This window comes from Silene latifolia, chromosome 11 (assembly GCF_048544455.1).
Source record: "Silene latifolia isolate original U9 population chromosome 11, ASM4854445v1, whole genome shotgun sequence".
NCBI classification, from domain to species: Eukaryota; Viridiplantae; Streptophyta; class Magnoliopsida; order Caryophyllales; family Caryophyllaceae; genus Silene; species Silene latifolia.
This window is the reverse complement of record NC_133536.1, coordinates 15,222,782-15,283,729: the sequence shown is the minus strand read 5'-3', so window position 1 is coordinate 15,283,729 and position 60,948 is coordinate 15,222,782. Positions and strand designations below refer to the sequence as shown.

At 41.1% G+C, this 60,948-nt stretch overlaps 1 protein-coding gene across 1 annotated transcript; it reads left to right on the top strand.

The window, feature by feature from the left end:
- Nucleotides 1–237: 237 nt before the first annotated feature.
- LOC141612979 (uncharacterized) lies at nt 238–14,224 on the top strand. Its single transcript, XM_074431724.1, has 4 exons — nt 238–4,566; nt 4,689–4,906; nt 9,738–13,285; nt 13,392–14,224. Exons 1-3 carry the CDS (start codon nt 1,221–1,223, stop codon nt 13,128–13,130), a joined length of 6,957 nt encoding a protein of 2,318 aa, XP_074287825.1. The 5' UTR covers nt 238–1,220; the 3' UTR covers nt 13,131–13,285; nt 13,392–14,224.
- Nucleotides 14,225–60,948: the final 46,724 nt, after the last annotated feature.

The window sequence follows — 60,948 nt, the reverse complement described above, 5'->3', positions numbered from 1 at the left end:
GATCTCGAATTGGATCATATTTCAAATCGGGTCAAATTTTATCCAACAAATTCAAGTTAACCTTAAGTTAATTTTATCCAGGTAATTAAATCTCCAAAAAGAAGACATTCAAAGCTCTTGACAGCAACACATCACTCACCAAAGCAAGTCAAGTTTTTAATTACTAAGGTAATTCTCTTACTCTTATCTAATTTTGTTGTTTTGCCTAAACAATTCTGTCATTCTATTTGGCTTTTTTTTTTTTTTTTTTTTTTTTACTATTTTGTCCTTCTCATTTCGTTTTACGGTTTTATCTCATTTCTGTTATCGCAGTACTGGAATAGTTGTATAGATGTCTTTACTTGATACAGAGTACCTTATTATAAACATCTTATTATAAACGGACACTATCCGTCTATATTTATAGACGGATAGTGTCCCTCTCACAAATAAAAGTGGGTAGTGCAAGTGGGGTATCCATATCCCATCTACTTGCACTACCCACTTTTATTTGTGAGAGGGACACTATCCGTCTATAAGTATAGACGGATAATGTCCGTCTATAATGAGAATTTGTGTATTATAAAATCGCATTTACACGATGTGAACAAGTTTGGAAATGAAAGGAGGAATTTTGTAGACTATCAATTAATCAGCCAGTCTTGTTATAGACGGATATATCCATCCGTCTATAGCTAAAGACGGGTCAAATAACTTGAAAGTAACATTTTTGGCCCCACCACCCCACTTCTTGCTTGTCCTATTAGGAATGTGGTATTGTATTTGACCCGTCTTTAGTTATAGACGGATATGTGCCGTCTATAATGAGTTTATGTGTCAATCAATAATCATGTTGTTGCAAGTTGTAAATTGATGGAAATTTCGTCCCTCATTCGCATTTTACTTGGGACTCAAAATGCAAGCTTGTGTGGTCTAAATGAACTGTGGACTCAAATAATTGGACTCCTTTATTTGTTGGCCACTTATCAGATAAGAGTACTTCGTATCTTCATTATCGGCACCCTCAATAATGTGTGGGGACCCAAAAAGCAAGTTGTAGGAATTTTCTACTCAGAGCATTCAAGTAGCAAGTTGTTGGAATTTTGTAGTACTCGACAATTACGGAGTACAAATACAATTACTTCATTTTTTTTATTCATCTCATATCCTTTTATATACGGAGTAATAATAATCTTCCATTTACAAACAAAATTCAGAAATTGAATTCAATTCCCACCATAATGGATCTTTCAACAACATTGTCTTTAGTTCAAACCATACTTACTGCTATCCAAACATTGGGTCTGATGCACTCAGAGGGCTCCATTTTTAACTGCAAATCCGAGCTTGATGACCTCCATAACACCATCGAAACCGTCAGAGCTGTTCTTGAGGATGCTGATGCTAAGCAGGACTCGCTTAACTCCCAGGAGAAGCATTACGTCCAAGAGCTCAAAGATGCTGTTTACGATGCTGACGATGTGTTAGACGAGTTCCTAACCCTTGCCAAGCAGAAACAACTCATGGACCATGCTGATAAATTCTCTGAAAAGGTTAAATCATTTTTTTCTCGATTTAAGCATCTTACACACAATCTCTCTAGTAAAGTAAAAAGGGTTAACGACAAATTGAACAAAATTGCCTCTAAAAGTGATCAGTTTAGTTTTAAGATTGACTGTAAGCCTCTGAAATTTATAAAAGAGGAGACTTCTTCTTTTATATGTGATCAAATCATCGGGAGAGAGGAAGACGTGGAAAAGATTGTAAGTGTGTTATTGGGTTCTGATCTACCTGTTTCTTTACTTGCCATTGTGGGCATGGGAGGTTTGGGAAAAACCGCTCTTGCCCAACTTGTGTATAACGATCCTAGGATCAGTGAGGCATTCCAACTGAAGAGGTGGACTTGCATTGCTGATCAAGATCAGTGGAGCTTGAAAGGGTTTTTAGGGAAGGTTGTAGAAGGATCATCCATTAATGATAAAACCTCTTTGGAGGGGATACAACATGAAGTTAAGCAGCAACTTGGAGGGAAAAAATACTTGCTTGTGTTAGATGATGTGTGGACTGAAAGTTATGATGATTGGCAGAAGTTCCAAGGGTATTTGAAGGTAGGGGGAAGAGGGAGTTGGATAATTGTAACTACGCGCTCAAAAACAACTGCCCAAATGATTGGAGGTGATCAAGTGCATGTGTTGCAAGGTTTGTCCGAACCAGAGTCATGGCATTTGTTTGAAAGGATGGCATTTCAAGCAGAAGAAAGAGATGATGAATTAGTTAGACTCGGCAAAAGGATTGTTAAAAAGTGCACCAATGTTCCTCTTGCTATTAGAGTAGTAGGAAGTCTTCTCCGTGGTCAATCCAAGTCTAAGTGGCTGTCATTTCACGACAAAGGCTTAGACTCTCTTGGTGAAAATAATGATACAATGACCTGCATATTGAAGCTAAGTTACGATCAACTTAACCCTTCCTTGAAAGCTTGTTTTGCGTACTGTTCTATCTTTCCCAAGGATTGGAAGATAAGTAAGCAAATGTTGATTAAGCTTTGGATGGCACAAGGCTACATTAACTCAGAGAATTTGGGCGAGGAATACTTTCTTATATTGCTTCAAAGGTGTTTTTTCCAAGATATACGCGACGATGAATTCGGGGGGATTTATTCGTTTAAGATACATGATCTTTTGCATGATATTGCTGAAAAAGTAGCGGGCGAAGAAATTTGTAGGTTCAATATTGATACTTCTAATGCGGGTAAAAGAGTTCGTCATCTCTCTCTTGTGGGTCAGTCTTATGCACAACGTATCTTCAATAATACTCGTATTCGTACGTGCCTTTTTATTACGGATTTTTGGGAGAAGAGGAGAGTGGACCAATTATTTGCAAGTAAATCAATACAGAAATGGACATGCTTAAGGTCTTTAGATTTGAGTCGTTTAGATGCCGCAAGTTTACCAGAATCAATAGGTCAGTTGTTGCATCTAAGGAGTTTAGACCTCTCATCTAGTAGCAATCTAAAAGCTCTTCCCAAATCAATAACAAAGCTAGTTAATCTACAAACTTTAGATTTACATAAATGCAAGAGTTTAAAACAAGTGCCTGATGATGTGAGCAAGTTAGTTGAACTAAGCACCTTAAACGTAGGTGACTGTAATGTGTTGAGTTGTATGCCGGCAGGCATAGGTATGTTGACCAGTCTGCAAACTCTATGCCAATTTGTGATAGGTTATCGAGCAAGTTCAACTTCAAAGCAATGTTTTAATGGGTTGAAAGACCTAAAGCACCTGAACAAATTAAAAGGCAGTTTGAGTATTCAAATAGCAGTTCTTAAAAATGCAAAATTTGTGAAGGAAGAACAAGGCGGGGGAGGCTATTTAAGGAGTAAGGAACACCTAGAGAAGATTGTTATTAACTTTAGACGCGGGGAGGAGTATGGAAGCATGGAGTCTGAGCAAGCATTGCTGGAAGAGATGCAGCCTCATCGGACTGTCAAATCATTGGGGTTGGAGGGGTATCATGGTGAGAGAATACCGAGATGGCCAGGGAGGGAAGATACTATGTTGTTTGATTTGCCAAATCTTATCTGTCTGAAGATCGAATATTGCAGTGAGTTGCTCTTTCTTCCTGGGCAAATTGGGAATCTTCCCCACCTTAAAACACTAAGCATTTCAAATTTGTTGAATGTGGAGTATATTGTGGATGAGGACTATGAAAAACTTGTCTCGGTTGAAGAATCATCCTTCTTTGCCAGTCTTGAAAAGCTCCATATTTCTAACTTGCCTAAGTTAAAAGGGTGGTGGCGGAGATCGGAGTCAGAGACGCACATGGTCAATCTCAATGACAGTAGGATTAGCCGAGAAGCAGATGTAGAGTGGGTATCATCTCCCTGTTTTCCTCTACTAAAGAAGCTCAGTATAAAATATTGCGACAAGATGATGTTTGTTCCTTTATGTCCGCAACTTGAGCGTCTCGTAATATATGATTCCACAAGTGTTATGAGATGCACACCTCGTCATCAACCGCCGTTCTCATATCCCAAATTGAAGGCATTGGTAATCAACAAGTTGGAGTGGCTGAAATCAATGCCAATCAAATACACTCAGTTTCTTTCAGAGATAGAAATAGTGAGCGAGGAGAGATCGGAGAGCTTGGGAGAAGTAAAGGAGCTGTTTCCGGCCTATTTATTGTCTTCCCTGCGGATCCTACACCTCGCATATTGTCCTAAACTTAAGAGCGTGGGAGGATGGTTGGAGCATCTTTCTGCCTTGGAGTATTTGCGTATAGATGAGTGTCCAAATGTGGTGTTGGGTGGGATGTCATGGCATAACCTTGCTGACAGCCTTCAATCCTTGTTTTTGAGGGGATTGGAAGAGATGGAAGAATTGCCAGAGGAGATGCAGTACTGCATTTCCCTCCGATCTCTTCGCATTTGGTATTGCCCCAAACTGAAATTCCTGCCGAAATGGATGCCCAAACTCACTTCTCTCCAGGAACTTGAGCTTGTGTTTAATTGCCAGGGGCTCAAGGAAAGATGCCAACAACCGAATGGGGAGGACTGGCCCCTCATCCAACACATCTCATATCTTTCCGTGAGCTAGATATTAAGTTGAGAGATATTAGCTGGTAAATACAATGATAGCAGTAGTTGATACTCAGTCACGTAATCCTCTATCATATGATTCATATATTCACATTCTTCTTCATCCTATTTACAGTGTCTGAATCTGGTAAGCTGTTTAATGATGTAAATTTCTATCATAAATATGCCGTTGGCACATTGCTAGAAGACACCGGACCTAAGAAAAAGTTTGTATGGTGTATTGTTTCAAATTCTTTTTATGAGGAAGAGGAGGACGATGTTCCAATTGCGTCTCTGCTGTTTTTTTGGCTAATGTTGAAAATTGTCATCTCTGCTGTTTTAAGGCTAATGTTGGCAAGAAAAGACACAATGGCAGATCTTTGTTTTTCATCTCAAATTCTCACGGATTGGTGGAGGTTGAACTGTGGTGATTCCAACTTTATGTTACTATGACTAATCTAGGAGTGTCTGATACAACCATTTTACGAAAGAGCTAATGTTTTTTTATAAAACCGTCTAACACATATTCCTACAACATAGACATTATAGCGATTGACGGATTGATGAAACGATACCTGATAGTGGCTAGCTACCTGAAGTCCTGAATAGAGTAATTAGTAATTACTGAATTGTGGTTTGTGATACAAGTTTAAAGTGCTGAATTTCCAATGGGACATAAATGGATGTTTTCCTACATACCGTTGAGATCTCTTTGTGGTGATTATGTCAAAAATGGCCGAGATATCTTTGTTTTTCCGTCTTTCCGGCTGAAGTTGTCATGGATTATGATGTTATACACTTTCCGACTGAAGTTGTCGCGGATTGGTGCAGGGTTTATCTCTATTTTACTCGAATTGTGTTATTTTCATGTAAATGACCGAAGAGATCTTTGCTGATGGTAAGATAAGAGATATTGAGGCAATAGGTTAGGGTTCAAGGTCTTCCCTTCTCCTACCCGAAGGACCCGATATACTGTACATGCCTTGCGCAGTTGCGCCTCATTTGACACACAAAAATGTACTCTGTAAATGATTAATAAATAACGTTTCAAAAGTAAAAGTAAATAAATGAAAAACAAAGTATAATTTAGAGCATTTCAAATCGAATTAATTTGAATCAACAAATTCAAGTTTACAACAAATCCTATCAAATTTTGTGTTTCCCTTTTCGAATCCAGTTAATCTTCTTTAAGACGGTTTTAACTTGAGATGAGAAAAATGTGAACATTTTATAATAAAAAATGACTATAACTATAAAAATTTATAACTATATATGTCACTTTATAACAATAAATTGATAGTAAAAATTATCAAGAAATGTTCACATTTTATCGTAACATTGTCACATTTTATTTGTCTTAATTTCAGGTGATACCATGAGTCTGAAATAACAATTTGGGTTCTAATTTTAGGTTCTTTGCCAAAATATGGTATCGGTCTAAAATGAGAATCTACATAGTATAAAAGATGAGTTCTTTAAAGGATTCCTATTGGTTGTTACAAATTTTCTTTTTTCTTTTTTTTATGACGTGGGGACCGCCATGATCTCTACATAATTAATTACACTCTTCTTTACCATCTTAATCTTATTTAGTTAGGATTACATTTACACAAAATCATACATTATACAATCACACATTAATAAATTACAATTACGAAAAATTTATAAAATTTTCAAATAATCGTCTTCCTACTTCTAACCTGAACAAATAAAATGTGAACAATGCATATTGATTAATCATCCGGAATTAGTAGTTAAATTCATTGTGTAAATAAAAAAAATCAGTATGACTATTATATTCCAACATCACAAATACAGAGTATGTTAGTTCTTAACATTTTAACAACAAAATATATTGATATGTCATTTTTAAAAATTTTCGTACATAAACAATATAGTAGAGGTAGATCAAAAAAGAAATCGTAGAAAGTAGATTACTCCGTAAGAGAGTTTTTTTATTTTTAAATCGAAAATATATAAACTTTAAAATAAATGAAAGCAAATATAAAAAGAACTAAATATAACATAACCAGTATAATACAAAATAGATTTGAAAAAGTTCCCGTTCCAAATCGAAAAATATATAAACTTTAAAATAAATGCAAAGAAATATAAAAAGGAGGAAATATAAGTTTCGTATCATACTTACATGAAGTTCTTCCGATTATTCACTTTAATTAGCTTTAATGTTAAAAGTCAAATCCTTTAAATTTGCATGATATGAGCATATGAAAAAATACTTAAAAAACAGAAATAATTAAAGACAACAATATTTAAATAATTTTTTTAAAAAGGTCTGAAAGACATCATAATTATTCATAATAATTGAAGAATAGTGAAAAAAAACAAAACAAAAAAGGAAAAAGAGTGAAATACTGTAAAAAAAAAAAAAATAACAATATTGCATGGAAGAAAAAGAAATAAATTTTAAAGAAATCAATAGTCGAAAATAAATAAAGATCGATCTTTTTGTATCATACATATAATTTCGATAATTGACTGCAAATGTCGTTATATGAGGTGTGAAGTAAATTTTGAGGGCAGATTTGATGTGAGAGATTTTTCAATCGGAACTTGAAGGGATTAGAGAGAGGCATCCAAGTGAGAATGAGGGTATAAGATGAAATTGAGAGTGGTAGGATTTTCATTTTTATTTAATATTTGAGGGGAGTTGGAGAGATGATGGAGGTGACGGTGGTAGTGAGCCAGGGAGATATTAGACTCTCATGCTTTGGAAAGCACATTTTGAAAAAAATACTACTCACATATACAACTTACGTGCATTGTCCCCGAGCCCCAACCAGGGTGATATCCTCGTGATAGTGGTTCGAAGCAGCGACTGATAAATTGAATCGATTATTTTAATTACATTAATGATGAAAACCATTGTCGTAGATGAAAACTGTTTTTTCTTTAATTATACGTACGTTATATGTAGGTTAGTTACGTTAATGATGAAAAACCGTATTATGTCATCAGAATGAAGAGCGCTACTGAAATTATGAAATTATATTACGTCAAATCTTGAATTATGGACTTATTCATAATGTTATGGCATTGCACATTTAATAACACTCATTTATATGATCATGTATCAATAATAACACCTGTTATTACGACCCGTGCATTTTTTGCACGGGTTTAAAACTAGTTTATGTTAAAACTATTTCATCTCCGCACAAAATCCCAATTAGTTTGACCCAGGTAATTTAAATCTCCAAAGGAAGAAATTGAAAGCTCTCAAAGTGAAACACATCACTCACCAAAGGATGGGCTAGACAACTAGCTGATAAAGGCAGATCGAGTGAAAGAAAGATAGGGGGTAATTTGTCAGCTCATTTGTGAAGAGCGATACCGTCACAAGCTTGTGACGGGTCAAATAAAATCTACCTGAGTAGATAAAAACAAGTCATTTGTGATTTCCTAGGCACTCTTACTTTTATCTTATTTATCCAAGTGGGTAATATTTGGACCCATCACAAGTTTGTGACGGATACAAGGAAGACTTACTAGTCAGTCATACCGTAATAAATCCAGTGGCGCAACACATTGTCCCCGTGGTGTTATAACAACACCAAGAAAAACGTTGATGAAGACGAAGTCAATCCAATTAATTTCAAGTCAAGATTTTAACTACTGAGGTAAAAAATGTATCCTTATCTAATTTTTATTTTGGTTAAAGATTTTCTAAATTTTTTACTGTTGGATTATTTTGAATGCATTATACGAAGTCACTCTGTCACTATGAGGTCGTAAGTTTCTTTATTTTTTAGAGATCTGCATTTGTAACGGTTGGAAATTACAGCGAGATAAATGTAATCATTTTAGGGTTTTTTGATAACTGCTATCACAAGTAAACCAGTTTTTAAGAACTGCTACCAAGATAAAAAGAAGTTTGAAAACTGCTACCATAATCCTTGGGTCGGTTAAAAATCAGTATCAATTCGTTAAACGAGGCAAAATAAATGAATCTCAGCCATTCATTCAATCCTTAGATTAAGTCATATTTCCTATTCCTATTTTGCCCCTTCCTTCCTCGTTACAATTCTTCTTTTAGATATATCTTCTACTCCATTAATCTTTCTTCTATCTTCATCTTTGTTTCTTCTATCTCATTTAATCTATTCTCATTTTCTCTCCTTTAATCTATTTCATGGGATAAGTTCTTATCCTTTCACTTCAATTTGTGATAACTTTTAATGTTTTCAAATTAGGGTTACCATTCATGTCTTATTCGTCAAAAAATTGGGTCTTTTCGGATCTTTGTAGCTATGTTGAAGGATTCATGTTCAGAGAGAAATTACAAGGCAACTAAATATGGTTGTAGTTAATTTAGTTGGTATGATGAAGAACAAATAGAGTGGCAAAAAAATATAATTACTTAGTTGATGTTGGAGAAGAAGGTACTCCAATGGGATATGATGAAGAAAAATAAATGGAGCGACTGAAAAATACAATTACTAATCTGGGTATATAATATGATATTTGTCAAATTTGTGAAGCTTAATCAGGTTAGATTTGGATTTCCCCAAATTAATTGAAAAAAGGTAAGTTGATTGGTTTTTAGTTGGGTGGGTAAACAAAGGGATGGGGATTCAAAGATGGGTAGATGAATTAATTTGGGTATTGTAGGTGAAATCTTCAAATAATTAAGAGAATGACAAGTGGATTTTATCTTGGATGAAGGAATTTGATAGAGTATTAGTGATGAAATTGAATAGTTAGGTTGAAACTTGTGTTTTATGACTGGGTAAGAAAGGGGGAAGGTTAAAGAAGGGGTATTTTTGTCTTTTCAAGTCAAAAATTGGGCTTCGGTGCTAATTGGTACTTATTTTTAACCGAATCAAAAATTATGGTAGCAGTTTTCAAACTTTTTTTACCTTGGTAGCAGTTCTCAAAGAGTGATTTACTTGTGGTAGCAATTATCAAAAAACCCAATCATTTTATTATAAAAAGTGGCCAATTGTCATTTTGTAATTGTAGTAACAGGTCTCAGACCACTTTTCAACTTTTTCACGGGCATCGTAAGTGAGACGAGCTGTTATTTTTTAGTCTATTACTCCTTCGTCCCAATCATTTTTTAGTTAACTAAATGAATACCAAGACGGTGGGACCATTTATTTGCGACAGCTGTAATTTGTGGGTGTGAAATGAAGAAAGCAATTCATTTATTGTAACCTTGTAGACCACTTATTTCAGATCTACAGTTTATACTGGTGCATTTACAAACAAATCAGTGATGGAGCTATCAAATACGTTGTCCGTAGTGCAAGTTATCCTTGCTGCTATTCAAACTTTGCTTCAGATGCACTCAGTCTGCTCCTTTTCTCACTGCAAATCCGAGCTTGATGACCTCCTAAATACAGTCGAAACCGTCAGAGCTGTTCTTGAGGATGCTGATGCCAAGCAGGACTCTCTTAACTCCCAGGAGAAGATTTACATTCAAGAGCTCAAAGATGCTGTTTACGACGCCGATGATGTATTAGATGAGTTCCTCACCCTTGCCAAGCAGAAGCAGCTCAGACGCAACAAGGTGAAATCCTTTTTTTCTCGGTTTAAGCATCTTACACACAACCTCTCTAGTAAAGTCAAAACGGTTAATGACAAGTTGAACAAAATTGCCTCTAAGAGTGATAAGTTTAGTTTTAAAGTTGACTTTAAGCCTATCAAATTTACGAAGGAGGAGACTTCTTCTTTTATGTGTGATAAAATCATTGGGAGGGAGGAAGATGTGGAGAAGATTATAGGTGTCTTGTTGGGTTCTCATAATGTTGATCATCCAAATGTTTCTTTGCTTGCCATTGTGGGGATGGGAGGTTTGGGAAAAACCGCACTTGCCCAACTTGTGTTTAACGATCCTAGGGTCAGTGAGGCATTCCAAATCAAGAGGTGGACTTGCATTGCTGATCAGGATCAAGATCAGTGGAACTTGAAAGGGTTTTTAGGGAAGGTTGTGGAAGGACCGTTCATTAATGATAAAACGTCTTTGGAGGGGATACAACATGAAGTTAAGCAGCAACTAGGAGGGAAAAAATACTTGCTCGTGTTAGATGATGTGTGGACTGAAAGTTATGATGATTGGCAGAAGTTGGAAGGGTTTTTGAAGGTAGGGGGAAGAGGGAGTTGGATAATCGTAACTACGCGCTCGAAAACAACTGCCCAAATGATCGGAGGTGATCAAGTGCATGACTTGCAAGGTTTGTCAGAAATGGAGTCATGGGATTTGTTTGAAAGGATGGCGTTTCAAGCAACAGAAATAGATGATGATTTGGTTAAACTTGGGAAAGAGATTGTTAAAAGGTGCACCAATGTCCCCCTGGCTATTAGAGTAGTAGGAAGTCTTCTGCGTGGTCAATCCAAGTCTAAGTGGTTATCATTTCACGACAAAGGGTTAGATTGTCTTAGTGAAAGTAATGATACCATGACCCGCATATTGAAGTTAAGTTATGATCAACTTAACCCTTCCTTGAAGGCTTGTTTTGCGTACTGTGCTATCTTCCCAAAGGATTGGAGGATTAGTAAGCAACGGGTGATTCAACTTTGGATGGCCCAAGGCTACATTAATTTTGAGAATTTGGGCGAGGAATACTTTCTTATATTGCTTCAAAGGTGTTTTTTCCAAGATATACTCAAGGGTGAATTCGGGGGGATTTACTCGTTTAAGATACATGATCTCTTGCATGATTTTGCTGAGAAAGTAGCCGGCAAAGAGATTTGTAGGTTCAATTTTGACACTTCTAATGTGAGTAAAAGAGTTCACCATGTGTCTTTTGCGAGTGACCCTCGTACAGAGCTGATCTTCAATAAGACTAATATTCGTACGTGCTTTCAAATAAAGCATCATTTCAGGGATTGTAAAATGGACGAATTACTAGCAAGTAAATCACTATTGAAATGGACATGCTTGAGATCATTAGATTTGAGTTATACAGTGGCAAAAAGTTTATCAGAATCAGTCGGTCATCTGTTGCATTTGAGGAGTTTAGATCTCTCATCTTGTCTCCATATAAAAGTTCTTCCCAAATCATTAACAAAGCTAGTTAATCTACAGACATTACTTTTGTGCTCTTGCATTAGCTTACAAGAATTGCCAGATGATGTGAACAAGCTAGTTGATCTAAGCACCTTAAATGTAGCTGGATGTCATGCACTCAGTCGTATGCCAGCAAACATGAGTATGTTGACCTCTCTGCGCACACTTTGCCAATTTGTTGTGGGTGCGGGACCAAGTTCAACTTCAAAGCAATGTTTTAATGGGTTGGAAGACTTACAACACCTTAATAAATTAAAAGGGAGTTTAACAATTGAAATAGCAGTACTGAAAGATGCAAAATTTGTGAAGGAAGAACATGGCGGGGGAGCCTATTTAAGGAGTAAGGAACATCTACAGACGATTTTTATCAACTTTAGATGTGGAGAGGAGTATGGAAGCAAGGAGTCCGAGAAAGCATTGCTGGAAGAGATGCAGCCTCATCATGATGTCAAGAGATTGGAGGTGAGGGGGTACCATGGTGAGACGATACCGAGATGGCCGGGGAGAGGAGATAACTCCGCGTCATTTGATCTCCCCAATCTTGTCACTTTGAAGATCCAAGATTGCAGTAACCTGTTATATCTGCCTTGGCAAATTGGGAAACTGTCCCACCTTAAAACGCTAACTATTTCAAATTTGTTGAATGTGGAGTATGTGGTGGATGCTGACTCGGAAACACTTGTCCTGGGTGAAGGATCGTCCTTTTTTGCCAGCCTCAAAAACCTCTATATTTCTGAGTTGCCTCAGTTAAAAGGGTGGTGGTGGACATCAGAATCAAGGGCGCATGTGGTCAACCCTGATGAAGGTGGGAGTATCCGAGAAGAAGCACATCTAGCATGGGTATCATCTCCATGTTTTCCTCTACTTGAGGATCTCACCATAGCACAATGCGAAAAAATGATGTTTGTTCCTTCATCTCCGCGACTCGAATATCTGAGAATTTATGATTCCAAGAGAATGCTGGTGTTGCCTCGTCTGCAGCCGCCAAAAGTGAAGACACTGAAAATCAACAACTTGGAGTGGCTGAAATCAATGCCAATCGAGTACTCTCAGTTTGTTGTAAAGTTAGTTATAGTGGGTGAGGAGAGAATGGAGAGTTTGGGAGGAATGGAGGAGTTTCCGACCTGTTTAACTTCTTCCCTACAATCCCTAACCATCGAACGTTGCCCTCAACTTAAGAGCGTGGGAGGATGGTTGGAGCATCTTTCTGCCTTGGAGTATTTGCGTATAGATGAGTGTCCAAAAGTGGTGTTTGGTGAGATGTCGTGGCATAACCTTGCTGCTACCCTTCAATCCTTGGTTTTGATTGAATTTGAAGAGATGGAGGAATTGCCAGAGGAGATGCAGTACTGCACTTCCCTCCGATCTCTTACCATTTGGTATTGGCACAAACTGAAATCTCTGCCGAAATGGATGCCCAAACTCACTTCTCTCCAAACACTTGAGCTTCTGTGGTGTTCCGAGAGGGTCAAGGAAAGATGCCAACCACCAAATGGGGAGGACTGGCCCCTCATCCAACACATCGCAGAACTTGTAGTGCGTTAGAGGAATATCATTAATTTTTTCCTTGAACAATTTAAACAGGAATATCATTATTTTTCATGTAAATGTTGTCGAATCGTTAGTTTCTGCTCACGCCTAAGTTAGTAGGCTCCCTTGACTCACTTTTTTTCTGCTTCTGTTTAGAGTGTTTGATTCTGGTAAGCTGTTTCATGATGTAATTTTCTATAATATATATCATAGTTACATTGCTAAATTCTAGAAGACATTGGACCTAACAAAAAGTCTGTACCGTGTATTTTTCAGATTCTTCTGATGATGATGAGGATGATGATATTCCAATTGCTAAGAACGGTAGTTACTGTGCTTGAGTACTCGTTTTGTGCCTTTTTGTAAGTTTTGGTATCATCTTAAAAGTGTTTGTGCTCTAGTTGTTAAGCCTTCTGCTGTAAAGGCAATGGGGAAGAACAAGCCGAAAACTGAAGAGAAATATGACAACGATGAGGAATTGAGGATCTGATGAGGTTACATGTATAGCTTTTCATGTTATGAACATGAATGGCTGCTATTGATGTTTTCATAGCTTTTCATGTTAGCAACAGGCGACAATGATGCTGAGGATGGCGATGAGGACTTGGAGGATGAGAAACCAGACAATGGAATATTGCATGCATTCAAATAATTATTTTCATTTGTTCCTGTAGCCGACATTTTTTTTTATACTGGAAGTTGCTGTGTGCTCTGCTTTTAGGCTGATGCTGGTACATAAAGACTCGATTCTGATGCAAAGACACACAGTCCAAGAAAGCAAAGCTAGTTGAACCTTCGAAGCTCGGTGACAGTACTGTTGTTTGCCCCTACGCTTTATTGGTTTTTATCTCAGGGATTGATGGAGGTTGAACTGTGGTCGTCATTCACTCATTCCAACCTTATGTTATTATGACGCCGCTGGAAGTATCAGGTGTGGCATGAGGAAAGTGTCTTATATGACCATTTTGCGAACACGAAATGTACTTGTGATTTCTTATGGTGACAAAATTCTTTAGCCATCAAAGTTTATCTTTAACTTAGCTTAAGAGCTTTTTGAATGACTTAAACAGAGGCGGAACTAGCTAATAGCACGTGCTACCAATTATCAATTTTCGCTAGCCAAAAATCCTTAAATATGTGACCTTACCATGACTCGAAAATAACAAGAGAAAAATTTGCTAACCCAAAGTCTCATTTGTAAGTTTCTAACTCTGCTCCTCAACCTATGGAATGTTTTTTCGAATGACCTGAGGGCTGAGGTAGTGTATGGCATCAATTTTTTTTTATGTTAAATACTTGATTTGAAATTTGTAAACAGAAATTATTATTCTTAAATCTAAATTTATTTACGAAATTTGTAAACAAAAATGAGCTAAATAATTGATGTGGGTTGGCCTAAGCTTTTACGAAATTGTTTGGGTCTATTTATATTTGTTTTTTTGGTGTAAACCGCGGTGTCGTCCCCTCTCCGCGGGTGCTCTCACGAAGAGGTAAACGGCTGGCCAAAGAGTTTGTTCCATTCCCATGGGCAGGGATCGAACCCCGCGGCGAGGGGATTATACACTGTTGTCGACGGTGGACGCCCGATTTACACCAAAAAATATTTAGAATCAGGGTCGCGTGTAATCAACCCTAATGACGGTGGGAGCAGCGGAGAAGCACATGTAGAGTGGGTTTCATCTCCCTGTTTTCCTCTTCTAAAGAATCTCAGTATAAAATATTGTGAAAAGATGATGTTTGTTCCTTTATGTCCGCAACTCGAACATCTCGTAATATATGATTCCAGGAGAGATTTAAGGAGCACAACTCACCATCAGCCGTCGTCACTGTCATATCCCAAATCTAAGAAGCTGGAAATTAACAACTTGGAGTGGCTGAAATCAATGCCAATCAAATACACTCAGTTTCTTTCAGAGATAGAAATAGTGAGCGAGGAGAGATCGGAGAGCTTGGGAGAAGTAAAGGAGTTATTTCCAACCTGTTTATTGTCTTCCCTACGATTCTTATTTTTGTGAGAGGTATTTTAATCGAAGGTAAACAAATGATTGGAACGAAGGGAGTATTATATTATGAGATATTAAGTTAGAGATTGTTGGACCTTTAGTCCTAATTAATTGTTTTGATAATGACAGTAATGATTTGTATGTGAACTTAATATGTAAACATATGCGTGTAATTGTGTGCTTAAGTCTTTATTTAGAAAGGAACAATTACAAGACGCAAGCTTGAAGTTTGGACCAAGGAGGTACAACTTCAAATACACTTGATCGATGTATTCAAGCAAGATCAAGACCAAACAACAACCACGAGACTCAAGATGAGAGACTTGTGAAGAGACGATTCGTGTCTTGAAGATCTATCGAAGATTAGATAGTATAGGTCGTCATTCGGTAATGGTTTTACTTTGTTTGATTTAAAGGTTAGTGAAGTTATGACCTAATAGACATAACTTCATTGCTAGACAAAAATGATGCGTTAATTTTTGGAAAATATATTTTTAATGGTTTATAAAAATAAGAGAGTATTTATTTGGTTGGAATTAATTAATTAGAATTTAAGTTAAATAAACTATTGGTTTGTAACACGATATTTATATCGTCATGCAACCTAGGGCTTTAACTAAATTCTATCTCGATTTGTTGCGGGCTAAAGAAGCAAGTATTGGACCGATGGAGCCTAGAGGCCGGCCAAACCCTAGAGGCCGAAACCCTAGGTGGGCCGAACCCCTAGGAGGCCGAAACCCTAGGGTGGCCGAATCCCTAGGGAGGCCAAACTCCTTCCTTTGTTTCTTTCTTGTTCTTCAAGTTTTGTATTTCCAGAACATTCCTATGCCCTAATTCCAGAACATTCCAAACCCTAATCCTCTCTACTATAAATACTCTCATTCATTCAACATTAATGGTTGACACACACATCTACAAATTTCAAAGAGAGAAAAATATTTTTAAGCAAAAATCATTTGAGCTTTAATTCTTATTTTCATATTTGCTTATACAAAAATCACGCATCAAATTTGTCAATCACTCGAAGAAAAATCGTTATTGGATATTAAATACACAAGGATAGTATACTCACTCGCATAACGTGAGATTAGTATTTGTCGTTGTATTTTTCTTATTAACGTAAGAGCAACCTAGAGTATTTAGCGATACTCAAACGAGTTATAATCATATAGTTGATTATACGAGTGGATTGGTAATTTTTGTAATCCGGAGAAAGGTACTAAAAATTATTAATCGAGAATAGTGGACGTAGGTTTCGACTTGTGAAACTGAACCACTTCAAAATCCTGTGTGTCTCTCTTTCTCTCTCTCTTTATTATTGTTATTTCGATTTTGTGTTTATTGTTAATAATTTAATTAGTTGATTTTAATCAATAAAATCAAGTAATTAATTTATATCATATATTTTGAAAAAGCGGTCATCGTTTTTAATACTCAATTCACCCCCCCCCTCTTTCGTATTCGATCAATAGACTCCACAATTGGTATCAGAGCCTCGTGCTCTTGATCGCCTAATGACTAGAGTTGATCGTTTTTTTGTTGTCTATTTATCGTCTTTTCCGCTGCATTTATTTTTTATCAAATGGATTCCAAACACCTAAAGTGTCCTATATTCAATGGGAAGAACTATGGTTTATGGAAAAATATGATGACCCACTTCATTAAGGGAAACGACTGGGAGTGTTGGTTGATTATCAAGAATGGTCCGAATAAGATCTTACTTGCAACCAGTAATGGCACTACCGTCGAAAAGAAAGAAGAAGACTATATTGAGGCGGATTATAAAAAGGCTGAGAAGAATTCAAAAGCAATAAGCTTATTGCAAAACGGTATGATTGCCACTGAATTCGATCGTTTCTCAACCAGTTCATCTGCCAAGGAAATATGGGATGGTCTAGAATTAGCCTATGAGGGAACCACTGTTGTCAAAAAGCAACGTATGGCATTACTAATGCGAAAATACGAGCTGTTTGCCATGGAGCAAAACGAGTCAGTTGATAGCATGTCCTCTCGCTTTTCTAGCATCATCAATGAGCTAAAGAATTTAGGAAGAACTTTTGACTCCAAGGAAATTGCTAGAAAAATACTCGAAGTATGTCTCATGAGATGGAGACATAAAGTATCTGTCATAGAAGAATGTAAGGACCTAACTTCATTATCCTATCAGGAGCTACTCGGAACCTTAATGGCTCACGAGATTACTCTGAATCAGGATGAGGAGGAAGTTAGTACAAGCAAAAAGATAGCCTTACAAGCTGAGTCTAGCAAAGTTGATGATTCTTCAGATATTGAAGATGAAACTGCGTTGCTTATTAAACGTCTTAAGAAAAGGTCTTTCTTTCAAAATCAAAATAAGACAAATAACAAATCAAAGCAAACCCCTAAGAAATCGTTTGAGTCAAAAGGGTCTTTCTCTAATCGTGGATGCTTCAAGTGTGGTGATGATAATCATATGATCAAAGATTGCCCTACATGGAAGAAAATTAAAGACAAGAATCAACGAGACAAAACAAAGAAAGAATTCAGGCAAGTTATGATGGCATATTGTTGGGGAGACTTGGACTCTGAAGATGGCGAATCTGAAGAAGAAGAAGAAACTGCCAACGTTTGTCTAAGTAGCGTCAGTCTTGACCTATTCTCCGAAAGCGACAATGAAAGCAATGCTTGGATCTTTGAGAAGTGTTTTGTTGGAAATTGATTGATTCGAGAGGATGAAGAGGTAAGTTATCTTGAACTTAAAAAGCGTGTTAAGAAACTTTCTAAGGATGGTTTAATTAAGTGTCTTGAACATTCCCTTGATCATTGTCATGAACAAAGTCTAGAGTTAAAAGACCTTAAGGAACAAATTTTAGATATTCTTTGAGGAAAACCAACTTCTTAAAGCCAACGCCAAAAAGCTCAAATCTAAAGTTATGGCTACTCCGGCTATAACTTCGGACATGACAAATCTTTGAGAAGAACGCTCTTGAATCAAAAGTTAAGGCTAGTGATGCCATAACTTCAGAGCTCAAACTTAACATTAAGAATCTTCAAGCTAAAGTTACGGCTAGTGATGCCATAACCTCTGAGCTTAAACTCAACATTAAGCATCTTCAAGCTAAAGTTCTGACTAGTGATGCTATAACACGAGTTGAAGAAAGTCAATGAGATCTTAAAAGATGAGCTTAATGGCAAAGATAGTGTGGTTTCCGAACACAAGAGAGAAATTGTATTTCTCTCTAAGCAATTGGATGAAACTAGTAATAGCATGTCCAAACTTAAGGAACAACATGAAATTGAGAAACGTGTCTTAAATGAACGTTTTGATAAATTTCGTGATAACTTTGAGAAAGGTAGCTCTTCCAAGGATTCAAAAGTAGATCATTCAAAATGTGAAAAAGAAATTGAGTCCTTGAAAGAATTACTTTTACATGCTCGAAAAGTTCATGATAAATGGGAAGGAAGCACAAAGGTTCTAAACTTCCTTCTTGAACAATCGACAATAACATGAAGATGGGACTTGGTCATGAATGCTATAGCCGTAGAGACCATGATAAATGCAAATCCAATCCTTCTGAAAATGATTTCAGAAAAAGGAAATATGTCAATCTTCCAGAATACTTGATTTGCAATTACTGTGGCTCTACTGGACATATACAAGTCAACTGTGTCAAACTCGCTTTTGATAAGCGAAAGAATGTCGAATCCGCTAAGACTTGTGATTTCATAGTAGAAGATGATGTCTCTACTAAGGATGAACCTAACGACAATGTAGAACGCAACAATGAGTTTAGATGGACTTATGATATGGCTTTTGATTACTCATCTATCCCTTCAAAATCAACCAAAATGAATGAGAATCGAAAGCATACATTCAAGCCCAAAGTTCAAAACCCTAAACCTAGAGCGTCTCATGAAGGTACTAGACCTAGAGCTACTTTTGTTAGAGCAAAACCTAAAGTACCTCATGTCCCAATTGTTAGACAAAGACCAAGACTACCCAATGTTAAAACCAAAAGAATAACTAGACAAGTATGGGTTAGAAAGGATCAAATATATAGAATTACTAACCATAAAGGACCCAACTTAGCTTGGGTACCTAAAAGTTGTATTTGATTCATCTGCAGGTAGAAGTGAAAGAAAATAATCTATGGTATCTCGACAGTGGATGCTCGAGACACATGACAGGAGACAGAAATCTTTTTCTTTCACTAGAGCCCTTCTTTGGTGGCAAGGTTACCTTTGGAGATAACAAGAAGGGTACGATTATTGGAGTAGGAAAAATCGGAATTTCAGCCTCTCATTCAATTGATAAAGTATATCTGGTAAGTGGTCTTAAACATAATTTACTTAGTATTTCTCAATTATGTGACAAAGGAAATAGAGTTGTTTTTCATGCCGATGTTTGTCGTATCATAATTGAAGGTACTAGTAATGTTTTACTTGAGGGTCACCGTATGAGGAATGTGTATATGATTGACTTAAATGTTGTCAATACAAATTCCTTTGCGTGTATGAAAGTAACTTCTGATGAGTCTTGCTTGTGGCACAAGAGGTTTGCACACGTTAGTCCAACTATTTTAAAGAAACTTAAGTCCATGGATTTAGTTGAAGGCTTGCCCTCAATTAATTTCGAGCAAGAGACAATGTGTGACTCATGTGCCCGCTGCAAACATGTTAGATCCTCTTTTAAACCTAAAAGAATTGTTAGCACTAAACGACCACTTGAGATGGTACACATGGACTTATGTGGACCTATGAGAGTTAGAAGCCGTGGTGGATCAAAGTATGTATTTGTTCTAGTCGATGATTACTCAAGGTATGTCTGGCCAATCTTTCTTTCCTCTAAAGATGAAACTTTCGATGAGTTTGTGGTATTAATGAAGCTTGCCCAGAATAGATATGAAAATAAGCTTATTTCGATTCGGACGGATCACGGCACTGAATTTGACAATCAATCATTTATAGAATATTGTCGGGAAAATGGTGTGGGGCATAACTTCTCCGCACCACGTACCCCACAACAAAATGGTGTCGTGGAACGTATGAATCGAACCCTAGAGGATATGGCTCGTACTATGCTTTTGTGTAGTGGCCTTCCTAGAAGCTTTTGGGCAGAAGCTGTTAGTACCGCATGCTATGTGCATAATAGAGCTATGATCCGACCTGTTTTGAAAAAGACTCCCTATGAACTTTTAAGAGGGAGAAAACCCAATATATCACATCTCCGTTGCTTCGGGAGCAAATGTTTTGTTCATAATAATGGAAAAGAAAATTTAGGAAAATTTGACCCCCGAAGTGATGAAGCTGTTTTTCTGGGATATTCGGATCATAGTAAAGCTTACAAAGTGTACAATAAAAGAACCTTGCGCATAGAAGAAAGTGTTCATGTTCGCTTTGACGAAGATAATGTGCTTGATAAAACTGAACAGGAAGAAGAAGATCCAGATGAGCCCGATTTCTTTTTAGCAAGAAATGAGCCTTTAAATGAAGAAGAAGATATTCAAGGTATCAATGATGAACTAGAGAACTCTGCAAACGATCCTAAGAGAAGTGATGAGTCCATAGTTAATGATACTATTGACCCTTCCTTAGATAAAGAAAAAGATCTTGAAGTTATACCTAATGATGTTGTAACTTCCGATCCAAATCATGATATTTCTAATGAAGTTAGTGATGCTTCTGAAGAGAATCCCGAGTCCAACTCAGGGGGAATAAATCATGATTCTTCGTCTGCAGATGATGCTAGTCCATCAAATGATAATGAGCCTAGAGTTCTCAAAAAGTGGAAACATCAAAGCTCCCACCCTTTGGACAAAATCCTAGGGAATCTAGAGCAAGGCATTAAAACTAGAAGGTCCTTGAATAATTTTTGTTCGTTCTTTTCGTTTCTATCAACCATCGAACCTACCAATATTAAGGAAGCTCTTGCGGAACCTGATTGGATAATTGCTATGCAAGATGAGCTTCAACAATTCGAACGCAATAAGGTATGGCACTTGGTGCCACGACCTAGTGATCGAACTGTTATTGGTACTAGATGGGTGTTTAGAAATAAATTGGACGATACAGGACTTATTACAAGAAACAAGGCACGACTAGTTGTCCAAGGCTACAATCAACAAGAAGGGATCGATTATGACGAGACCTTTGCACCTGTAGCAAGACTTGAGGCTATACGTCTCATTATTGCCTTTGCTGCTCATAAAGGAATGAAACTATTCCAAATGGACGTTAAGACAGCATTTCTTAATGGCTATTTGGAGGAAGAAGTCTATGTAGAACAACCTCCCGGATTTTTAGATAGCAAGTTTCAAAACCACGTTTATAAATTAGACAAAGCTTTATATGGTTTGAAACAAGCTCCTAGGGCATGGTACGACAGACTATCCAAGTTTTTGTTACAAAATAATTTTACAAGAGGATCTGTCGATAAAACCTTGTTCCTAAAATCCGAGGGTTCGAATTTACTTGTTGTGCAAATTTATGTAGACGATATTATATTCGGTTCTACTAATGAAAAATTGTGCAAGTATTTTTCTGATCTAATGACTTCTGAGTTTGAAATGAGCATGATGGGAGAACTGAAGTACTTTTTAGGCTTACAAATTCAACAAACAAAGGATGGTATAAAGATTCACCAACAGAAATATATCAAGGAACTAATCCGAAAGTTCGGTATGGAAAATGCAAAATCATACGATACACCTATGGTACCTGAAAAGAAGATGACTATAGATGAACATGGTAAGTGTGTCGATGAGACTACATATCGAGGTATGATTGGTTCACTTTTATATTTAACTACGCAAGTCGTCCCGATATAATGTTTAGTGTATGTGTTGTGCGCGATATCAATCGTGTCCTAAAGAATCACATATGATTGCGGTTAAACGTATCTTGAGATATTTAATTGGTACATCTAATTTATACTTATGGTATCCACTTGAGTGTAATTTCGATCTAGTAGGATATTCGGATGCGAGACTATGCGGGATGTTCTTTAGATAGGAAAAGCACTTCTGGGTATGCTACGTTTGTTGGACCTTGTATTATCACATGGGGATCAAAGAAGCAAAATTCAGTTGCAATGTCTACTGCTGAAGCCGAATATGTATCTGCAGGACTGGTATGTTCTCAATTACTTTGGTTAAAGCAACAACTATGTGATTATGGTATAAATGTAGGTCGTATGCCTATTATGTGTGACAATACGAGTGCTATAGTAATTTCTAAGAACCCTGCCCAGCACTCGAGGACCAAACATATAGATATTCGACACCATTTTCTACGGGATCATGTAGAGAAAGGCAACATTTCACTTGAATTTTGTAGTACCGAAAGGCAATGGGCTGATATCTTGACTAAGGCATTAGCTAGAAAACGCTTTGAGTCTTTGAGACTTGAGATTGGTTTAATTAGTGATAATTAAATCCGTCATAATTATGTCTGGGAACCTGAATGACTGGCTAGGAAGATAAGATTGTACGATTGTGTCCGTATATTTTTGTTGCAAGTTTAACTGTGTTAAATAATATTTATTTTACGTATTATATCTTGCTTATGTGTATGGTAATATTTTATATTCTGCAAAATCACATTTCCTTACAAAAATCGACAAAATCTACAATAAATTGCCTTAATATAATAAAGATAATTCTATCTTATTATATTCCTCCACAAATCCTGCCTAAACTCCATCAAAGATTTTTCTTTCCTAATCGTATATTAAATAGGAGATAATGCCAAAAACAAAAAAAAAAAAGGAAGTGCGAAAAAAAAGGAAAAAACGCACGAAACAAAAAAAAAAAGAAAGTGCGAGAAAAAAAAAAAAAAAAAAAAAAAAAAAAAAAAAAAAAAAAAAAAAAAGGAAAGTGCCGAAAAAAAAAAAATAAAGCACGAAAAAAAAAAAAAAAGAAGATGCCGAAAAAAAAAAAGGAAAGGCATTAAAGAAATAAGGAAATTGGTATTATTCTCTATCTTTTAAGGAAACCTATTCTTACCTTAACTCAAATTCCTTATACTATATATACCCCTTTAATCTCACCATAATTCTCATCAATCATAATTCTCTAAACCCTAATTACCTTTTACTACCTTCTATAATTTTCACAATGACTAATCAACCTACAACCCGTTTTCAATCAAAGAAACATGTTGTTATTCGAAAGAAGGTAAGCCAATCACCACCTCGCACCCGCTCCACCTCACCGGCCGACCACCCTCGTTCCCCACGGTCCGCCGTCGACCAACCGGCCAACCTCACCAAGCGTCGGAAATTGTTTAAAGGTAAGGGGAAGATGGTTTCGGAAATTGAGGTAAGTTCTAAGACTGAGAACTATAAACTTCAAGATGGTTCTTCACGTATTCTTTACGCACAGCATATGGATGATTACACCAACAATGGACTAAATAATCTTAGACTAACTCAAGGAGAAAGAAGAGATGTCAATCAAGTTGCTCAATATCGCATTCACGCAGGACGAGTATATTCGATTGATTGGTTAAAGAAATACAAAGCACTTGGGTTTTTCAGAAATTTTCTCAAAGATCAAGGATGGGAAAATATTGTTGCTGTAAGTGGTCCTATCTTTCCTATTGAGGTATATCAATTTTATGCTTCTGTTTATCTTAAGGAAGGAAATTTATTTGCTGTGGTCAATGAGACTTCCATAAAAGTCTCACCTGGTGATTTCTGCGACTTGGCTCGAGTTCCTGAAGGAGGAACTGAGGTCAATCCAAGCGTAGAATGGGGTGGTCTTATACCTGAAAAAAGATTGATAGTGAAACGGTATTTCAAACAAGATGCAACTTCGTCTGAGACTATCTTGACTACAAAGTTGTCACCTAAATTAAAGTTCTTTTTGAACTTTCTTTGGAATACTATTGTCCCGCGAAAAGAAGGTAGAGATAAATTCGGGGCACATGAGATGATTATTATGAAGGCTTGGCTTGAAGGAGAAAAGGTTAGTCTACCCTTGCTTGTGTTTCATAAAATTATACAAGCTAGTGTAACGGCTAAGATGGAGGATTTTGCTTCTACTTTAAGTTTGCCTTATGGGAATTGGATATCTCGAATTTTGGAGAAGAAAGGAGTGATTGGGAAGCAGAGTTATGGAGTTATCACTAATGACGAGATGAGCGATCTTTATCTATCTTATATGAAACTCGTTATTAATGGCAACGAATTAGGTTTTGAGACAAAAGGAGAAAAAGAAGGAAAAAGCAATGTGAATCTTGATATGTTGGATTCAAAGATGGATTCAAACTTTACTTCTATTCTTGGACGGATTAATGAACAAGACAAGAAATTGGAAGAATTGTTTGACCTAATTACAAAGCAAAGGAGAATTGATACTAGTGGACCAAGTGAAGTTAGCAATGCTCACATCAAGACCGTGTTGTCACGGTTTGAAACGCGCCTCGACAATGTTTGTAAGGCCGCGGTAAGAACTCACTCTGAGTCTGTTCAAATAAAGGAAGGTATGGCTAGTTTGGTTAAATTTGGTGATGATCTTTTGCAATCTGGGAAGGAGATGAGGTCTGAGATGCAAACAATATATGAAGCAGTTAAAGCAATGACTTTGAGGATTGGTAACTTTGATACTCGACTAACCGCTCAAGCTGCACTTCTCGACCATTGTCATGCGCGACTCGAGGACTTGGAGTACCGTACCCGTCCTAGGTCGAACCCACCGAGCCCTCGCTACCCTTGATCACTTTGCCCTAATCCATTCACCTTAGCCTTATCTTTTAAATCCTTGCTCACAATAAAAATCCATTATTATGGATATTAGCTTTTTCATTTCCGCATTAATTCCTTGTGTGATTTCAGTTTATAATATTATTATGCTACTTAAGAACTAGATTGCGTTTAATATAATATGTTTTTCATGATTATTTCTTGTTTCATAATATATTATTCTGGTCGTTTTATGTTTGTTCTTATCTTTTCAATGATGCCAAGAGGGGGAATTATTGTTTTTATGATTTGCGACCGTCTCAAGTTAATTCTCTCATGGCGTTCTATAGTTATAACTTTGAAGAGATCTTTAGTTTCTACGCTCAACTGTTCTATAATTTGGGAAGTATTATGTTGAGGGGGAACTAGACTTAGACACAAATCATAGGAGACTTGTCATCATCAAAAAGGGGGAATTTGTTGGACCTTTAGTCCTAATTAATTGTTTTGATAATGACAGTAATGATTTGTATGTGAACTTAATATGTAAACATATGCGTGTAATTGTGTGCTTAAGTCTTTATTTAGAAAGGAACAATTACAAGACGCAAGCTTGAAGTTTGGACCAAGGAGGTACAACTTCAAATACACTTGATCGATGTATTCAAGCAAGATCAAGACCAAACAACAACCACGAGACTCAAGATGAGAGACTTGTGAAGAGACGATTCGTGTACTGAAGATCTACTGAAGATTAGTTAGTATAGGTCGTCATTCGGTAATGGTTTTACTTTGTTTGATTTAAAGGTTAGTGAAGTTATGACCTAATAGACATAACTTCATTGCTAGACAAAAATGATGCGTTAATTTTTGGAAAATATATTTTTAATGGTTTATAAAAATAAGAGAGTATTTATTTGGTTGGAATTAATTAATTAGAATTTAAGTTAAATAAACTATTGGTTTGTAACACGATATTTATATCGTCATGCAACCTAGGGCTTTAACTAAATTCTATCTCGATTTGTTGCGGGCTAAAGAAGCAAGTATTGGACCGATGGAGCCTAGAGGCCGGCCAAACCCTAGAGGCCGAAACCCTAGGTGGGCCGAACCCCTAGGAGGCCGAAACCCTAGGGTGGCCGAATCCCTAGGGAGGCCAAACTCCTTCCTTTGTTTCTTTCTTGTTCTTCAAGTTTTGTATTTCCAGAACATTCCTATGCCCTAATTCCAGAACATTCCAAACCCTAATCCTCTCTACTATAAATACTCTCATTCATTCAACATTAATGGTTGACACACACATCTACAAATTTCAAAGAGAGAAAAATATTTTTAAGCAAAAATCATTTGAGCTTTAATTCTTATTTTCATATTTGCTTATACAAAAATCACGCATCAAATTTGTCAATCACTCGAAGAAAAATCGTTATTGGATATTAAATACACAAGGATAGTATACTCACTCGCATAACGTGAGATTAGTATTTGTCGTTGTATTTTTCTTATTAACGTAAGAGCAACCTAGAGTATTTAGCGATACTCAATCTGAGTTATAATCATATAGTTGATTATACGAGTGGATTGGTAATTTTTGTAATCCGGAGAAAGGTACTAAAAATTATTAATCGAGAATAGTGGACGTAGGTTTCGACTTGTGAAACTGAACCACTTCAAAATCCTGTGTGTCTCTCTTTCTCTCTCTCTTTATTATTGTTATTTCGATTTTGTGTTTATTGTTAATAATTTAATTAGTTGATTTTAATCAATAAAATCAAGTAATTAATTTATATCATATATTTCGAAAAAGCGGTCATCGTTTTTAATACTCAATTCACCCCCCCCCTCTTTCGTATTCGATCAATAGACTCCACAGAGATATTGTTAGTTAGTAAATACAGTAATAATGATAGCACTACATGTTGTGTTTACTGTTGACTGTTGTACATATTACAACAGTTTTTTTTATTTGATTGTAATAAATGAGTGCTTTTACCAATTAAAAGACCGTCTTGCGCTTTAGCAATGTCATATTCTATAATTTGTGTAATACGGAGTAATAAGTATTGGTAGGAGAACATATATAGTAAACATTTGGTTTCTTAGTTTGAGTTAGGGTAGGATACTCAAACTATTTTACTGCAGAACAGTCATTGCCTCAAATTGTTGGATTGGAGTGTAGGATGGATGGATATTGCCGTCCTCTTTCGTCATTTTGTATATGAAGTATTTGATTTTTTCTTCTATATGCTTGTCTGCTGCAAATTGTGAAACATATATGTGTTTGTGTTTAGAAATTTTAATCTATTTGATAATGTAAGGCATGTGTAGTGTTGCGGTTATCTTGGTATGTCAACAAAATGCCCTGGTTATGTGAAGATGTCGAGGTTAAGGAAACGAGGTATGCCAGATAAGTCTCATACTCTCATGTAAGGATATACCATACTCGTTTCATAAAATTCTGAATTTTGACACTATCCTGAAATAACTGAGCTGGAGTAGACTTGTTTATGTGATGCTTCTGATTTGTGTTGTTCAGGCAACTCTCAGTTTTCGATCAAGATTTTGAAATTTCTTACAACTGCAAGAATGGAAACATTCATCTAATGGGAGAGCTGTCTTCATTATGGTTTTTGACGAAGATTCCGGAATTTCTCACAGCTGCAAGAATGGAAGCATTTATATTATGGCCTTTACGGGATACCTAGCTGCCAGGGGTGACCCATATTGTTTCAAATATTTCATGTAGATGTAGTCCAACTGTTATGTTTTTGATCTTGCAGAAGTTATTTGGCTCCCTTGACTCGGTTTCTGTCTGCTGCTATTTTCGGTGTGCTCTCTTTGTGCTTTTTTTTTTAAAAAAAAATTGGTATCATCTTGTAGTTTTATGCTCTTAGTATCAACAATATATCCTCCATATCTTCGGAATCTGCAAATATAAGAAACAAATCAACACAATCAATTAAATGATATATTCATATTGTAAAATATATGAAATATGTATATTCTAGAGACTAGAGGCTCCCTTCCTTCATTAACTTTATTCTCTTCTATCCTATAAAGACTTGTAGTCCTTAGTCAGTTGTATTCATTCATTCATTAACAATACAATAACTTCTTACATGGTATCAAGGAGCCACAAAAGATACTTGAAAAACCCTCTCGCCCCGTCCCATCACCTTCAATCGAGTTTGCCTATCCCTCCCAGCCGTCACCACTCACGACACCACCATGACAAACCAAGACACCGTTGTCCGAACCCTCACGAAACCACTGCTTCGCAAACCTCACTCAACCTAAACCATTGTGTCAAACTCACCCCGATTAACTATACCTCGTGGCACTTTCAACTCACCCATATCCTTTTTTGATACAGCTTGCTCGGTTTTCTCGACGGCTCGCACCTATCACCATCACCCACCATCACCGGTGATGACAAAACCGACAAGCCAAACCCTGCCTATTTCACATGGCTAAAACATGACGGTCTGATTCTTGGTGCCCTTAAGATATCTCCGTATCATAGAAAAATATATTAATGATAAATTTATGAGTTATGGAACTTTAAAATACTTTTAGTTAATTGAAAATATATTTTAATGTTAAATAGAGGTAGCCCGGGCGAAGCCGGGCACCCATACTAGTACTATATATTAAATCCAGAAATCAAGGAACTTCAATGTAATTAAAGAAAGTTATACAAATTAATAGAGATTTTAATTATTTAATATACAAAAATATAATAAATAGGTTATAAATAATTCAAGTTAGATTCTATAATATATAATATTGCATAATTCTTTCGATTTGATTTAATGCATATATGTAATATATTTATATAAATATATAATATAATCCTCTTAAAATTGAATGTCTGAGTAGTGAAAGTAATTTCGTCAGTAAAGAAAAGAATTGTAGTAACATTGGATATTGTTATATGATAGTAACAATATTATCCGCGAGATTAGTGAAAGTGGTAGAAACAACAACAGTAGTAAATTAATCAATAAATGCGGCTTGAGGTGGCAAACGGGTCAGTTTCGGTTAGGGTTCTTTCAGATCGGGTTATTTCGGTTTATCTTTTTTTTTCGATTTCAGTTCGGTTCAACTCCTGTTGGTTTCAGTTTTCACTTTTAATCGGTTGTAGATATTTCGGGTCGGTTCAGGTTCGAGTTTGGTCAATATAAGTGGAAATAAGGTTCGAGTCGGTCAATATTAGAGCAGATGAGATTCGAGTCAGGTCATAATCGGATCGGATATCAAGGAATTAGGTCTTTATTCAAAACATTGGATATAATACGAATAATTTTTATTTACAAAGTAATAAATTACTTCATGTTTTTTTGTATAACTACGATATAATATTAACTAGTTGAAAAGCCCGTGCAATGCACGGGGCACCCATTAGAGTCATCTATATAAATATATTTTATAGTTGATTAAAAAAGTTCAATTATGTTTAAATCATTGATAAACATCAAGTAACATGGTAAGAGTATGTAATTAGTTTTTCCATTATTGTTATAGGTATCGTATCACTGGTTTTAATTAAATACAAAACATTATCTCCGTAAATATAGTGAAGCTCACCAAATGAATCGCCTTTAATAACTGAGACAGACCTTTATGAGTTTTGCAAGTTATTTTAACCTATAACAACTACGTAAAACTAAATGGTTTTACGTAAAGTAACAAGTATCATAATTATATATGTTTAGTATGTTTAGAGAAATGTTAGATCTCCTATAGCAAAAGTTTACCTCGATTATCTACAATTAATTAAGAGAGTGTTTATTACTCTTTATATACATTCTCGTAAAATCAAATTGATGGGGCATATTCTGCACCACTGACCAAGTCAACATATTGAGCAAGGTCAAAGATATCCACAGCAAGTCAACGACTTAGACAACCTAGCCGATGCAGCCCATCGGCCTGTCACCTGGGTCTCGGCTGGGACAACTAGCCAGCCGGGGCACATATAGCGTACTCATATCCAAGACCCCTCGGTCGGCCTGCCATAGGTCCATCGACTGAGGGTAGAACGGTCTTTCCGCCTGCTAGCCACTTGGCCACTACGTGACAAAAGGTGAAAGTCTATAAATACTCCTCAACCTTCGTTGAGGAAAGGATCCACAATTTAACCTAAGAATCACTATTCATCTGGTAATATCTTCCTTATCTCTCTACAATATACATTTAGCCAAGCAACAACTTATCTCTTAAGTTTACTGACTTGAGCGTCGGAGTGAGTTCGCTCGGTCCAAAGCCGAGCTCTCAGTTTGTTCATCGTTTCAGGAGACCGAAAGGAGGATTCAAGCAATGACATCATTCTACGAGCTACGAGTGGTGACAAATAACTGCTCTGGAATTACACCCGGAACAATTGGCGCCGTCTGTGGGGAGTACGACACTAGAAGCTAGTCACATTCATTCCCAAACAAAAAAAAAATATACACAAAAACCCACCCAAGAAGCTAAGAAGATGTCGAAACAACAAAAGGTATTCGTGACTGACGAACCCGAATTCTGCCAAGATGATACCGTCCACAAATCTGGAGTTGTGCAACCCTCCGCCGGCCAAGTAATTCAACCGTAGTTCGGGATGCCAATAATACCAGATACGCCGCTGCCCGCCAATCAGGTCACCATCATGGGACATGTGGTTGACGCAGCAAAACTAAAGATGCTCCTGGACCTAATTGGTAGTACGCCGGCTCACACTGTCACGCCGACAAGAGCGGCGGAAACCGTCCAGGAAACCAGGGCCCAAAATGTGACTCCGAGAAACTTGAACGGAGCACTAGGAGAAGCTGACCCTGCCAAGACGCCGGAGGAGCCCAGAGTGCTAGTGGTGGACCCGAGCCCTCCCCGTACTCACGGGAGGACAGCGTCGCCGCAGCACCGACGAGGCCTGCCTCAGAGGAGTGAAAGAAGCCCGACTCAGCAGAGCCAGAGGAGAAGCCCGAGTCGGAGAAGAAGCCCTTCCCGCTACGAGGAGAGGAGCCGGACTAGGAATGCGAGGAGCCGATCGCCGCGTGTCATTCGACACGTGGTCAGACAGCCCCTCAGTGCCTATGTCCTTGAAACCGCCGTGCCAACTAAGCTGAAGTTGCCGGCGTTCACATACAAAGGGGATAGCGACCCCACCGACCATGCCGAGGCCTTTGAGTCGTACATGTCGGTGTGGGAACAACCCGATGAAGTCTGGTGCCGAGTCTTCCCAACGACCTTGCATGGGATGGCTCAGAGTTGGTACAAGGGGCTGCCCGACGGCTCGGTATACTGTTACGCCGACCTAAGGGACGCCTTTTTAGCCCAGTACTCTTGCAACAAGAGGAGGGCCGTAGAGACATCGGATCTCCTGACTATCAGGCAGGAAGGGGGCGAGTCTCTACGGAGCTATGTAAAGAGGTTTGACGCCAAGGTTCAGCAAATCCGGGATTGTAACCCCGAGCTGGCGGCCTTCGCACTGATGAAAGGCCTCCCCAGAGGGGATTTTAAAAACGAACTCATCAAGTACGGTGGCCTGAACTTGGACGCCGCCAGAAAATTGGCCGACCGAGCCATCAAGGTAGAGGACTATCACAAGACCTGGGTAGACCACGGCGAGGCTGGACACTCAGAGGAGAAGAGCCGCCGGGAAGATAACCCGGATGAAGGACGCCGTGACAATAATGGGTCACGGTCCGATGAAAGACGCCGTGACAATAATAGGTCACGGTCTGGCAAATCTGCCAGGAAACAGGACTCGACAGGCGCCGGGGGGAGTTCGGGAACGTACTACCAAAGGAGGTACAATGATAAAACCCCTCTGGTCGTATCGGCCGCCGAGGTCTTCGCCCTGAGCAAAAACGAGGGCCAGAAGTGGGAACGCCCCCCCAAGCCGAAGGGAGACGGTGACACGAGCCAGTATTGTGTGTACCACGGCCACACCGGTCACCTTATCGACAACCGCGGCATCGAAGAATGCCATTGAAGAGCTGATCCGGAAAGGGAGCCTCGGCAAGTATGTTGCCAAAGGCCAAAAGACTGATGCCGGCGGTTCAGATAAGAAATCCGTTTTTGAACGGATAGGAGTGATCCATGTTGTCATCGGGGGCAACGAGAACGGTGGGTCCGCTCATGGGCACAAACGGCACCTGAACGAGCTGTATCAGGCCATCAACTTTGTGCCCAACACAGCGATCCCCGCTTCCAACATCCCCGATATGACTATTGGAAGGAAGGACTACGAGGGAGTCATCGCCCCTCACAGCGACCCACTCGTAGTCAACTTAGACATATCCAACCACCTGGTCAAGAGGTGCCTGATTGACACAGGCGCCTACACGAACATCATGTTCAGGGAGTGCTTCCTCAACCTCGGTCTGAAAGTCAAGGACTTGAGCCCCTGCACCAATCCACTGTACAGCTTCTCCGGGGCCGGCCTGGTACCTCTGGGGTCAATCAGACTGCCGGTGATGTTCGGCGAGGGGAATGCGGCTAAGAATGTCCTAGCTGAGTTCGTGGTCATTGACGGCTCGTCCGCCTACAACGTTCTCATAGGCCGAGTCACTCTGAGCGAGGCCGACGCAGTGATGTCCATCCGGGCCCTGACACTGATGTATGTCTCGGACCGGGGGGAAGCGCATAAGCTCGTCTCCAAGGACGAGAAGGACGAGGTGGTCAACGTCCAGATATCTGCCAGAGGATGCAACATGCAATCCCTCAAAGTGGCAAAGAAATCAGAGAAGGGGAAAAGCCCATCCTTACAACAGGAGGGCGACCTCATGGATGCAACTGACGGCTAACTGGGAAGGTGTGCCTTAAATGAGCCATTAGGACACTGGTAATCTCGGGAAAAACTTTGTATAAGCGGCGGAGGTGTCCAAGACAGCGGTGGGCACCCCGACGCGTGTTTATATCTAATCAAAAATTGTCCAAGTCTTCCATCAAAGTGTTCATTTTCCCCCATAGTCACTAGCAAGAAACAGTCGCCGGCTCACACTGTCACACCGACAAGAGCGGCAGTCCCTATCAATAAACAGACGCCGGCTCACACTGTCACACCGACAAGAGCGGCAGTCTCCATCAAGAAGCAGGCGCCGTCGCAGTCACCCCAAGTAGTAGACGCTACGGCAGTCACCCCAAGAGGTTGACGCCGCAGCAGTCACTCCAAGTGGTAGACGCCACGGCAGTCACCATCAAGAAGCAGGCGCCGTCGCAGTCACCCCAAGTAGTAGACGCTACGGCAGTCACCCCAAGAGGTTGACGCCGCAGCAGTCACTCCAAGTGGTAGACGCCACGACAATCACCATCAAGAAGCAGGCGCCGTCGCAGTCACCCCAAGTAGTAGACGCTACGGCAGTCACCCCAAGAGGTTGACGCCGCAGCAGTCACTCCAAGTGGTAGACGCCACGGCAGACTCCATCAATAAGCAGACGCCGGCTCACACTGTCACACCGACAAGAGCGGCAGTCTCCGCCAAGTAGTAGACGCCGCGGCAGTCACTACCAGCGCAGTTGATGCTCGCGAAGGCGATCAACATGCCATAAAGACGTTAAACACAGTTGAGATATGCATTCTAACTGCCTCGGCAAGGCCGAAGGTAAAAACGAAGGCACTCAATTAATAACGCAAGAAGACAAGTGAGGAACTGTGATCAAAACCCCGGCCACGCCGGGGGCAAATAAGGCAAATACTTATTAAAAAAAAAAAAAAAAAAAAAAAAACGATAACAGGTTACAAGTGAGGATAATACAGACGACGGCCGTCCCCATAGGGATAAGCCAAAGCTCAACCTACCAAAGTTGTACAAAATACAAGGAAAAGAAAAGCAAAAGGTCAGACATATCAATTGAAGCGCCAAAAGATGGCAGGGAGGAAAGGCTTAATAATTGGCTCCCGAACAGCTGAAGCTATCCGAGACGCCGGGTGAGCCTGGTGACGACCGCCCGTCTCCCTATGCCTGCTGCTGCTTGCCATCGGCAGCGGTAGCAGCACCATCTTTGATGGACGACCCAGCAGTTTTCTTAGCAGCCTCGGCTTCAGCAGCCTCAGCCTAAGCTTTCTTAGCAGCCTCGGCCTCAGCAGCATCAGCTGCCCTCATCCTCTCGGCTTCCTCCTTGGCCGCCTTAGCCTTCTCAGCAAGGGTTGCCTTCTCCGCGGCCGCCTCTTCCTCTATCTTCACCCTTACCTCCTCCTTGGCCTTCTCCTCCGCGGCTTTCTCTTTAGCTTCGAGCTTGTCGTCAAACAGCTCGTCAAATTTGTCCCACGGAAAGGAGCCATCCGGAGGAAGAGCTCCCCAATCACTTCCCTAGCGACTTCTTCGGCCGGGTCCCGGTATTGGGCACACATCTTAGGGAGGATAACGGTTTGGAGCATCTCGATGTCCTCCACCTTTTGAGCGATGATAGCATCCTTGTTCCGAACCACCTTCCCCTGGACCTGAAACTGGCCCCTAAATTCGTTCCTCTGCTGGAAATAAAGGTCGGCGTGCCTCTGAACAAGGTCGCACTTCTCCAGCAGCTTGGCAGCTTCAGCCGCCGCAGCCTCGGCTTTGGCTCTCTCAGCAAAGACCTCCTTTTCAGCGTCCTCCCTGAGTCGTCTCTCAGCACGGACTGCCTCTTCAGCCTCAGCCTTGGCCCTCTTAGCCTCCTTGTTCGCGGCGTCGAGTTCAAGCCTTAGCCGCTCGAGCGTGGGCAAAGCATCGCAATGGCCTTCTCTTGCTCCACAATAAGAGCACCGCCGTACCAGCCCACTTCGCCGGTGACTGATCAAACTTATGCCCTCCGACTTAATCGAAGGGGGGTAGGCTTCGGGAAGGAGGTGACAACGGTGGCATCTTGACCACCTGCCTGCGCAGTTTCCTTCTCGGCACGCCTTTCAATAGTGTGACCGGTTGACGGCAGCGGTTGATCTACAAAAATTCAGTTAAAGCATCCGTGTCAACATACATGGATATACCGGAGAGACTGTCATCAGGTACGCCTAATGAACCGGCTAAAACTGAGCCACAGGTTAGATCCGTACCAGTCTTGGCCTTCTTGGCCGGAGGTCCCATTTCTTTGTTGGCCCCGGCGAAGAAGACAGTTAGCCGACAAGCGAGCGGCAGAGGCTGTCTCTTTTCTTTTTCGGACAAGGGGAGATTCCTCCGCATCGGAGTTCCCCCCATCGGTGATATCAACAATCACCACCGTCTCCTTCTGGACTGAAGGTATGGGGGGTGGAACTGATGTCGACGCCGTCACCGCCGAAGGTTTTGTTTTCCGCTGTCGACGCGACATATTGCTAGCAACCTTCGCCTGGGCCGCCTCCATATTCAAGCCTTTCAGCTGCTGATCCATGAGATCATTCGGCGGCGTCCTGCGGTCATGGGCTAGAGCCTTGGGATGCAAATCAGCAACGGTCTTATCCTTGTGCAGCCCCATTCTCCGGAGGGTATCCTCAGACAGGTCCGAACCAAAATGATCTGCAAAGGAAACAAACCGAGAGTTAAGTAGAAGAAATAAATAGAAGTTCGAGAAACAGGAACATTGAGAGCGGTGATGGGCCTCACACCGACCCCACTCACCCTGTGCTAGGGCCGGTATGAGGCCGACATGGCAGAGCAGCTCATCCTGAAGAATGATCTGCATTGGGGGAATCCATCTTTTCGGCACCCCACTCTTGTCCGCCTCAAAAAGCCTCATCGCCAGCTTCTCATCCTCTTTAAGAGGGACCTTGCTGGCATCCATCTTAAGCTTTTTCCGGGTGACCCATCTGTCATGCTCCGCCTTAGACTCGCACCGCAAATTAACTTGGTGCTGGAAGGAGCGGGGCAGCGGATAGTCATCCGGCACCTCAACGTACACCCACCGATCTTTCCAGTCTTTGCAGGAAGAAAGTTTGTCAACGGAGACGTAACCCTGCTCCATTTGCACACTGTACCATCCGACGCGACCAGAGATCGATGGCCGGAGATGATGAAGCCGGCGGAATAAATTAACCGTTGGGGCCTCTCCCTTGAAGAGACAGAGCCAGACAAAGCCGACTATGGTCCTAACAGCCAACGGGTGCAGTTGGGCCACGGCAACGTTCATGGCTCTAATGATGGCCATAACATATTCATTCAGCGGAAACCGGAGCCCATACTCCAAATGCCGCATGTATACGCCGGTGCAACCCGGTGGAGGGCAACAGACGGCCTGACCCTCCTCAGGGATAACAATTTTGTATCCCCTGCCAAAGAAGAAATGGCCCTCGAAAAATGTCTCGCCGGAACAACTGGCGAACTTATGGGTCCAAGCACGGTCAAGGCGGACCTTGCAGGCGTCACCGTGATCCATGACGTACTGCCTCCCCTCATTAGGACGAGCCCTTTCAGCATCATCGAAGTCATCATCAACATCATCATCATCCTCCCAGTCCTCCAAAATTTGTGGATCGACTTCGGGAGAAGGAGACCTAGGGCCCCCAGACCTTATCGAGATGGCGTCTAGCATCCCCTCCTCATCAAGACGCGACGGGGAACCCCCCGGCGCACGGTTACTAGGTCCGGCATCAGCGGAAGACATGATTCACAACAAAAACTTCACAAATTAAGAGTTAAGAAAAATTGTTTGTTTACCTTGAAGAAAAGCACTAGCCGACGTAACGATTCTGAAGATTTGAAGAGAAAGAAGCCCTTGAAAGTTTAGAGAGAAGAAAATTTTGGAGAGAATGAAATTGGTGGCAAATTTCACGGAATAACTGCCTTATTTATAGGGGAAAGCCCATGAAGAAGGACCAATCAGAGCACAACCCATGAAGCGTCAGCCAATCAGCGAACAGACACGTGTCAGACATGCAACCACGGAATGTCAATCGTTGCAACAGTTGAACGTCAATCAATGCAACAGTGACCAAGCGTCTTCAACACGCCCATTCATATCTCCTTGCCTATTCATCTTCCTCAAACGAATTCCCAAGCATCTATTCTCCGCCGGCCACATAATCAACCAAGCTAGGTAGCACCGGCCGGGGGCAATCAAAAACAACCGGCACTCTCAACCCTGGTCTCGGCCAGCGTCACTTTCTTTTCCACATCGGATGCCCTTTACACATCCATGTGGAGGGGGGATATGGTACGGCCTAAACAGAACCAGGCCGAGGTAGAAGAAGCCGACGCAGTAGAAGAAGCCGATGCTGAAATTTTTTTACAAATTACTTGCGCAGAATATACGCTCAACATACATCGGAGCCCATACCACGGCATAGACTACGCTGGGGGCAAATTGATGGGGCATATTCTGCACCACTGACCAAGTCAACATATTGAGCAAGGTCAAAGATATCCACAGCAAGTCAACGACTTAGACAACCTAGCCGATGCAGCCCATCGGCCTGTCACCTGGGTCTCGGCTGGGACAACTAGCCAGCCGGGGCACATATAGCGTACTCATATCCAAGACCCCTCGGTCGGCCTGCCATAGGTCCATCGGCCGAGGGTAGAACGGTCTTTCCGCCTGCTAGCCACTTGGCCACTTGGCCACTACGTGACAAAAGGTGAAAGTCTATAAATATTCCTCAACCCTCGTTGAGGAAAGGATCCACAATTTAACCTAAGAATCACTATTCATCTGGTAATATCTTCCTTATCTCTCTACAATATACATTTAGCCAAGCAACAACTTATCTCTTAAGTTTACTGACTTGAGCGTCGGAGTGAGTTCGCTCGGTCCAAAGCCGAGCCCTCAGTTTGTTCATCGTTTCAGGAGACCGAAAGGAGGATTCAAGCAAGGACATCATTCTACGAGCTACGAGTGGTGACAAATAACTGCTCTGGAATTACACCCGGAACACAAATCCATACTAAATTCCAATAAAATTAGTAGTCTCTAAACAACAGTACAAAAATATATGTGATTCTGTTACATAGAATACACGAGACTCCCATTAGGATCATCTTTAACACTACAAAAAGAATTAAAACAGGCGACTGATTTTGGCGACTGAAATCAGTCGCCAAACGTCAGTCGCGGACCTTAGTCGCCTTTTCTAACTTTGGCGACTAAAGTCGGTCGCCAAATATGGCGACTGAAAAATCAGTCGCCAAATGACTAAAATGGCGACTTATATGGTAGTCGCCAATTTGGCGACTGATTTGAGGTAGTCGCCAAATTGGCGACTGAATTTCAGTCGCTAAATTTGGTATTAGTCACCAAATTTGGGTGACGTAGCTTGATTTATTTGAGGAAATTTAGCGGCCCGAATTGGGATTTGCGTGAATTTGGTCGCCATTTTGGCGACTACCATAAATCGATCGCCAAATTGGCGGATCGAATTTGATCGCCAAATCCCAATTCGATCGCCAAAGCCCTTTGTATGTTTTGGTGGTTTTTTTCGTTTTCATTGCTAGCCAAATATTTACAACCTGCATACAAACCGATGTTCCACAACACCATACATCCCAAATTTCAACACACACAACACCATACATTTCAACCCAACACCTCCCATTTTCTCAAACTTCATTTCATATATTGAAAATGAAAGTTTTACAAGCTAAGCTATTCTAATGTTCAAGTCTAAAGTTCAAGTTTTACAAGCTTACATGCTAAAATCATCTTACTTGGAAGCCAACACCGGTCACCGACTCCACTTCCCCCATGTGGACCATGCGGATCATTTGGATCGTAGTTGGGTCTAGGTCCGGGGTTACAACCTTGCCACCAATTCTCAAACATTTTCATTCTTTCCTTCATTTGGCGGAATTCTTCATCACGTTTGGCAAGTTCTTCATCACGTTTGGCATCACGTTCATCACGCTCTCTTATTTGACTTTGAAGTTGACTAATAATTCCCGGTTGATACGTGTTGTTGGGAATTGTTGAAGTCGATCTCCTACGCGTTTTCTCATAGAAAGCCGGTGTTGAACTTCCGGTACCATACACGTGCCCTTTCTTGAAGCCATCCACCAACTCATACCATATGTCATTATCTGGTTTTTCTGGATTGGCGGCTTTTTCTTGTTCGAATGCTTCCTACAATATTAAACAAATGGTTGTAAGTTAATATGGTAACCACCTTATATACGACATTTTAAAAGAGAATAAATTAACAAAAATTAAGTGTTAGGGAAAACTTACATATAATTGCTTGTCTTTTGGCTTAGTCCAACTTCTAACCCCTTTGTGGTCAACCCTGGAATGCGTGTCGAAGCTTGAGTTCGTACCGTCGCAATCGGCTTTGACTTCTTCTTTCCTTTCTGAATGAAAAAAAAACATACATGTTAGAAAATCAACAAAAAATCTAACATAAAATAAACATGTTGCATTGAAAACAAAAAAAAGTGTGAAATAATAGACAAACTTACACCCAATACTTTATCCCAGAACGATCGTGAACTCGCGTAATGAATAGGCTCGTTCACGGCGTCTTCCTTTCCTCCTGTTTTGTTGAGGGATGCTTGCTTAGACTTCTTCTGAAAAGTTTCACTTTTGGTATGCTTTATTAAGCCTTCATACTTGTCACCTGCAATTACACATATGAAATCATAACTAATAAGTTACTGATATTATTTATAATATAAGAGAGTATATGCTAATTAATACAAATAACAAAACAAGTTAATTAAATACCTTTCATGTGCTCTGGTTCCTTTGGGCGCCTAATTACCTTCCAGATCACGTCCCGATATCGTCGAGTACCGACGTCATTGTACCTGTTACGGACATTCTGTTCTTGAGACGGTGACCAAGCAAATGATAGCTACAAAAAAAAAGCGACAAAATTTCATATTAGTATAAAATAAAAGTATAACCTTGGTTCTTAAAAAATTTATCAAAATTAATTATTTGGTTTCTAAAACAAAGAATTACGGAAAATATATACCCGAAAGTTATTGAACCACGCCTCTCTTTGTGCATTAGAAGCTTGTCTCCACGATGTAGGAATTGGACCCACGAAATTAGTCTTCATGCTTTTCGTGACTCCTCGTATCACGCAATCGTCCATAAACCTGCATTTATTTTGAACATGTAAAATTACAAACAATTATTATTTTACAAAAAAAATAAAAATAAAAAATAAAAATAGTAGACTAATAAAGAATAAAACTTACCATAATCCCGCCAGTTCAAGAATCATCCGATGATCCGAAGTATACCGTATCGGCACCCATACTGGCTCGTCGGTAGCGTCAGTCTCCTCACCGTCACCGTCTGTCTGCATCGAATCCTCCTGCACAAACTCCTCCTCCTCCTCCGGACGCGTACTCTGTCCAGAACCTGAGCGCCTCCACGCTTCCTACCTCGACTGCTCCCGGCCATCTGCAGATAATACAAATAAAAATTAACACAAATAATGATAAATGAAAATTATACAGACTTCTAAATTTTAATAATTTATTCTTGAGGAATACAAAATTATACCAATTTAATCATCTTCATCTCCAAACCCCTCGTCCTCATCCTCATCATCGTCATCATCATCATCATAATCATCTTCATCTCCAAACCCCTCGTCCTTCCTCCTTTTCTCCTCCTCCCTTCTCCTCCTCACCTCATCTTCCCCCCTCATCTCCTCCTCTTCTTCCCTTCTCTCCTCCTCCTCCGCCTCATCCTCCCCCGGCAGTCTCTCTTCCACATCATAATATTCTTCCTCTTCCATGTCTTCACCATCTTTATTCTCATGCTCATAGTTGATTTCATCGGGTGGAGACAAAAGCGTTTCATTTGAAACGTTTTCTTCTTGGAAAAAAGTTGTATCAACTTGTGACCGTGCCTTTGTCTTAAAGATTGCACACCACGCATTTTGATTTCTATCATTTGTTGTGCTTGGATAAGTAGCAAAATACACTTGATGAGCCTGATGTGCAAGTATAAATGGATCATACTTAGAGTATGTTCTAGTACGATTCACTTCTACAAGCTTGTATTGTTCATGTACTCTCATTCCAGCCACAGAATTATCCTTCCAGTCAACCTTGAATAAGACAGTTTTATAAGCTCGGTCACGTCCACTATAACTAATTTCAAAGATATCTTCAACTATACCATAGTATTCGTTGTCATCAAGAGAAGAAATAGTAACCCTCCAATTGCACCTAGCCTTACCTTTACCGTGGTTGAATGTTTGAAAATTAAACCCATTAACCGAGTATCGATTCCACGTTCTTACCATTTTTGAAGGACCAAAAGCCAAACTTCTCATCAAATCATCTTGAATATTAAACTCAATTACATGTTTCTGAAACCATGATGGAAATTGGAACTCATGTTTGTCCCAAACATCATCCTTACTTATATTAGGATTCCTCTGAATGAAATCATTAACAAACTGTGTTTCGTATGACTCCAAGAGGTCACAATTAGATAGCACGTAAAGGTGGGCACGATTATACTCCTTATCATCCAAACATCTTGTTTGCCCCTTTGATGAACACCCTTCATCATCTTGAGTTTGAAAAAATTCGGGTAAACTTCCGTCTACTTCATCCGGTTTCTCAACATTCAAGTTTTTTGCTTTGGTTTCTATATGTTTTTCAAAGTAAAGAGAACAAAAGTTTGCAATCTCTTCCGTTAAATAAGCATTGCTTATAGAACCTTCCACCCTAGCTTTATTACCAATTTTTTTATTCAAATGATTAAGAAACCTATAAAAGTTAATGATGAGTTTTATTAATAATAAAGTTAACATATAATAAATAAATTAGTTATTATTATTAATTTTAATTTAAAAGTAGCTAGATTATCTTAATTACCTTTCAAATGGATACATCCACCTATATTGAACGGGTCCCCCAATTTTGGCTTCATATGGCAAATGAACCGGTAGATGCTCCATGGAGTTAAAAAATGCAGGAGGAAAGATCATTTCAAGCTTACACAATATCTGTGGTAATTGCTCTTCCAGACGAATCATGTCATCAACACATATTGAAGAGGCACATAAATCTCGGAAGATTTGACTAATCTCAACAACTGCATTCCAAACATTTGTCGGCACGAGGTGTTTCAAAGCAACGGGTAATAATCGCTCCATGAATACATGACAATCATGACTTTTCAAGCCTTGCAACTTCAGCTTCTTAAGATCAACACATCGACTAAAATCTGATGCATACCCATCAGGAAACTTCAAATTTTGTAACCACTCACACAATACTTTTCTCTTAGCTTTGTCGAGAGTGAAAATGGATGTTGGCTTAGACCCGTCGCCACGAATGTGTAATTTGGGACGATGACAAAATTTCTGCAAATCTTTTCTAGAAGCAATGCTATCACATTTTTCACCTTCTACATCCATGATCATGTCAATTAGTTGCTCAAAGAAATTCTTTTCTATGTGCATTACATCCAAATTATGTCTTATCAACATTGTCTTCCAATAAGGAAGGTCCCAAAGAATGCTTCTTTTAAACCAACCGTTTTTCTGCTTTTTCAATTCTTTAAATTCTTCCTCGGTACCATCAATAGAGGATGGTAAATCACATACCGTCTTCCGTATCTCATCCCCAGGCACTCGTTTCGGAGGGGCATCAAGCACCTCTTTACCTTTTGTGAAAGCTTTCTTGTTCTTCCTATGTGGATTTCCCTCTCGTAAGAAGCATCTATGACAATCAAACCAGCTTATTTTCTTGCTATTGGGAAGCCAAAATGCTTTACTTTCCTCCATGCAACAAGGACATGCTTTTTGTCCTTGTGTAGACCACCCAGATAGCATACCATAGGCGGGAAAATCATTTATTGTCCACAAAAGGGAAGCTTTAAGTTGAAAATTTTGTTTTTTAGACACATCATAAGTTTCCACCCCAACTTCCCACAAATATTTCAACTCCTCCACCAATGGTTGTAAATAAACATCCAAATTACGTTTCGGGCTTTTTGGTCCGGGAACAATAAGTGACAAGAAGATAAATGGTCTTTTCATACATAACCAAGGTGGTAAATTGTATGGTGTGACCATAACGGGCCAACAAGAATACTTCCTCCCAAAATTACCGAAAGGATCAAATCCATCCGTACACAAGCCAAGTCGTACATTGCGGGGTTCCTTGGCAAAATCAGGATACATCTGATCAAATCGTTTCCATTCTTCCCCATCACTAGGATGACTCATCTTCCCCGGAGCACGTGGGTTTTCTTTGTGTCATCTCATTTGTTCGGCAATGTTTTTGGTGGCATAGATTCTTTGAAGTCTTGGTGCGAGAGGAAAGTAAAACAATTGGTTACATGCTATTGGTTTCTTACTCTTTTTGGCCCTCTTACTACCGTTGCCTTTTTTCAACACCAAAACTGTATCTCCTTCACTACTCTCATATCTATCCACCCCACAATCTTTACATTTGTCAAGCAAAGCATCATCTTTCCAAAATAGCATACATCCTTCAGGACATGCATCAATCTTTTCATGGGGTAAGTGAAGACCTTTAACTACTTTTTTGGTAGTATAGAAACTTCGGGTCATGATATTATCATCGGGGAAAGATTCCTCAAGGAACGAGGCAATGCCATCAACAGCAACAAATGGCATATTAAACTCACATTTCAAGGTAATTAGCCTAGAAGCGGCTTGTAACAATGTCATTCTGCTTCCTTCATACAAGGGTTTTTCTGAGGCTTTTAACATGTCAAGAAAGGCTTTTGCTTGTGGGTGTGGCGGTTGTTCTTCAGAAATGGTTGTATGGTCATCACTATTAAAAATAGTGAAATCCATAGCATCAACAACCATCTCTCTATATGGGTTCTCATCATTTTGTATTTGTTGGGTGTGAGCTTGTTCATGAATTGGAGAATATGCTTCTCCATGTGAAATCCAATTGTAATAATTTGGCTTAAACCCGTTTATAATGAGATGTTCTTCTACTACAATGTCAAGCTGGTATTTCAGGTTTTTGCATTTGGTACAAGGACACCTAAGTTTTTTGCCTACCAAGTCATATTCATCTTGTTGTTTAGCAAATTCAATAAACTCGCTAACACCCTTTATAAATCTAGCGATAGGACGTCTTTTCTTATTGGAATGGTCTAATCTTCCTTCATACATCCATGAACGTTCCAATCTCTTCATTTTAATCTAAAGAAGACCCCACAATAATTTAAACATTTTTAGAAAATAACAATAATATTACATACAAAATTTAAACATTATACTCCACATTATACAATAAACATATGAAAACAGTATATAAATATTGTCAATAAGTAATCCATCTTCGAATGGGGTCCTTATCACTCCAACCTAAACTCGTCAATGTACGTTTCAAGTCACTAGCAAGCACACTTGTAATTTATTAATGAGGAAAAAATTCGGCAGCAATTCCCTCCAGTTCTCCAAATACACATCTATGTAGAATAACTAATTACTCCACATACACATGTATTCGGAGAACATTAAAGGGATCGCCACCAAACTCATTCCTCATTAATAAATCACAAGTACGTGTTTACTACCTAAATGACTTGAAACGTGCACAAAGACGATCCCAAAATGGGGACTATTCAAGAATTACTCCTAATGAGTAATTCTTGAACGGGTACTAAGTCAACATCAAATCAAACAACAACACAATCAAGTACTAAATTAATTAAGTCAATCAATAGCCCAATTAAACCACATAATAAAGGCTTCTATCCTAAAGTCAGTAACATAATTTGAACTAAAATTAGTAAATTTAAAAGGTAACTGGTAAGAGGCGGTTACCTAATCAAGTAAAAGCAAAAATGAAAAGTGTTCCGGGTGTAATTCCGGAGCAGGATTTGTGACCACGTAAGCTTGGTGAATGACGTTTTTTTGCTTGACTCTTCCTTTCGCTCTTTCCTGTTTAAGATGAACAAGCGAGGCTCGGCTTGCACCGAGCGTACTCACTCCGACGCTCAAGTCAGTAAACTTAAAGAGATTAAGTTGTGTGTTACTTGGAAAAGTGTATTGTAGAGAGATAAGGGAGTTTATACCAGATTAATAGTGAGTTTTTAGGATGAATTGTGGATCGTTTTCTCAATGAGGATTGAGGAGTATTTATAGACTTTCACCTTTTGTCACGTAGTGGCCAAGTGGCCAAGTGGCTAGCAGGTGGAAAGACTGTTCTACCCTCGGCCGAGAGACCCATGGCAGGTCAGCTGGCCTGGTTGACTCCATGCCGAGGGGACTTGGATGTGAGTACGCGGATATGTCTCCCGGCTGGCTAGTTGCCCAGCCGAGACCCAAGTAACAGGCCGACAGGTTGCGTCGGTTAGGTTGTCTAATACGTTGACTTGCTGTGGATGTCTTTGACCTTGCTCAATATGTTGACTCGGTCAGCGGGTGCAGAATATGCCCCATCAATTTGCCCCCAGCGTAGTCTATGCCGTGATATGGACCTTCGATGAGTGTTGAGCGTATTCTGCGCAAGTTTGAACTTCTTCCCCGGCTTCTTCTTCCTCGGCTTGATTCTGTTCAGGCCCCGTACCATATCCCCCCTCCACATGGATGTGTAATGGACATCCTATGTGGAAAAGAAAATGGCGCTGGCCGAGACCAAGGTTGAGAGTGCCGTTTGTACTTTTGATTGCCCCCGGCCGGTGCTGTCTTTGCTTTGTTGATCAGCTGGCCATTAGCAAGGAGATACCAAGGAGCGTGTCGAAGAAGATTTGTAACTGTATGTCGATTGACATTCCGTGGTTGCATGTTTGACACATGGCTTGGCATTGATTGGTGGACGTTTCATGGGCTTTGCCCTGATTGGTCCGCTTCATGGGCTTTGCTCTATAAATAGAGCAGTGTGCCCCATTTTTTGGTCATCAAACTTCATTTTCTCAAAAAAAAATTCCCCTCTCTTAGTTTTTTCGAAGGAATTTCTCTATAGTCTTCAAAGCGTTACTCGGCGTAACACTTTTTCCAAGGTAAACAAACAAATTTTTCCAACTTTTTAATTGTTAAGTTTTTGTTGCTACTATGTCTTCTGCGGATGCTCAACCCAGTACCTCTCACGGGGCGAACGTCGTCGTCGTCTGATGAAGAGGAGGCCTTTGGTTGTCACCCCGATAGGGTTTGGGGTCCTGACCCATTTGTCTCCTGAAATTGATGAGCAATTTTTGGAGGGTTTTGATGATGACGATAATGAGGCGACCCCTTACGTCGTAAAAAAGCCGCATGTCTCGTGGCACGGCGCGCTTTGTTCGATCAATCGATCGTGCTTGGACGAACAAGTTCGCTAGTTGTTCCTGTTCTGAACTTTTTGAAGATCATTACTCCTTCGGCGAGGGGTATAAAATTGTTATCCCTGAGGGTGATCAGGCCGTTTGTTGCCCTCCCGAGGGTTTTATCGGCGTGTACATCAGACACCTGGAGTATGGGCTCCGGTTTCCTCTTAATGAATACGTCGTGGCCATAATTAAAGCCATGAATGTCGCCGTGGCTCAACTGCATCCGTTGGCCATCAGGACGATTATTGGCTTTGTATGGTTATGTCTTTTTAAAGGGGAGGCCCCAACGGTGAACCTCTTCCGCCGGCTCCACCATCTTAAGCAGACTACCCTAGGCGGCCCGGAGTGGTACAGCATATAGACCGAGCCGGGCTTCGTCACCGTTTCCAAGCTGACGTCTTGAAAGGACTGGAAGAGGCGGTGGGTATATATTGAGGTTCCGGAGGACTACTCGCTGCCCCGGTCCTTTCAGAGCCGCGTCAATTTGCGGTATGAGAACCAAGGGGAGCATGACAAATATGTCTCCCGGATTAAGCTTAAGATGGACGCCAGCAGGGTCTATCTTAATGAGGACGAAACGCGGGCAATGAGGCTGTTTGAGGTGAGAAGGATGGCACGCGAAGGGATGGATGCCCCGACGCGGATCGTTCTTCGGGATGAGCTGCTCTCGCCACGTCGGCCTCATACCGGCCCTCGAACAGGGTGAGTGGGGTCGGTGTGAGGCCCACCCTTGCTTTTTTACGTTTCGTATTTGAACCTTGGTTTATTTCTTTTGCTTAACTCCCCGTTTCTTTTGCGGACCGATTTGGCCGGAATCGCTGTCTCCGTCCTCAAGAGGTTGGGAATTGACGAGAACGGGAGAGTTGTTGAGCTGCATCCTAAGGCCGGGCCACGTGATCGCAGACCGGCGCCTCACGAACTTATGGAGCAGCAGTTGAAGGCCTTTGGATGTGGCGGCTCAGCGCGATTGCGGTAATATGCCGCGCCGGAGGCCAAAGACAACGTCTACGGCGGCAACTGCGTCAACTCCAGCTTAGTCTTCAATCCCCGTTGTCCAAAAGGAGCGGGTGGTCGTCGATGTTGAAGAGGAGGTCACCGTTGTGGAGGGCTCTCCCCCTTCAAATAAGAGAAAAGAGCCCGAGCCTGCCGCTGCTGCTGTTACCGAGGCCGGGAAAGGAAAGGGACCAGCCAGCCCTCTGTCCAAGAAGGCTAAGACTGGTACGGGTCTAACCCATGGCTCGGATTTAGCAGGTTCATTGGGCATTCCTGATGACAGACTTTCTGACATGTCAATGAATGTTGACATGGATGCTTTGTCAGGGTTTTTTGTAGATCAGCCGCCGTCAGCCGTCGCTCTCACTGAACGGCAATTGGAGAAGCGGCCTGTGCAGACGGGTGATAAAAATGCCACCGTCGACTCCTCATCCCTGAAGCCTTCCCACGCCCAGCTTAGGGCGGAAGGCATAAGGTTGTCCAAGACGCTGGCGAAGTGGATTGAACTAGTCGGCGCTCATATTATGGAGCAAGAAAAGGTCATGGCTGAAGCTGCCCCTGCGCTTGAACGGCTTAGGCTCGATCTTGCCGCCGCTAAGAAGGAGGCCGAGAGGTCGAAGGAGGACTTCCAGGCCGTAAAAAATGATTTCCTCGCTGAGCGAAAGCTCAGAGAGGACGCTGAGAAGGCGGTCCTAGCCGAGAGGGCCAAGGCTGAGGCTGCATTGGCTGATGCCGCTAAGCTGCGGGAGGAGCGGGACAAATTGGAGGGCGGCTATAACGCCGTGGTTGGGCAAAAGGAGAGGTGGAAGACTCTTCATTCGGCTGAGGCGAAGGAGCACAAGAATACAAAGGCTATCCTTGCTCAGAGGGAGAAGGACATTGAGATGCTTAAAACCGTCACTATCCCTAACATGTGTGCCCTGTACCGGGACCAGGCCGAAGATGATACCAGGGATGTGATCAAAAAGCTCCTTCCGGAAGGCGACTTCCCGTGGCAAGAGTTTGACCGTCTTCTGGATGAGAAAGCCGCTGCTGCGGAGGCAGAGGCTGCGGAAAAGGCAAAGGCGGCGAAGGCCGCTGAGGAGGCTGTGGAGAGGGCGGCCCGGGATGCCAAGGTGAAGGAGGCCATAGAGGAGGCTGAGAGGGCAAGGGCACGTGAAGCTGCCAAGCCTTCTTCTGGGCCGCCCACCAAAGATGATGTTGCTGCTGCTGCCGGTGGCGAGCAGCAACAGGCATAGGGAGACGGGCGGTTGTAGACACCTCATTTCTGCACCTCCCGCAAACCACCCGATGATGATTGGGCCGCATGTTTGATTCGCGGAACGATTTGTGACAATTCGTAAGATTATCGTCAAGTGATTGCTCAAATATTAATGTCAACCTCTTAGTTGTCATCTACGTCCCGATACGGCCGTTTGGCGTAATTAGAGTACATTGAGTCCGGTCAAAAACCGTCTCATTTTTTCGATAACTGTTAAATCCGAGTCGGAATGTTCTGGAATGTTCCGGATATTTCTATTCCATATTTCACAAGTTTTATCTTTTGGCAAATAATATCCCGTAATATTCATGATAAATATTAAGGAAGGTCGGATTATTTCCGTCCTACCATAACTCAAACGCGGAAATCTTTCTTCATGAGGAGGAAACCTCCCGGGAATAGACTTGGCAGTCTGCGCCTCTTCCAAGAGACGCTTGATGGCGCTGCGCCTCTTCCCCAGGCCCTTCTCGCATGTTCCACGTATCTTTTTCATATCTTTCCGAGATTCACTTCCAAAGAGTCTCCGAAACCCTATTCCTCCGTGTGATTAGTATAAATAGGAGCCTTCGCTCCTCATATTTCTCACGCGAGTGTCCGCCCTTCTCTTCTCCCTTTGCATTCTAGACTTTGTTCTTACTAATTGGCGCCTACGTGCTTGAACATTCGACCACGTAAGCTCGGATCCTTCCGGGTACCAGCCTCTCCGTTGCATGACCGACCAATTTGACCAACTCAACTCAATCAACTTAATTAATCAATCGTTTTCCTCTTACGAGGGCACTCTTTCATTGCATTCGCGTCGAGCATCACTAATCGATATTCTTAGTCCATCTCGTTTCGTCAACATGTAAGTCTGAGGGTGTAATAATTCTCTTTATTTATTGTATTTAATTATCGTATCAATTGTAAGATTTATGTCGAAAACATCTTCTAAAACCGATTTCTAAAACCTTTTGTTAAAACCTGTTTTTGCGGATTTCCAGCAAGTAACCGTCGAGAAAGGACGCAGCAACTGCTGCGCCTCTTCGAAGGAGCGCAGTTCCTGCTGCGCCTCTTCGTGAGGCTGCCGCAGTTCCTGCTTCCTTTCTTCTTCGTTTGTTCTCTGTAATTCGTTCGTGTTTTTACTTGTTTTGTTTGTTCTTGTTAATTCTTCGACATCATAATATAATATTTCGCATGTATATTGTATCTTATTATTTATCATTCATTCACATGTTTTAATCATCTTAAATCCGACTTAAATCCCTTATAATTCATATTTGCGGGTTTTCGTCATTAAGTTCAAACCCGGATTTTGGAGATTCAATTTGTTCATATTGAGTTCCTGGAATTCGTCATTGATACATTCTAATCTATTTATTGTCATATATTCGTCATGTTTAACCTAGTTAATTATTTCAACAGAGGACTCATTTATTAATATCATTCGTTTATCGATCGTTCATCCATGTAATTAATTCGTTCGCATCCGTCTTATTCATGTTTTACTGTTTTCATGACCCATTCATATGATAAATAATCCATTAATTACTTTCATCCGAGTCAATAATTTAATCGATCCTTAAATTAACAATTAACATTAACGATTTGTAGTTCCGGCTTCACAGCCAGAACTCACCCTTGGAACAGACGCAGCGTCTGCTGCGCCTATTCCAAAGGACGCAGCTCTGCTGCGCCTGTTCCTGGCTGAGCTCTGTCCCTGAACTCCGTTTCTGCCTTGACTTAGTTTAATTAGCTTACGTAATTAACTAACTAATATCCGTAATATTGCTAATTCCTGTTCGTTTATTTCATTAATTCATTCTCTTATTCTTTTATTTCTTTTCTCAAATTATCCGTTTTAAAGGTATTTTTGACATAAATCACCTAATCCAATGTAATTAATGTAATTTCCATTATTGTAATTTATCGTTATTGTATTTCTTTTGTTGCTTGTATGTTTTCACATGTAAATGAGCATTAAATCCAACTTCGACCAAATTGTTTGCTAACTAATTGTTCACCGACTTAGTCTTAATTCTCATATGCTAGGATTAATCAATGGATGTTGCATTGCATGCATGTAGCCGACGATATATCAAGTACGAATAAACTCCCTAATCATTAGTAGAGGCCGCTATCGAGGCGGGCGGGATTAGGTGTTCGATCAAAAGAGCTTCCTAATACGTACCCTCACCCCTTACTCCAGATCTCCGTGAGCACCCGTGTTCATTGGCATCCACGAGAGTCATTCTAGACATAGAATGCTAAGGGTAACGATTGCTTAGTGTTCATGTCACTACTTTATGTCTTGACATGACATGAAGTATTCGAACGGTTCCAATTTCCCATAAAAATTGGTGGCGACTCCATACAAAATGCAAACGCTTGTCTTCGCTTCTCACCAAGCGCCCCCGTGGGCGGCCCGCTGTCCACAGTTTGGCGACTCCGCTGGGGAATATACACTTACGTGTAGCTAGGGTGAAACTCGAACAAGGTTAGGGAATAAGTTTGTACAAGACAATTGTCGGTTTTCATAACTCGGTCTTCCTAGACCGTTTAATTCGGCCTTCCTAGGCCCAACCCAACCCATTCGACCAATCGTCCCGTCTAAACGGTCCTAATTCTTATTTGGGCCTAAGGATGGATAGCGATTGACGTCATCCATACCATGATGCTTACTCTTGTTTGTGTCAAGGGCCTTCACTACTTGAGGAAATGGACTAGGAATCGGCCTTACTCTTGTTTGGCACGAGCCTCTCCACAAACTTCGGGTTTGATGGTTCGGTATGGCAACCCACCCTTTAAACCAAAACCCTTCTAAATGCACTCAGCATCCCGTTATAATGCTTGTATAAATGTGTAAACCCTACGTGATCGCCACCTCTAAACAAAACCATAACGAATTTTCAAAAAATCAAAATCCTTTTTTCAAACAAGAATTTCGAAAAAAATAGGCCTTTAATTAGCGCAAAATCCGGTCAAAACTCCGTCCGTTTGTCGTGTCAAAATTCGGGCCACAAGCCCATTTCAAAACCTCACTTCGAGTCCACTCCTACAACTACACTACAGTTGACTAGGACACATTTTCAAAGACCTTGTCTTTCTTCAAAACTCACTCAACACAAGTGGCACACACCCACTTCACGAGTCAAAACTTTTCCTCTTTTAGCAAGTGTGATAGAATGGTCGATCGTGTTTTGATTCGTCGCCGATCTCTTATCCAGTTTCCAAGATGCCCGGATCAAGTGAGGGAACAAATCTCCAGCAAATTCAAGAGAGTAATGATCGAATCCTAGCCGCGATAGCCCAAATGCAAATCACTCAAGAACAAACCTATGACCGCCTTGAACTTATCGAAGGCCGTATCTTTGATGTAGAGGGAAAGTTGCCTTCCCCTAAAAGTGAAGTACTACGTTTTTCTGATGACGAGTCTAAAGATGAGAATCCTATCATAGGGACGACTGCAGCTGAGAAAAGACTCCAATACCTAGAGGAGCAATTAATGTACCTTAAAGGGGATGACATTTATAGGGAAAACAATCGCAAGTATGAAGCCGTCAATTCCAAATTGCCAACTAACTTTAGCATGACGGATATCCCTAAGTTCAAGGGACACGAGAACCCTTTGAACCACATCCGTGCCTTCAAGGATTACATGTCTATCAAAGGCATCAAACCCGAGATGTTCTTAAGGATCTTTCCTTCATCTCTTGACACTATCCCGAAGCAATGGTTCTACACTTTAGATCACAAGAAGGTCGCTACTTGGGAGGACGCCGCAATCGAGTTCTCGAAACAATATGCGGATAATGCCGAGATCCAAGTCAACATGTGTACTCTAGAGGTTCTTACCCAAAATGACAAAGAAGGATTCACCGACTTCCTAAGTAGGTGGAGGAAGACTAGTACTCAACTAGTTGAACGCCCGGATGAGGCTACTCTTGTGGAAAAGTTTGTGGATAATCTCAAGCCCATATATGCCAATCATTTGAGATACCAAAACATCAAAAGCTTCAAGGATCTAACTGTACTAGGGACACGAATCAAAGATGACATCCGTAAAGGACTCTTGTCCAAAACGGTAGGTCGAGGATATCAAGGGTCCACAAGTCGTTCATACGGCTCTACTAGCAAGACCGATGAGGTTAACCTTCTCGAGCCATCCAAGAAAACTAGCCCACCAAGGAAGTTCACAAACCTTGGAGATACTTACTCCAACGCCCTAAAAAGGCTAATGAAGCAAGGTAAACTCCAACCCATTGGGCCTACTCCCGAACCCGAAAGGAAGTCCAAGTTCTGGGATGAAAATTCCTGCTGTGAATACCATAGAGCAAAGGGCACGACACAGAAAAATGCTACAAGTTGAAACACGTGCTTCAAGATATGATTGAAGATGGTCGACTCCCAATACCACCAGGAGGTAAGCCCAACAACACTCAGAATCCTCTCGGAGTTCTAGTGATTACAAGTGATGAATCTACCTTAGATTGCTCACACCTCATTTCTCCCACCGAAAATGAAATTCATGCAATTGAGAAAGAGGGGTTCTACTCTACCATCTCCCCTACCATTTCCGACTTCATCACATGGACAAGGAGTGTAGATAGACAAGTTTGGGAACTAGAGAGCATGGTAACAACTTTACGCAATCCCGACGCGATACCCGAAGAACATGCGCCACTAATCTTCTCCCAAAATACCACTATGCAAGAAGTAGTCACCGTGGTTGATAAACTAGTCGATCAAATCATACGGCTAGAAAGTGACATCATGAGAATGAGGGAACTAGCTGCAATCAATGGGGTTTGGGCCGATAATGATGAGGACGAGTATCTCATCGAAAACTCCGTAGTCAAGGAAATAGTCCAAAGTGGCAAAGACCAAGATGTGGATCACCTAACTCGTTCGGGTCGCCCATATCAAAATACTACTCAAAACGGTCCAACCAACGTCATCACACCAAATGACAACGAAGATGACCCCACTGATCAGTTGCTCAAGCAACTACAGAAGACCAAGGCTGATCTTTCAGTCTGGCAATTAATAGCAAGCTCATTCCCACATCGCCAAGCTTTACTACAAGCTTTGGCCAAGCTAAGTGTAGCACATAACTCCACTCCTGAAGATGTAGTCAACTTGGTCTTCCAAGAATCACCGAAGCTAAGTAATCCTATTAATTTCTCAGACGAAGACTTGCCACCTTTTGGCACTAGTCACAACCTTGCTCTATACATCACTGTCATTTGTCTAAAGAAGAATGTGCCAATGACTTTGGTAGATGATGGCTCCGCGGTCAACGTCATACCCCTCAAAACGGCATACAAGCTAGGCATGAAAGAGTCGGATTGGACTCCCACCAATCAAGGTGTACGTGCATATGACGGTACACAACGAAAAGTGGTTGGACTTGCTAGCCTAACCATAGCCACAGGATCAATCGAACGAAAGGTTAACTTCCAAATAGTGGACATCGAAGCTTCATTCAATATACTTCTGGGAAGGCCTTGGATTCACGCTTCCAAAGCGGTAACATCCACCCTTCACCAAAAGATCAAGATCCCACTAAATGGCAAAGTAGTGACGATCACTTCGTCACCCATTAAGGCAATAATCGAGAGGCAATCAAACAATCAAGTCCTTGCGGATCCCGTATACGAACTTGGGGGCTTCCAAAGTGTAAATGTCATAGAGAGTGAGTTGGCACCTCTATACTACAATCCCTACTCCAACTTAGTGGTCAACCACATACTCAAGTCCCAGGGATACTTCCCTGGAATGCCTTTGAACCCTATTCGGAAGAATACCTTCGCACCACACAAGAAAGGCAACTCAACAAGGATACCACTTGGACTAGGGTACAAACCTACAAAAGAGGAAGTCCTCGAAATGCTGGCCCAAGTCCAAAACCGCAAGCACGTAGGAGTCCAAATGAGACCCTATCTCCCTACCTTAAATGGATACTTTGTTCAAGAAGGAAGTTCGGAGCTCTTTCATGGATTTCCCGAACCTTGGCATTATCTTGAGAGGAAGTTAGCCGGAATCGAGATCTTTCACGATTGCTACTTCATTCCTCCAGAAACGGTTCCTACCGTCAAAACCCGTCAAGCACCTTGCTTAGACGAACAAGCTGTTAGCCTATTGTTTGGAGAAGACCGATTCATTAGGGCCGCGCAGGATGAGATCATTACCATGATACTTCAGGACGATCGCTTCAACCCTACCGCGTTGATCACAGAAACCAACACAAAGCAGCAGAAATGATGGAGAAAGTCAATCAAATGGACCAACAACCAAGGAAGACTCTTCAAGCTCACCACTGGAGAAGGAGAGATGTTCAAAGGAGAACCAGAAGACGATGAGTTTGAGTCGGAGTCGGAGTCAGAGTCGGAGTCTAGAGAAGTCATTAGAGAGTCTACTCCTGTTGTCATCCCCACTCCCTTCGTTTCTCCTAGCTTAGCCTCGAGTAGTCACAGTAGTTCGGGAAATGCCCCAACCATTTGTCCTTTGCCGCCATGACCATGGATCGGTTGGCTTCTTTGTTTCAACTTTACTCAAATCTTAATATGAATAAATCAGGTTCTGCTTACTCTCTGTGTTCTTTCGAGTGCAATTCTGTTTATGATGATACTGAGGATGACCAGGACCCAGACTTGACCAAAATACCTCCCTACGTAGCCAAAGAAATATTACAGGAAGGGGAAGGGGGACCAGTAATAGAGGATACCGAACCCATCAACGTAGGAACCGAACTAGAACCCCAAGAACTTAGGATAGGGACTACCTTGAGCTCTCCCGAAAGGGCCGATTTCATAGACCTCCTAAATGAATTCAAAGACGTTTTCGCTTGGTCCTACAAAGACATGCCAGGGATCGACAGGGATATTGCCGAACATAGGATTCCGATTAAGCCAGGTTTCAAACCTGTGAAACAGAAGCTTCGGCGAATGAGAACAGAATGGGCTCTAAAAATTAAAGAAGAAGTTGATAAGCAATTCAAAGCCGGGTTCATTAAAGTTTCCGAGTATTCTGACTGGGTAGCCAACATAGTGCCCGTACCCAAAAAGGATGGGAGAATCCGTGTTTGTGTTGACTTTAGGGATTTGAACAAAGCGAGTCCAAAAGATGACTTTCCTCTACCTCACATCGACATATTAGTGGACAATACTGCAGACCACGCATTACTATCCTTCATGGATGGATATGCGGGTTATAACCAGATCAAGATGGCCATGGAAGATATGCATAAGACCGCATTCGTCACCCAATGGGGAACCTACTGCTATACGGTAATGCCGTTTGGATTGATCAACGCCGGAGCTACATACCAACGCACCGCAACTACACTCCTACATGACATGATGCACAAAGAAGTTGAGGTATACGTAGATGACATGATTGTCAAATCCAAAGAAAGAGAAGGACATATTGCGAACCTTCGCAAATTCTTCGCAAGGCTACGAAAGTACAACATGAGGCTCAATCCTCAGAAATGTACATTTGGGGTAACATCTGGCAAACTCCTGGGATACGTGGTTAGTCAAAGAGGAATAGAAATAGATCCTTCTAAAATCAAAGCTCTGATCGAAATGCCACAACCCCAAACAGAAAAAGAAGTCAGAGGATTTGTGGACAGCGCGCCGCCCACGGGGGCGCTTGGTGAAGGGGCTCGAAAACAAGCGTTTGCATTTTGTAAGGAGTCGCCACCAATTTTTATGGGAAATTGGAACCGTTCGAATACCTCGTGTCATGTCAAGACACAAAGTAGTGACATGAACACTAAGCAATCGTTACCCTTAGCATTCTATGTCTAGAATGACTCTCGTGGATGCCAATGAACACGGGTGCTCACGGAGATCTGGAGTAAGGGGTGAGGGTACGTATTAGGAAGCTCTTTTGATCGAACACCTAATCCCGCCCGCCTCGATAGCGGCCTCTACTAATGATTAGGGAAGTTATTCGCACTTGATATATCGTCGGCTATATGCATGCAATGCAACATCCATAGATTAATCCTAACATGTGAGAATTTACTAAGTCGGTGAAACATGTAGTTAGCATACAATTGGTGTCGAAGTTGGATTTAATATTGATTTACATGTGAAAGCATACAAATGATACAAGAAATATGATAATTATAAATTACAATAAAGAAAATTACAATAATTACAATGGATTAGGCGATTCATGTCGAAAATACCTTTAAAACGGATGATTTGATAAAAAGAAATAAGAATAAAAGAAATAAATTAACGAACAGAAATTAGGTGATAATACGATTATTAGTTGATTAATACGTAGCTAATTAAACTAGGTCAAGGCAGAAAAGGAGTTCAGAGACAGAACTCACTGGGAACAGCGCAGCAGTGCACGCTCGCGCCCTTTGGAAGAGGCGCGGCGATTCTTGCGCGTCTGTTCTAGGCCGAGTTCTCGGCCGTGAAGCGGAATCGCAAATCGTTAATGTTAATTGGTAAATTAATGGATTGATTGCGATTTTAGACTCGGATGAAAGTTATTTAGCAGATTATTTACATATGATTGAGGTCATAAAACAGTAAAACATGGATGAGACGGAAATAAACGGATTAATTATGTGAAGGGTCGATGTTAATGAATGACTAATTAAACTAACTAACTAAACGAATTATTTAACTAAACATGATGAATTAACGACGGATTAATGACTAACAGGTGAAAATATATCAACAATGAATCCCAGAAACTCAACATGGACGAACTGAATCTCTAAAACTCGAATTGAGTTTAATGACGAAAAACCCGCAAATATTGATTATTTGGGATTTGAGTCGGATTTATGACAATTAAAAACATGTTAATGATGATGGTTAATATACATATGAATTATTAAACTATCATGATGAAGAATTAATGATTTAACAAAACAAAAGAAATAAATTTGATACGAATTACGAGAGGACGGAGGAAGAAGAAAAGAAGCGAGAAGCTCGGCGGCCTCACGAAGAGGCGCGGCAGTCTGCGCTCCTTCGAAGAGGCGCAATGTTTTGCTGCGTCTTTTCTCGACGTCTGTCTGCTGGAAATCCGCAAAAAAGGTTTTAAAGACGGTTTTAGAAATCGGTTTTAATAAGGTACTTTCGACATAAACCTTACAATTGTTATACAAAAATACAATAAATAAAAGAGAGATTAATACACCCTCAGACTTACATGTTGACGGAACGAGAAGAACTAAGAAGATCGATTAGTGATGCTCGACGCGAATGCAAGGAAAGAGTGCCCTCGAAAGAGGAAAACGATTTAACAAGTTGATTAATTAGATTGATTGAGTGTAGTGGTCAAATTGGTCGGTCATGCAACGGAGAGGTCGGGTACCGGAAAGATCCGAGCTTACGTGGTCGGAAGTCCAAGCACGTAGGCGCCAATTAGTAAGAACGAAGTCTAGAATGCAAAGGGAGAAGAGAAGGGCGGACACTCGCGTGAGAAATATGAGGAACGAAAGCTCCTATTTATACTAATCACGTGAAGGAATAGGGTTTCGGAGACTCTTTGGAAGTGAATCTCGGAAAGATATAAAAAAGATACGTAAATCATGCAAAGAAGGGCCTGGGAAAAGGCGCAGCAGCCACTGCGTCTCTTGGAAGAGGCGCAGCACTGACTGCGTCTATTCCCGTGGAGGTTTCCTCCTGCTTAAGAAAGATTTCCGTGTTTAAGTTATGGTAGGACGGAATTAATTCGATTATCTTTAATATCTTATGTAAATATTACGGGATATTATTTGCCAAAAGATAAAATTTGAGAAATATGGAATAGAAATATCCGGAACATTCCAGAACATTCTGACTCGGGATTTAACAGTTATCAGAAAATGGAGACGGTTTTTGACCCGGACTCCGAATGTACTCTAATTACTGCCAAAACGACCGTATCGGGACGTAGATGACAACTAAGAGGTTGACATTAATATTTGAGCAATCACTTGACGATAATCTACGAACTGTCACTAATCGTTCCGCGAACCAAACATGCGGCCCAATCATCACCGGGTGGTTTGCGAGGGGTGCGAAACGAGGTGTCTCAGAGCCCCACTTTGACTGAGGCTTGGACAAGGCGAAAGTCAAAGTATAGCCATCAGGTCAATCGAAGATTACAACCTGACGACTATGGCGACGCGAGGCGGCTCAAGGGGTCTGAACCAAGGACCTGTCGTCGGGAACATTTTAGAGTCTGTCGACTATCGGGGAGGGTCGTTTAAAGTTCATTAGACTACGTAAGGAGGCTCGCCAGCCATAAGAAGAGATCATACCTGAGATTTAATCGAACTTCGCGGGGAACAAGAGATATTGAAAACAGCAGGACGTCGGTAGAAACTGCTGGGGATCCGCTTGCGTCGGTCTCAAGCGAACTCTGGCGAAATTCGGAGGTTGAATCTGCTTGCGTTGGTCTCAAGTGAACTCGGGTTGGGGAACATACCGACGACTAGGAACATCTTGATCGTCGTAGAAAGAAAGTCTTGAGTGAGCAGTACTGCAAAATACTACTGTGCTGGATAAAAATTCGAACAATACTGCGAAATACTGCTGCGCGTGGACCGGAACGAAAGAAAATCGTCGAAACGGACCAAAATGATAAAATGTCATCGAGGAAGAGGCGCACCAAAGATGGGCCCACGAATAACGAACTCATAACGGGTTTTTGAAAATCCATATGGAGGGAAACAAAGGAAGAGGCGCAGCAAGAGCTGCGTCTCTTGGAAGAGGCGCAGCGCCTGCTGCGTCTTTTCCCCAATTCAGCAATTCTGCGTAAAAACGCGAAAGTCAGAAGGTTTATGTTCATTTTATTCGAAATATAATTCTTGCAATTTCTCTCTCAAATCTTCACCATTTCCGTCGAGGTTTGATTCAAAAGCTTGCTTTAAACATGACTAATCGAGGTATGTGTTTTAATCTTGCATTAATCTTCCATATTTGTCGAATTTTGAGCCGCGAACATTAGGGTTTTCGACCCTTTTAATCGAAAATTTGGGGCTTTTCCCCCAAATGGATTTGTCTTGCCAAATTGATGCTAGGAATGGATAATAGGTAATGTTAGGAACATAACCATGTATTTGCTTTGAATTTTCATCGAGTTTTGAGCCCTTGAGCGAATTTTGAGACGGTTTCACAGCTAGATCGTAAATTGCTTCGAAAATGGCCTTAGGATTGCCCATTTGTGATGAAATTTGATATTTGGGACCCTTGGATGATGGGTAAACTTCTACCATCTTGGAAGTTTGGTTTGTGACAACTTTTTCAGGACACTCTTCTAGGGCATAACCGCCATTATAGCGAAATGCTGCCGAATTTTCGACTCGAACCCGGAACTAGGCTTTGACTCGGACTTGACTTGACCCAATTTGTCACATGAGTGATTGAATTGGTGAGAACATGGCCAAGGATGGCCAGAAATGGGGAATTCCGGGCCTCAAGGCTCGAAAATTTCTTAACAAAGGCTTGTCGTCATATGATGCGGCCTTGATTTGCTTTAACGTTGCAGGTGACGATGCCTCTACTTCTGGGAGGGATCCCATGGATGTAGACGCTGCTGTTGTTGAGGAGGCTTTGGAGCAGGCCTTCACCGCTGCGGTGATGGCTGCTGCAGACGAGGTTCCCGAGGAGGAGGCCGCTGATGAGGAGGAGATTCCGAGACGGGCCCACCTCGGACGAGGGGGTCGTCAGCTGAGAGGAGCTCCCGCGTGGGCTGAGACCTGGGAGAGTAGGCACCTTGTGTGGGCTGCAGAGGGTCATTTGTCCTACAGGACGGTGAAGAGCTTGGTAAATAGGAATTCCCTAACTCATTACCTACCCTTTTCTACCTTTGTTCAAATTTCCTTTCAAATTTACTCAAAACTAAAGATAGCTTTATTTCGAATCATAATAGGAGGCTGGGAACATCCGGTCGTTCTCGGGGTACACGACGGCGATGGAGCACTACGAGCGGCTGTCGGCGGAGGAGAGAGCCATGATCGAGCGTGGAGCGTTCGGTCCTCTGGTTCAGGTCTGGAGGGATATCGTGAAGAGGAAGTTGCGGGCCAACCTTAGCCTGGTCCGCGCTTTCTTGGATCGATTTTGGGATACGACTTCCACGTTTCACCTGCCTTTTGGTGAGGTGGGAGTCACCTTGGAGGACTACGGCATGATTTACAGGTCCGCCGTGTGGGACCGAGGAGATGGTGTGGCCGGAGACCGGCATGAGGGCGGATTCGGCCGAGGCGAGGAGGTTGATCGAGTGGAACCCGTCGCCGAAGGCTGTTGGGTGCGGGTTTGGTACCCAGTACCTACGTTCGAGATTACTTTGCGGGGAAGACCCCGGCATCGGTGGTGATCGATGGGAGGGAGACGGCTCCTCCTCCTTGACACTGGTGAGCAGAGGGCTCGTTTGTGGCTTTGGTGGTTCTTGTCTTCGATTTACCTCGGAGACAAGGGTGAGAGGCTGTCGACGAAGCTTCTTCCCTTTCTTTCGACCCGAGCTCCCTAGGGCGTTGGGGACCGGGTCATGCTGGTTTTGCGGTCCTCATCCGCTTTATGAGGGCCATGGTTCGTCCGGAGTTGATGGAGAAGGGGACTTCTCCCGGTGCCGTCGGACACAGGCTCTTGTTGGAGGTATGAACCTTCCTTTAGACCAAAGTAAATTCCTTTCTTTTATCAAAGATCGAAAGATCGTCATTGACTATTCTCTTTTTACGGGCGTGGGTGTACTCTTACTTTCCGGACCTCGCGCCCAAGAGGACGGAGCCGTTGGAGAGGGCCTACCCCGTGGTGAGGGATTGGGTCATGTCTCGGACGAAGAGCAAGCG

What these genes read in the sequence shown, in the direction of transcription:
- LOC141612979 (XM_074431724.1), top strand. Translation starts at nt 1,221, where the DNA reads ATGGATCTTTCAACAACATTGTCTTTAGTTCAAACCATACTTACTGCT. An exon ending in CATCTCATATCTTTCCGTGA is followed by an intron (nt 4,567 to 4,688) that starts GCTAGATATTAA and finishes TCCTATTTACAG; the next exon opens with TGTCTGAATCTGGTAAGCTG. An exon ending in CTGTTTTAAGGCTAATGTTG is followed by an intron (nt 4,907 to 9,737) that starts GCAAGAAAAGAC and finishes GTAACCTTGTAG; the next exon opens with ACCACTTATTTCAGATCTAC.